Below are 71,226 nucleotides of genomic sequence, written 5' to 3'. Positions count from 1 at the left end.
GTTTTGGATGTGAAAATCTATAGGTAAGTTATCTTTTCATCCAGAAGAATAATTTGTTGCTGTGAAAACAAACCAATTATGCATATGTGAATGTCTGATTATTAGTGGTAAAGGCAATTATGTTTTAAAAGAGACATCTTATTTCCTGGTTTCATGGATATTGAACTATTTTTAACCTTTTTCTGCATAACAGCTTCCCGTGACGGGACCCACCCCCCTCACTTTCTCGTATATGTGGCCTAGCCAATAGTCTAATGTAAGGACATTTCATAAACGATGTGAGAGAGTTTACCCAGAAGGAGACTGACCCTGATTTTTACCTCTGCTAGGCAAGGGGTCAGTTGACCACAGAAAGATGCAATTCTTGTATTATATGCGTGATTCCTCTTACAGATCCAAGTCAGAGTTTGTGTTTTTGCTGACTTGACATTATTTAAGAATGACCTGACATTTTTCTGTTTGGACTAAATGGCATATTTCCCAAGTTTCTGACTCTGAGTATTTGCATTTGTCTCCTTCATTTACTTTTTGTGTTCCAGCATGAATGGTGTAGATTGTTTTCAGCAGTTTAGTGATATAAACTCACACACTGAAGAATCACAGAGGAGAATCAGTAGAAAGGAAGGGTATGATCTGTGAATATCCACTAGTCAGGACCTAAGGAGGAGCAGGAAAGGGGATGAGCAAGGACGGACAGATGGAAAAGGCAATGAGATTGCCTTTTGATAGTCATGGGCCACTAGATGAGCTCAGCTGCCCATGGAACCAGCCTAAGGATAGACAGTTAACACAGTAAATAGTAAAAAGCTTATGGCTGGATCTGGTCCTTGAACCAGAACATCACTAGGTTGCGCAAGTACTTGTGCCTTTGAACAGGCCTGTGGCTAGGGAGGAGGAGTGGACCTTGCCAGTGCTAGTACAGGTTAGTCTGTGGTGCTGTTCACCCTGAAGACATCTGGAAGAAGATGGAAGCTCAAATTACTGGAATTTAACTGTATCAGCTGAGCCATCCTAACTACCCATGAGTGCTCCTTACCCATAGCAAACCTGAGGTTAATTTGGCTTACATTGAAAGGGAAGAGCGTTAAATTAGGATACATCAGCCAGCATATGCCATGGTCCAAGACTGGGCCCTCTGCCAGGGTGCACATAGCTCAGCAAACAAGCAGGGTCTTGTTTAGCTCCAAGAACTTGTTCCTGTGGTTAAGTCCTAACTCGACAGATACATTGCTCGTCTCCCACTCCAAGCATCCAGACCACAGGCACAGGTGTGGTCTTGGGAAACATCACAGTGGGATGCAGGTTGCAGTGTCAAAGTGACTGTTGCCATAACTTCATGTAGCCATAGAACTCACTCGTATTCCCAGCAACTGCAGCTCTTGCTTTTGTGTATCTCTACCGCTGCTTACAAGCTCGCTATCCTGGACTTCAGAAGAGCAGACTTTGGTCTCCTGAGAGATCTGATTGGCAGGGTAGCATGGGAAAAAGAACTGGAGGGGAGAGGGGCCCAAGAAAGCTGGTTGGTATATATTGGCCTATAGAGGGTGGAAGCAGGGACTGGTAGACTGGGCAGAATATAGAGAAGCTGTCCGAGTGGCCAGGAACCAGAAAGCACAGGCAGAACTAAATCTAGCCAGGGACATCAAAGACAATAAGAAAGGCTTCTATAGATATGTCAGGGATAAAGGCAAGACTAGGGAAGTTGTGGGCCCTCTCTGGAAGGAAACAGGAGACCTGGCCACCCAGGATATGGATAAGGCTGAGCTACTGAACAACTTTTTTGCCTCAGTCTTCACCGGCAAGGGCTATAACCACACTGCCCAAGTCACGGAAGGCAAAAACAGGGGTTCTGCGAATGAAGAACTGCCCACAGTAGGAGAAGATCAGGTTTGAGACCTCTTAAGGAACCTGAAGGTGCATAAGTCCATGGGACCTGATGAAATCCATCCACAGGTCATGAGGGAGCTGGCGGATGAAGTTGCTAAGCCGCTTTCCATCATATTTGAGAAATCGTGGCAATCTGGTGAAGTTCCTGCTGATTGGAAAAAGGGGAACATAACCCCGATATTCAAAAAAGTGAAAAAAAGAAGACCCAGGGAACTATAGGCCAGTCAGCCTCACCTCTGTGCCTGACAGGATCATGGAGCAGATCCTCCTGGAATCTCTGCTAAGGCACATGGAAAATAAGGAGGTGATTGGAGACAGCCAGCGTGGCTTCACCAAGGGCAAATCGTGCCTGACAAATTTGGTGGCCTTTTACCATACCGCCACAGGCTTGGTGGACAAGGGCAGAGCAACAGACGTCATCTACCTGGGCTTATGCAAAGCATTTGACACTGTCCCGCATGACATCCTGGTCTCAAAATTGGAAAGTCATGGATTCAATAGATGGACCACTCGGTGGATCAGGAACTGGCTGAATGGCTGCACTCAAAGGGTTGTGGTCAATGATTCAATGTCCAAGTGGCGGCCAGTGATGAGTGGTGTTCCTCAGGGGTCGGTACTGGGACCAGTGCTATTTAACATCTTTGTCAGAGACATGGACAGTGGGATAGAGTGCACCTTCAGCAAGTTTGCCGATGACACCAAGCTCGGTGGCGCGGTCGACACGCTGGAGGGAAGGGATGCCATCCAGAGGGACCTGGACAGGCTGGAGAGATGGGCTCGTGCAAACCGCATGAAGTTCAACTAGGCCAAGTGCAGGGTCCTGCACCTGGGATGTGGCAATCCCCAGCACAAATACAGGTTGGGCGGAGAATGGCTGGAGAGCAGCCCTGAGGAGAAGGACTTGGGGTGTTGGTGGATGAGAAGCTCAACATGAGCCGGCGGTGTGCGCTGGCAGCCCAGAAAGCCAACCCCATCCTGGGCTGCATCAAGAGAAGTGTGGCCAGCAGGTCATGGGAGGCGATTCTACCCCCCTCTACTCTGCGCTCGTGAGACCCCACCTGGAATACTGTGTCCAGCTTTGGAGTCCTCAACACAGGAAGGACGCAGACCTGTTGGAAGGGGCCCAGCGGAGGGCCATGAAAACGATCGGAGGGACGGAGCACCTCCCCTGTGAAGAGAGACTGAGAGAGCTGGGGTTGTTCAGCCTGGAGAAGAGAAGGCTCCAGGGAGACCTCAGAGCAGCCTTCCAATATCTGAAGGGAGCCTACGGGAGAGCCGGAGAGGGACTCTTTGTCAGGAAGTGTAGTGACAGGACAAGGGGTAATGATTTTAAATTGGAAGAGGGGAGATTCAGACTAGATATTAGGAGGAAATTCTTTACCGTGAGGGTGGTGAGGCACTGGAACAGGTTGCCCGGGGAAGCTGTGGATGCCCCATCCCTGGAAGTGTTTAAGGCCAGGCTGGACGGGGCTTTGAGCAACCCGCTCTAGTGGAGGCGTCCCTGCCCAAGGCAGGGGGGTTGGAACTCGATGATCTTTAAGGTTCCTTCCAATTCTAACCATTCTATGATTCTATGATTACATGTTAGAAGCAACACATTACACTAGTATTATAAGTCGATCAGTATTTAATTATAATAACTCCGGTAATGGACTGTTGGTTTGATTCAGATGTGCTTTAAAGTGTCTGCCTTTACCACATTTGGAGTGTTTTCTCCTATGCAGCCTGTGCAGCCCCGTTTTTTCCCTTCCGTTTAAGTCTTTGCTCCAAAACCATTTAAATTCTTGTTTAAAAGTGATTCAGCCAGTTTGATGTCAGTAAAATATTCTACAAGTTTGCATAGGACCTTGAACCTTGCATTAGCGTATGTTACTTCAAAAACTCAGCAGAAATATGCATATCTATATATAGAAACCCCCCAAACCACTGTAGCACCTAATCCACTTTTATAGTCAGTCGTGAAGTTTCTGCAAAACAAAACTGCAGTCCTATCTAGTGAATGCAGTTCAGCACATCCATAGCTACAGGATGCTGTCAGTTTAATCACATTTCAAGCTTTTGACACCGCATTAAGCAAATACTAGCTTGTATAAATTTGTTTCCAGAAGTATTTTGAGATTCTTTATTTAATCAAGGTGAAGAATAGAAGAAAAATCGCATGCATGAAAGATGATGTTTAGTGGTACTTGTAAGCACCACCACAGTCAAATGCACTCCAAGTGGGAGTACTTCCTCCCTTCTGGAGGGAGCCAGACTTTGGCCTGTTTAGAAGCCTGGTTGGCAGAGTCCCCTGGGAGGCAGTCCTTCCCGAAGGGCAAAGGAGTCCAGGAAGGCTGGGCATTCTTCAGGAAGGAAATCATAAGGGCTCAGGAGCTGGCCGTCCTTATGTGCCGAAAGACAAGCCAGTGGGGAAGAAGACCGGCCTGGCTGAACAGAGAGCTTTGGTTGGAACTTCATGGCATGAAAAAGAGAGTTTATGGCCTTTGGAAGAAGAGGCAGGCCACTCGGGAGGACTACAAAGATGTTGTGAGGTTATACAGGGAGAAAATCAGAAGGACCAAAGCCCAACTAGAACTTAGTCTGCCTACTGCTGTAAAAAACAGTTAAAAATGTTTCTATCAATACATGAGCAACAAAAGGAGAGCTAAAGGGAATCTCTGTCTTCTGTTGGATGCAGCAGGAAACATAGTGACCAAGGATGAGGAAAAGGCTGAGGTACTTAATGCTTTCTTTGCTTCAGTCTTTAATGATAAGACCAGTTGTTCTCCGAGTTCCCAGCCTCCTGAGCTGGAAGACAAGGACGAGGAGCAGAATGAAGCCCTCATAATCCAAGGGGAAATGGTTACCCACCTGTGACTTAGACACACGCAAGTCTCTGGGGCCGGACGGGATCCACCTGAGGGTACTGAGGTGGCAGAGGTGCTCACCAAGCCACTTACAGCCATTTATCAGCAGTCCTGCTGACCGGGGAGGTCCCAGGGAGAAGAGAGTGAAAAGGACAGGGAGGGAAAGAAGAAAATTCGTGGGTTGAGATAAAGACAGTTTAATAGAACAATAATAGAAAAGGGAAATAACAATCACAACAGTGACACAAGTCACTCTCACCACCCAGTGAATCGGTACTTTCCTGAGCAGTGATCACAGGTTCCCACCCCACGGCCAACCCCCGTTTATATCCTGAGCATGACATCTATGACACCTAATATTCCAGCCCAGTAATATCTGTAAATATAAGTTTAATATAAAATTGTCAGTTGCGTATACAAAGCTTCTTTTTTTGAGTGAAGTCTGTAGGACCAATTCCGATATATCAGTAATCACTCCACTAGCAGAGACTAGATGCAGTAGTAGTTGTTACTAGAACACGAAGAGCATGATAAGATGTCAATATCTGCACAGGTCAAACTCAAAACATGTATCTGTGGTTCATTGGAGGATATATGAAAAATAAACATGCAAAAAATAATGTTAATATTTTAATAGATAAAATGGTAAATGTAGTATGTAAGTGGCTATTCCATTTCTACAACAGTGTGGGTAGGAATCTTTACATACATTTTTACAATAAAAGTAAATGGGACAGGGCTATTAATAAGTGTGAACTACAGTTTCTGTAATATTATTTACATCTGTAAATGGTTATGACTAAAAATGAAGTTTACAAGTGTGAACTCATAAGAAGAGCTCCAGCAATGAAGGGGAAACTTCCTAGAAAAAATGTCAAATTGTATCCTTTCCCTAGCAGCCAGCTGATGCGAGACAAATACTATTCTGCAGTTCTTTTCCAACAGTTGTCGGTGTCTGAATTTCAAACCTATTTGTATGCTGGTCTTTGTTAGGAGCAGTAAATTCCTCCCGGTTGCCAAGAAAACCTTATTTTGCAGTGAATTGTCTAGTTTTTTGCATTGCACATCCCTCCTGTGCACAAAAGAAGTTAGAAATATTGCAGGCGATCATTTCTGGAGATCATGATCTCTGACCTTTATCTGCATTTAACAACAGCTTAAATTCCACATTTTGTTCAGCATAGCATTCACACAAGTCTTCTAAATAGGCCTCTACCAGCTGCTATTCAGTCTGTAAGAGCTGCTGCCATTGTAGAAGCCTGTTCTCCCACATTTCGTTGTTCTAGGTGTAAAATGTTACTGGTTCTATTTTTAGTTTTTTTTATATTCTTTACATCTTTAATGAGAAGTGAAAATGCTCATAGTCTGCTATGCATTTTTTTTCTATGACTTTTGGCCAAGTACAGCTACATCAGCAGGCAAAACACTAATGGTTTTTATGTTAACAGTAAGAATAATTTGAATAGTGGTTTGAAAAATGTGATTATTTCACTAACATTTTAGTTTCCATTTACTCAACAAACATTGACAAAGAAAGGAGATGCTTTCAGCTGTGATAATTTCTTGTGGCCAAACCCTCCCCTACTACTTTAGGAAGCAATAGATTTGTTAGTAGTCTTAAGCTCTAATAATGAAAAGGTTAAGAAGTGCTAAATAACTACATTAAGAATATGATTAAAAGTGTAAGATCTAATTTTACTTATTCTATCTTACGAATTTGATGTTACATATTTGTTATTCAGGCTATAGAGGTTGGATAAAAAACACATTATTTACAAACAAAAAAATGTACAAAACATTTAAATGTATTATATAAATGTTTTATATTTGACATTTAAAATGAAGAAATAAACAGAAATAAATTACATTAAGCTAGGGGAGACATTCTTATTTTCCTAAAAAACAAGTTACAAATTTAAAGTTAAGATGCGTGTGAAATAGGAGAAGCCTGCATATAATTATTCCTGAATATTGGGTCCTGATTTCCGGGATGAAGAACATAGCCCTCTGAGTCGCTGGCATGTGACCTCTAATTGGAACACAGTAAGAGCAATAGGTCCTGTATTCAGTAGGACTGTTTATTTCTCCTTAGACTTTGGCCAAAAAACCCCAATAAAATGTTATCTGCAGGGTGGGAACATGCTACCTCACTTGCAACAGCACGTCCTGGATAACCCTCCTGTCCCTCTCCCCTGTCCACAACAGCTTTTAGAACCTGTCCAGATCACACACCTGGTCTGGCATGGAGGAGAAGACAAAAAATTATCTTTGAGATTGTGTATACAAAAGAAAGGAGGGAAGGGTATTAACAGCTGCCACCTCCTTCATGCGTGTGGGTAAGGGCTAGATGTACTACAGTAACTGGAACAGAAATTAACACACAGAAATTCACATTTTCTGGATCAAGGCAGTATGATCACAAGTGAATCCCTTTTTATGTAAGGTGCTGCATTTGAGACACATAATGGTTTTAGATACAGTATTATACAGTATTATACAGTAATTACACTGGAATGACACAGTTTTAGATATAGTATTATTACACTATTAGGAGCAGCCTCATGCTCACAAGCCCTGGTCCTCATGGGGGACTTCAGCCAGCCCAATATCTGTTGGAGGGACAACACAGCATATGCAATTCAGGAGGTTCCTGGAATGCATCGATGATATCTTCCTTCTCTAAGTGACAAAGGAGCCAACAAGGAGAGGTGCCGTGCTGGACCTTGTTCTCACCAGCCAGGAGGGGCCGGTGGGGAATGTGAAGCTCAAGGGCAGCCTTGGCTGCAGTGACTATGAACTGGTAGAGTTCAAGATCCTTAGGACAGCGAGGATGGTGCACAGCAAGCTCACTACCCTGGACTTCAGGAGAGCGGACTTTGGCGTCTTCGGGGACCTGCTTGGCAGAGTACCATGGGATAAAGCCCTGGAGGGAAGAGGGGCCCAAGAAAACTGGCTAATATTCAAGGATCACCTCCTCTAAGCTCAGGAGCGATGCATCCCAACAAAGAGGAAGTCAGGCAAAAAAGCCAGGAGGCCTGCATGGATGAACAAGGAGCTTCTGGACAAACTCGGACTGAAAAAGGAAGCCTACAGAGGGTGGAAGCAAGGACAGGTAGCCTGGGAGGAATACAGAGAAATTATCCGAGCAGCCATGGATCCGGTTAGGAAAGCAAAAGCCCAGGTAGAATGAAATCTGGCCAGGAATGTCAAAGGCAACAAGAAAACCTTCTACAGGTACATCAGTGATAAAAGGAACACTAGGGAAAATGTGGATTCTTTCCAGAAGGAAAAGGGAGCCCTGGTTACCCAGGACATGGAGACGGCTGAGGTACTAAACAACTTTTTTGCCTCGGACTTCACCAGCAAGTGCTCTAGCCACACTGCCCGAGTCACAGAAGGTAAAGGCAGGGACTGGGAGACTTTACTGTGAGGGTGGTGAGAGCTTGGCCCAGGTTGCCCAGAGAAGCTGTGGCTGCCCCATCCCTGGAGGGGTTCAAGGCCAGGTTGGAGGGGGCTTGGAGCAACCTGGTCTGGTGGGAGGTGTCTCTGCCCAGGGCAGGGGGTGGCACTGGATGGGCTTTAAGGTCCTTTCCAACCCAAACCATTCTATGATTCTATAATTAAGTTGTTTCAGACTTGCAAATTTTCACACAAGCTTGCCTTTGATGAAAAAGCCATATATCTCTAACGATAGGTTCTGATTTAGGTTCCTTCCAGGCAGGAAGATTCAGGTTTATTTAGGGGCACGTGCATAGCAGTAATAAACTTAGCTAATCATGTGGCTATTTCGGAAGCGGTGGAGATCACTACCTCTCCCTCCAGCTGAATTAAATTGCTGATGTACTCTATGCTGAATGTATGTGCTAGTTATGCTATCAAATCTCCATCATTACAGGACTTAAAGATGCCTATTTTGTGCACGCAAAGAGACTTTGAAGATCTGTGGCAGTGTCTTTAGCTACTTACAGTGGCAGAACAGCAAGTGCCTACAAAACACCAGTGGAAAAAACATGGTCGCCTACAGACAGACATGTTTTTTCTGAGTCCTACTCCAAGATGTACAAAAATAAATTCCACTTTAGCACCTAAATGTTTCTAGATGTGGGCCTGAGCAAAATTAGTTGGATTTCAGAGTTCACTATGTCACGAGGTTGTTCCATAGCTTAGTGTTTTCAGCTTACTGTACTGAAATCTCCAACAGCCGTACAACCTCAGACATAGTGAAAATAGCAAAGATATTTGCTACGTGACAGCTGACAGTTTCCTCTCTAACTCTCCTTCTGTCAGCAATTACCTGTTCTAAATAGCAGATCTCTCCTCAGGTTGATGTAGAGCCGCTATCTTGCCAGTAGAGCTATCAAACTCACGCTGCAAGAAAGGAACAACTGTGTAATTGGCAGAGATTTAGTTTCCTTTCCGCCTTTCCTACTTATGGCACATTCGAAGAATGTGAATAAACACACAAGTCTCCCTATACAGGGTCAGAAAATGAGTATACGCAGGGCAGTATCTTGTTCCCAGCCTTTCTTAAGTATGTTATCATGGAGGCACCACCAGCATCGCTGATGGGCTCAGCTTTGGCCAGCGGAGAGTCCTGGAGCCAGCTAGAACTGTCTCTGTCAGTCATGGAGGCAGCTCCTGGTCTCTTCTCACAGCAGCCACCCCTGCAGCCCCCCTGCTGCCAAACCCTGCCACATATCCCAGTACAAGCTAATAGCAGATATCTAGTGAGAGTACGGGAGTAACACAAGATACAGCGACGGGCAGCTTCTCTGGTTTGCTTTAGAATCCAGCAAACAGAGGAGGCACCATGCAGCCCTCCTGGGAAGCAGCATGGAAACTGTTCAGACTGAGTTCTTAGGCGCCTGTACTTCTTCATGCTCTGTAGTGATCTAAAACCCAAGTAGTGATTTAAAACCCAATGCTTAGAAAGGGAATACAGTACAAAAGTGAAAGGACCACTAAACCACTGTTAATCCGTGGTGTGCCCACATCCTGAACAATCAGTTCTGTTCCAGCTGCTCCTGTCAGAAAAGATATAGCAGGACCCAAAAATGAAAAGAAAGGATGTTCAAAGTTATAGAAGAACTTAAGGATTGAAAAATGGACTTGAATCTTGTAACTCAGAAAAGGCAATACTTAAAGTCAAGATGATAGGCATCTATAAAGTCAGAACTTGAAAAAACAATTATTTGCTGTTACTGGAAGAATTAGGAAGTATCAAATTATCAGGTAGCACGTTTTAAACAAACAACAGGAGGGGTTTTTTTGCACAGCACAAAGCTAAATTCTGGAATTACTCCTACAGGATGTATAAAAATATCCAAAAAGTTCCAAAAACCAATTAAGTAAAACGATGATCCATCAAAGGCTGTTGAAAACATGGGTATTATGTCCGAATTGCTGAAATCTGGGATTGGTGAAAAAGAAGAAAGTTTCACAGTGTGCTTTGCCCTGTTCTTCTACTCTATGCTAGATGTGTCTAACAGCCATTATTTGAGATGAGATACCACACTGACTGGACCTTTCGTCAGCCTAATATGGCTATTCTTGTGTCATAGCAAGGGAGTGCAGTTCAGTTCAGCCTCGACCCCTTGGCTTCACTGCACTCAAAGTCCTTTCTCATGACTACTCACCCAGAACTAGATCCTCCCTATTTCAGATTGAGCCTATTCACTTCTTAGCAATACTTACTTCAAGTCCATACTTACTTCAAGGACAAATCCCCAAGATCATCTCCTCACTGTATAAAACGGAGAGTAAGAAGACATTGCTGGCAATGTGTGTATGTATGTGTGTGTATGTATACGTGTGTATGTATATGTATATATACTTACGTGTGTGTGTATCAGGACTTTTCCACACATTTCAAGATGACTTTTAAATCTTTGATTCTAAGTTAGTCTTAAAAAATCCTGACTCCAGCTAAGATTGGAGTAATCTTTTTTGCTTTTTCCATGGGATTTTTCTGTACTTCTTATTTCAGAAGGGATTATCTGTTCTATTTACGACATTCCAAATGATGTTTGCAATAAGCAGCAGGGCTATAGGGCCTTTTTTTTCCATTGAGGAGGGAATATGTGTGGAGTCATATTATAGAGCTGACAGCTAACATTTTATTAACATTAAATCAATAAGAAAATTATTTGGCCTTGCATATGTCCTTGAAGACTTGTATTTAGCATATTTTAAAAAGTAATTGACTACGTTGTGTCAGCAACCTAATATTCAATTTGTAGGAATTCTTCTTTCCCACCATTCACACATAGAACATAAATGGAAAATAGCATTGAAACATGACTGCAGTATTTACAAGTGTTTCTCTACTGGAATTAGTGTAGAAATTCCATGTGTGTGGTCTGCATTGGGGTAACACAGGAAGAACTGCAAGATCAGCAAGCTAATTTTTTGCTTTGTATTGACCTGATTTTTAGGTAAAGACAGAGACAATAACCACCTCTGCTTCCTTCACATACTTAGGAGATTAAAAGAGTGATGAACAGTACAGCTGGAACACCATTAATATAAAGGAATGATAATAGATGTAGAGCCAACTCCTATATTTCTGTCCTTGTAACTCCATTTAAATGGAAAGGATCGAAAGCTTGCAAGTGGTGGGACAGAGCTATCCGACGATCCCTGTGTGACACCAGATCCAGAGACAACGCTCATACAGACTGGCAGCTCCCCTTGGTAAGAAGCTGGTGCCCATGATGGGCTCTGACAGACGGTGGTACCGGGTCCGTTATTCCTGTGTGCCCATGGGAACATGTGCTGGATGCTGCTTTTGATCAAAACTATCAGGCCAGCCCTGCAGTGTGGTATGCCGAATTGGGCCAGGGCTAGAACACACATTGCATTTTTATTTAAGTCATACTCATTTTTAGAAACAGATGAAAGTATAGCTCTGCTCACATGCAAAGCAGACTGGGCTTTACCAGTCATGACAGGTAATGTGGAATGCAATTGCCCAGGTATGCTGTCCCTTAGTATTTCCCATTCATTACTCACCATAAGTATTGACACCCATGACTTACTCATAAATATCCTTTCCAACACACACCCCCACCTAGCTCCCTCCCCCTTACATTTCTTTTAATAGTCATGCAAGAGCCCACGGCTTTGGGCTCTGATGAGGGAGTGTGGGATTGTGGAAAGGAACAGCAAAGCTGAGCACTCTCCCAAAGACCGATGAGTGCAGAAAACAGACATTTTATAAAGTATGAAAATATTTTAGGGTTCTCTAGTGTGAAACCATTTTTTTCTGCTGCCAAATACAAGCAAATGATATTGACCTCACATAAAGTACCGGCAAAAAGCAGATCCGGAATGTCAGCCTACAATAGCAGCGTGCTATGGGCAGCCTGTTCCGACGGGAGACATAAAAATAAATGAGAGCATTTCTATGGAGGTCAGAACAGCTCAGTGTGATTCAGCGCTCCGAGAGCAGGAGAGCGCAGAGGGAAAGGCTGGATCTGCTTGCTGGGACCGCATGCAGGAGTCCACGGCTGGAAGCACTGTGTGCTGTCTGAGATTCCCGAGTTCATTCAAACAAGATGAATGCAGAAACCTGCTTCAGGTGGCTTGCGTATAGCACATTCTCTGAAAAAAGACATGGAGCATTAAAACCAGTTGCATTCTTGCTTGACCCTTAATGGCACATGAGAAAGAAGAGGTATTTTGTAGCATCAGCCTGTCTGTGAGGATAAAATCATGGGTCATCATAAAAAAGCAGACTAAAGGTGTGTGTCACCCCCTGTGTCCGATGTACAGCTGTGGGCTGCGAGTTTGGTACTTGGTGTCTCTTCCCTCAAACACTGTGAGTCTCCAGTATCACAGTCTGTGGAACACCGATAGTGCCTGTCATCACACCAGTGACAAAATCAACAAAAGGCAACAAAAATGCCCCAGTTGTCCAGTAGCCCATGGAGTCAAAGAACATTTTTACTCCCTGATCTGTTTCCAGCATTGTCTATGTTGTCCTCATTATTTCCCATCCTCTCAGGGAGGCAAAGCTGAGGATACGTTGTCACAGCCCCACGTGGCCCTCCTGGATAAAAATCTCCAAGAACACCTTACACCACAAGTGTAAGATATCTCCTCTCTTTCCCCCTCACATTTCTGCTGACTGGTGGCTCCCCATCCTTGGTCAAAACTAAGTCCTTTTCTTTTCTCCCTCAATTTCTTTATCTGAAGCTGGTATAAAATAGACACAACAGAAAATATGGCTTGTTTTTTGAGTGCAAATCACTTGTTATCAGGTAAACTCTAACTAGGACTTTGTTGTATTTATGTACCCTTTTGTTTTAGATCAAGACTTATGTATTTTTTAAGAACTACATTACTTTATCTACCACATCGGTGCTGTAAAGCAGAAGAAAGTCAGGCTGCAGGAAGCAGCTGAGCAGCTTTTCCACAGGTGAAATGCACTTCTGGTACATATAACAGTTGGAACCCAGATGATGTTCCTAATCATACACTTGATTTATTAAGTCAAATCTTCTTGATATTTATTTTCTCATTTGTCTTAGACACAAGAAGAAGAGATTGAGTCTGGTCTTGTTAAGTGCACAGCAAAACACAGTTGTTCATTTTGACTTTGTTGAACCTCAAGAAAGGGGTATGAATCTTTTCAGCCATACAGCAAGAGCAACAGAGAGGTGTAGTTTCACCAAGAGTTGAAAAAGTCTTCTGTTTTAATCATAGTCATTTGTTCCTACCCATAAAAATGATGGACATAATATAAATTAAAGAAAATAAATAAATAAATAAATAAATAAATTCAAGTAGTTATTTTGAGAGGGGTAGAGAGAGAGAGACAACTCTGCTGCCTGTGTTTCAATTACAGGAAAAGCACGAGGATTGCCTTGTTGCGTGTACATGCAACTAGTAATTCCTAATGCTTTGCTTCTCCCACTTCCTTCTCTGCTTTAACACTAAATTAGTCACAATAACACAATAACAATAATTATGTTGTTCCTGGATTCCGGTCCATTCTCATCAACGCAGTAGTAAAATATATTGTGCTCCCCACCCTACTTACATACTGTCCTCAGTAACAGAGCTCAGATAGATTTTGATAAAATCTTACATTGCTATTATGCTTGTTCAAAACCTTTTTCTAATCCCATATGTTTATGTATCTGTATGCATTGTTTTTGTGCAATTATTTGATTTGTATAATTTAGGCACGTAGAAAGATCTCTTAAGGCTGTCCAAGTTTTCTTAAGTTTTCAGTAGCAAAAATTTCTTACTAAATGGCAATAAGCAAAGACCTTTTCATCTTCAAAGGAGTCATTTCCACTGCTCTAGCCTGGGTTAAGCAATAGAAATTAACTGCCACGTGGGTTTTTCTGCACCTGCAGAGATCAGGTGTTCTCAAGTCTGCAAGCACTGTCCCTAACAGAAGACGCCATCCTGGATAGGAAGATGGAAGAGAATATTGATGTCTAAATATTCTGTTTTCTCTAAAATGTTTTGTGACTTTTCACTATTAGCTTTGTGTATTAAAAAATGCAAATCAATCCATATATGTGATTTCAGATGAAGAATTCCTGTTTATTAAGATATTTGTATACCTTGTATACACTTTTTTTTTTTTTTAAGCATGTAATAAAAGCTATTGGGAAGGGGAAAGGTAGTTATGGTTCTTGTTGTCTGCTGAAGAATATGTTAGTTGTGAATTATTTTTTTTGTTTAAAGTTTATGTATCTCTGTTTAATATTTGCCTTGGCTTTAGAAAGAAGACTAGTTACTCCACAGAAAGGAATGAAAGCGAATATAGGTATTCTGAGAAGACCAACCAACAGACACATTTTGATCAATGTTTTTAGTTCAAATCAGCTCCTCGGTGAATGAAACATTACTAGAAGTTGAATTCTATGCCTCATAGAGCTTTAGACTTCTTCCTAACTTGGAGTATGCAATTGAAGGAAGTAGACTTTAAACAAAGATTTTAAAACATTCACACTTTTTATAATATTAGAATTCCAGAAATAGTAGCTACAGTAAAAAAAAAGAACCACCTTTATAATACAAAACCAAATAATTTTTAACAATTCTAAGATATTTCTGTGATTTTTAAGATGCATTCTTTTAGCTTGCAAAATATATCTGTAGTATAGAATTAAAGGTTTAAAAGAAGATAGGGGTACCTTTGGTCTGTCTGCCCAAAGTATTATTACCTGACAAATTTAATCTATTAATATGGTTTCAGTGCCTTCTACTTTGCACTCTTTTAAGGCAAGAACAGATGTAATTCAGAAGGCACATAAAACCTTCTTGATTAAAATAAATTGGTAACAGAATAAAGTAAATATTTTTAAGCTTAAAAAAAATATTAATTATCAGGAACACTGGACAATGATTTTTTTTCTGGATACTGGAAAGGAAGTGCAGATTTATAAGGTAAAGTAACAAGAAGAAAACCTTTTTAAAATGGGTGTACACTGCAGTGTTTTATCTCACAAAACTGGGATCTGTAAGGGTCAAAATTATTTAAGTTTGATTTCAATAAAGTTAAAAAGTGTTTTAGTTTCAAAGCTTCCCATATCAAAATTAGATTTATTTAAATAAGTTTTGCTTATCAAAAAGTTTAAGAGCAGTGATTTTGACCTTGCCTTAAAAAATTACTGTTCAAAATGCCTGCATTGTAAAGGCTAGACATATATTTTGATAATTTAATTTAGTTTATTATGCAATTTTTCTCACTTGCAGTATTACAGTAGTTCCTTTAAGGCTTTATCTGTTCTAAATTATTTTGTCTCTGCAATAAATTATTTTTTTTTTCTTTTTTCATATCACGACTGTGTACTCCGCAGTTTGGATGGTTAAAATGAGCCTTTCATAGTCACAATACTTACAAGATTTGTTTAAGTTGTGGGCTGTGATTTGGATTTGTCCTCTGAGGACAACTGTCTAGTTCACTGTCCACTTTCAGAAATTTTCCCTGTGCGGTGTTTACCATAGACAGTCTGACATGAACTCTGCTTTTCCTGACATCCCAGTTTTCCCTCCTCTGTAACGTGTTCTAAACTAACTTATATGGTGCTGCCCTATTGTTTAGCAAGTCAACCAGGAGCAGTCCCACACCTCCTCCCAGGAGCCTGGAAACCAGAGAACCTATAATGTATTAAGCATCATGTTCACAACAGCCTGCTGCTAAAGTCAACACAAAGAGGAAAAGGCAAGGGTTAAACCAATTGAAGGTGGCCCTTAGAATCTGTATAGGGTCAACTGTAGGGACTATCTCCATAGTATTGTTTTAGCTGATACAATAAAAAGAACAAGTCCACATATGACCTAAAGTAACTCTTCAATGCAGAAAAAAACACAGTAAAAGGATGATTTGAGATTGCCCTGGTTATTGCCCTGGTTTCGTCTGCACATTCTTCAGCCTATTCCTTTTCTGCAGTCTAAACCGCACACACAGAGCAGGTGGTGTATTCCAAAAATGTGTTTCATAGTATGTGTTGAATGGACTGATGTGCGACTCAAGGATGCATTTTCCTTTTTCTAGGACACAATGTCTGCTGTCCATGGAGGTCTTCCTCCTGCCTGTGCCCAGCTTTCCAAACGTGAATGGTTAGATAGAATGGGACCATCTACGTGATGACATGCCATATCCAAAAACCTTGTCTTGATTTGGGATCTTCTTGCTGCCATTTCTCACTGAAAGGAGAGGGTCAAAATTATTAGAATATTGCCTTCATAACAAATGAATATTCAAGATGCAATCTAAACTGCATTAAAAAAAAATATAAAAATTTGTGCTCTTTACTAAAATTCTTGCACTCTGGCCAGAAATGTTATTAAAACTCTTTGGAAAGTGTCTATCTCCAGATGGTTATTAGAAGTGAATTTTACTTAAGAATGACTTACTAACATGGTTAGATTAAAACTAGACAACACAGATTTAAGATCATCTAAAAATTTCACACTATGATCTACTGAAGTTAAGGATATACTCTATTAAAAGTTCAGTCATTTGTGGAAAAGCAGCTTTTGTGAGAGGATGTAAGAATGGGGATAGTAACTCTGTTAAAAGAACCATAGAATGGTTTGGGTTGGAAGGGACCTTCAAGATCATCTCATTCCACCCCCCCTGCCCTGGGAAGGGACACCTCCCACCAGACCAGGTTGCTCAAAGCCCTGTTCAACTTGTCTTTGAGTAATCTGAATTATTTTAATAATCTGACTTGAATCTGCATATTTCCATATTCTTGATACAAAGGACATGATGAAGCAGATGTACTCTAAATCTGCTGCTTTGATGTTTACAAGCCCATTACTACACAGGTGCTTGTGACTTCAACCACCCAACATTTTGACAATTTCATTAAGACAAATCCCAAACTGTATTCCAGGCTCCTTAGATGGTGCCGTTTTAGCAATATTTCACAATGTGGAGAAGTCTTTGAGCAATGTGGTGATATTGATCATTATATCTTATCCTTTCCTAGTGTTGTATATTTGCAATTAAACTAATTTATTTATGCAATGTTGCAATATTATGGGGTAGATCTTGGATCCATTATGCAGATTAAAAAAAAAAATCAAGCCTATGAGCTCAGGTGATAGTGTAGTTTCTTTTTTTTTTATTCTAAGAAGAAGGACAAAGCTGTGACAAGAGTATAGCCAACAAATAGCTCATAGATTGCTAAAAAAAAGGGTATTGCATCAACCCTCAACCCTCAAGTAATACAAATCGTGCACTGCATTGGAAAGGGCCAATGTAGCGATTGGGATAACATCTTTGAGCAACCTGGTCTAGTGGGGGGTGTCCCTGCCCAGGGCAGGGAGGTTGGAACAAGATGATCTTGAAGGTCCCTTCCAACCCAAACCATTCTGTGATTCTATGATCTTTCTTAGCGGCCCCAGTAAATCCTGTTCTGATGATAGTGAGAATGAGTTGAAGAGCTCTGAAGTTTTGCATTAGGTAGAGCTTACCCAACTTACCTTTTAACTTGCTTTTATAAAGAAAAGCAAAATAGACTTGCTTAGTGGTGGCCATGATCTGTTCTGGTGATAGGAGGGCTGTATGCCTCTGTCCTCTACATTCACACAATCATTTTGCTTGATCTGTGAATTACAGTTGATTTGTGCACAACTAAAAGACAGAATGCCTCCTTTAAGGATTGAATTTAATGTAGATCTGACTGTTTCTATAAGCGTTCCTGTTTGCTAACCAGGAAAAAGGGCAGCCACCACTGCTGGAATTATTCATAAAGTCCATTCCCAGCTGTCCTCTTTCCCCGGAGACAGATATGCCAAATAAATGGTATTGGCAGGGGCAGCAGCCTGCTTCTGGCTGCTACAGACAAGGTTTTTCCAAGCCCAATAAGCGTTGCTTTGAGCATGCTGGTGAAAGGCAACATGCCCATCAGCAAAAAGCCTACAGCCTTTCCCTCCTATCAGTTTTTGCTCAATTGCTTCTCTCTGGTTATGCCTCTTCCCAGTCCTTGGTCCTCATCTCCAGTTCACTAGTACTTTGCCCACCATTTCTCTATGGAAGAGTCAGTGAACATATCCTGTCACAATCCAAACACATGGAAAAGCATGAATGAAAAACAGAATCAAGGATATTGCTAAACATAGCACTGTCCTGTAATTTAGAGATGCCACCTGGCTAGTTTCTAACCAGCCTGGCTGGTCTTGCACGTGTCCCAGATCTGTCAGAGCGATTAGGCATGCATGCATTAAATTTGCATGTGTTGTAGCCCTGTGCCAGGGTGGCTGCTCCTGTTTTCTGGGTTTTGGGTTTGGGTTTGGTTTTTTTTTTCCTCCCTTAAAGAATGGCCAGACTGCTACTATTGTACACCCCTTTATCCGACTTGCAACAATGCGATCAAGGGCACTCACTGTGATACTGGGATTCGGGAAAGCCCTGCTATAGGCTGATGACAGATGGATATTGGATCAATAAACCACTGTGGCAGCAGTGGTTTGAAGCCCTGACTCCATAGCAGTAACACAACAGGTCTTCTGGAGAGCCTGGTCCAGAAAACACAACAGTGTGAGGTCTCCGCTATGCCCTGTAGTGGGCAGGGACTCCGGAAACCATCATTTTTTTAGGACTGACAGAGATTTTGCGAAAGCTTGGCATTTTCAGAATTTAGTAAGATTATCTCCTAAGTCATGGAAAATCTTCCCCTTGGGTAAAAATGTCTGCTAAAGTCTTGCTTTCAAGAGGACAAAACTGAAGTCTGAATACAATTAAAGTGAATGGCATTTCCATTGCGTTGCAGCTGGGGAGGCTTTTCCCAACGTCGCCCCGTCCCCAGGGAACCGAGACCAGGCCCTGGCTCCCGTGGCTGTTAACGGAACCGTCATTATTTATAAACCAACAGTGCAACTAGGAAGAGTATGAAGCATAGCAAGAAAACTCAAAACCTCTGCTTGCATTTTCAAGGCTGAACGTTGAAAGTCGATTCAAAGTGTGGCTTTTGGGATGTTTCTCCACAAGAAGAAAAGCAATTCTGTCTTTAACGTGAGGATTTTTCAGGCCGTGTTCACACTGCGGACTGCCGTCGTTCTGACCTCTCCACAGCTGAGGGGAGCCGTGCCCCCTGCCGCCCCGGGTCTCCTCCCGGCACCACGCGGGGTAGGGACCTGCCGCCCCCGGGCCGCCCTACTCACCGGCGGGCCCGGTGACTGGCCACCCGGCCATCCCCGGGCCCTCTACCGCCGCAGTTCTCGCGAGAGCTGGGCATGGGCGGGGCGCGGGCGGTGATTGACAGCCGTGCGGGCTCGGCGCGGTCGCCATTGTGTTTAGGGAGCGGCGGGCTCGGAGCGGCAGCCCCTGGGCCCGGCCATACGTGGTCCCTCTCGGTGGCACCTCCGCTCCTGGATGCCCGTGTCGTGAGGGTGAGTACAGGCCGCTTGTGGTGTCGAGAAGGGGAGGATGTTCCTGTATGGCCCAGCCCGTGGCAGTGCGCGGGGCGAGGGGGGAACCATTTTGTCTCGGGGCTGGTGCCCGGCCCCTCCACCCTTCCCTCTGCCGAGCACTTCTGACGGCCTCTGCGGGCAGCGGAGCTGTGTGACACCCGCTGCCCCCCATCCCTTCCCTCCCTCTGAGGAGGCGCTGCCCGGCGGGCCGGGGCAGAGGCCGGGGCTGCCCTTCGGCCTGGCGAGAGCCCCGGTTTGGCCTTGGCTTGGAGCGTGGCGCGGCCCTGAGCGTCTGGCCGGGCGGAAACCTTGCTGGCCGGGCCCGGAGAGGAGGGTATGGTGCCCTCCTTAGCGGCTCTGCCGAGCACCCGCTGCCCCCGAGCCTGCTGGCTCCGGTCTGGGGGACAGCCCAGCGCCATGGCAGCGGCTGCTGCAGCGTAGGCAGACGAACGGCATTTGTAAACGTTTCCCTTATTCATGGGACTCCTGAGAGGCTGTTGAGGTTTTTGTCAGCCTTCCTTGATTGAAGGTTGACAAAACAGCCTGAGCAAAGAATTGCGCAGGCTGAGAGAATTGTCCCTGAACTCCATCTTGTTTGTCATAAAAACGTGATTGTGAGTAAACACCGAGGAAGACACGTGATCACAGGGAGTCTTAGGAACAGCTGTGCATCAAACCGTGCAAAAACCTGTAGATGTAAAAGCTTGAGTCTCAGGTAGAAGTGTCACCGCATAGTTCCAAGATACAAAACTTGAATTTTGGAGTTGAGAGTGAAGCGTGTGCTTCTCTCTGGGGGTAAAAGAATGATACAGTTAGTTAGTAGAAAGCATGGAAGCTGTCAAAGGCTTCCCTTACTGGTAGACATGACTGCCTCAAATTGCCCCTCATTTCTCATTTGAGGGGTGTCAGGGCAGAAGAGAGGAGGAGTGAGAGGTTTTAATTTGAAATACTTGCTGTTTGTGTTACTTCTACTTTTTGAGATTACACAGCTTTCCCACAAAGGCCTCTTGGATCTTTTTATCTCTTGTCATCTCTATCCATGGCTAAGTTAGGTCTAGTTGATCTTTTATAATGTAGTTGGAGAGATGACAGATCAACAAGGGCAGGACATCTGAGCTGTATACTCAAAATAGGCTGTTCATCTCCACCTCCCGTTACAAGTTGGCCATCTGTTTCTCAGGTACAACTTTAAAGTTTGATTTCAGAACTTGTTTTCTTACCAGCTCTTGAGAGGCATCAGATGTATCCCTTATTCCAGGAGACAAGAGTTGTTTCCAGATTTTTCCATGAGGTTTTTATTGCTAAGTTGTGTAACGTGGCATGAGCTGATAAAGTATGTTGCTTTGATGAGAAGAGTCTTCTCACCCTGCTGTTTCCTTTCTCATCTCTCTGCTGTTGGATACCAGTGTGAGTAGAGCCAAAATGATGGAGAAGCCAGAAGTCTGTTTTGCCAGGGTAGCGTGTTGAGGTTGCTCAACAAAGGACACTGCAGGTGTCACACTTGAGTGACACCTTTCCTTTTTGGCAACAACAGGCTTTTAAATCAGGTTGATTTTTTTTTTTTTTTTTTAATTTGTTCCTCAGTGAAGTCACTTAAGTATCTTTTGGCCTCACTACCTTCAGGGTAAATTGAGGTGACTACTTTGTCATTATAGAACTCATTACAGCATGTTAATTATCCCTTGGGATTTGTTGAATTCCTGTGTGGGTAAACAAAATGTTCGAGGTTTTAATTTGAGTGTGCTCATTCAAAAAAACCCGTAAGATGCTGGTACTATAGAAGGGAACCATTCTCATTCTGAAATATCCTATAAAACCATGGTATTCCCCTTGCAGACAAGTCATGTGGCTTTAATAATATGATTAGGTTTGTTGGGTTTTTTTTTATTATGAGACCACTGTCTTGCTCTATCCTGTGTTCTGTGATAGCTTAGCACGTTTACTGTGGCCACCTCATTGTGGTACCATGATCAGCATAAGCCTTATATGTGTACTGGGTATGTTGAAGCCAACCATGAAGATGGTTGCTTCTCAAGATTCCAAGGTACAGTGCTTAAAATGGTTTTCAAAGAACTCTGGACAAAAAGAAAAAAGCCCCAAAGAAACTGGAAGACTTCTTACTAGTGTTGGTTACCAAAGTTGAGATACCTAGTGTCTAGTTTTATCTATCTAATATATTCAAGGCAGTCTGTGTTGACTTCAGTTGCATATAGATGCTTTTCATGATTTCTGCCAGTTGGATTCCAAGTAAATTTTATGATGGATGCCCAGAAATTGAAGAGTTCTTGTGTAGTGGTTGTTAAAAAACGATTAATCTGAACAACATGCTTCACGTCACTGAACCTTTGTTGAAAGGCAAAGATAAAATCCAGTTTCTTCAAGTAGAAGTTCTTTGCCTAGATCATAAAGCCTTTTTTTCCAGTACCTTTCCACCTCTGCATCAAACAAGACAGAGCTCCTCTTGTCAAATGTCTGTTCTTACACAACTCTGATTCATTTTTATAGCAGATCCTTCTCATTTGCTGGCTGAGGCCAGGACTGCAGATGAAATGTACGTTTGTATTAAAGAAAGTAATTATTTTCTAACATACTGACTTTATCTTGTTTTAATGCATTTTTTGTGTATAGTTTCTGCAAGATTTATTTACTTAGCAAAAGAACATATTACATAGATAGTATCATCCAGACATACTGAGGTTGAAATCACAACCTGTGCTAATTTACAAGATTAAACTGATCGATAACATTATCCTCTTGGGGTTATCCCCCCCCCGGAGGGGAAAATTAGTCTTGTACCTTTTAATGTATTTTTGTAGAAGCAATTTGCTAATCTTGGAATCCGTTTCAGCTTCTACAGATAGTTGGCTCTGGTGTCTACAGTCTTCCACCCAGTCCTTCCCTATCTGGATGTTACTGTTTTGTGGATAGCGCATAAGCAATTTTATTACTTGGAGATGATCTCTAATTTAGTCTTGAAGTTCTTAGAACTTCTTACACTTCTGTCTCTTTCCCTTGTTCATCTGGACATTGCTTTCTACTGGTAGGAGCTTCCATCCCTTCTTCTAGAATCCTTGTGTATTCTGCATATGTCTGTGTCTGACTTTTGTCTACATTATTTAATTCATCTGGTTTCACACATATCTGAAGCAAAGTGATCCTGAAACAGGATGATCCATAATGGAAGTGATAATGCTGGGCTCTTCGTCAAGTACTTTTTTTTTTTTTTTTTTTTTTTTTTTTTTTTTTTTTTTTTTTTTTGCGACAGAGACCGGCTCCAGGGCAGGTAAGACTGCGTTGGGGGAGGGATCTGTAGCTGAAAATCCCGACGAAAAGCTCTCTTGAGGGCTTTTTGGACGCAGGGCAAAGCCTCCTCCTCGTGGTCGAGGCTGACAGGCGTGGGCGGGCTGCTGACTGGCCTGGGCGGCGCCAGCACCTCCCGCGGCCTATTTAAACGGGCCATCAAGGCGACTAACGGTCATTTGCGACAGAGACCGGCTCCAGGGCAGGTAAGACTGCGTTGGGGGAGGGATCTGTAGCTGAAAATCCCGACGAAAAGCTCTCTTGAGGGCTTTTTGGACGCAGGGCAAAGCCTCCTCCTCGTGGTCGAGGCTGACAGGCGTGGGCGGGCTGCTGACTGGCCTGGGCGGCGCCAGCACCTCCCGCGGCCTATTTAAACGGGCCATCAAGGCGACTAACGGTCATTTGCGACAGAGACCGGCTCCAGGGCAGGTAAGACTGCGTTGGGGGAGGGATCTGTAGCTGAAAATCCCGACGAAAAGCTCTCTTGAGGGCTTTTTGGACGCAGGGCAAAGCCTCCTCCTCGTGGTCGAGGCTGACAGGCGTGGGCGGGCTGCTGACTGGCCTGGGCGGCGCCAGCACCTCCCGCGGCCTATTTAAACGGGCCATCAAGGCGACTAACGGTCGGACAACAGCGTCCTGAACCTCTGCCCTTGTACAAGGTAAGTTCAGTTTCTTTCAGTAGTCACACGACTGGTACTGAGCCTCCCGCTGTCTCTTGATAACAGACCAGAAGCTATGGTTAGAACTAGGTCACAGGCCGTTGTTAAGAAAGCCGTGGGCACTCAGACAGAGGCCCCGCATAAACATGTGGGTGTCCAGGCCTCTGGCTGCAGGGAGTGTCGGGGCCTGGCCCTTGCCATGGAGGGGAGTGGAGACAACACCTGTGTGAGATGCGAACAGGTGAATGATCTCCTAAGCCTAGTGATTGAGCTGAAGGAGGAAGTGGGAAGGTTGAGGACCATCAGGGAGTGTGAGAAGGAGATAGACTGGTGGGCCCACTCCCTGAGTGTAAGGGAACATGTTGGGGCCCCACATACACCAGAGGACCCCCTCCCCGCTTCTCACACGGCGGTAGAAGGGGATCTCGGAGAGGAGGGGGAATGGAAGCAGGTCCCCGCTGGGCGAAGCAGGCAAATCTCCCTGCCCCTCCCACCTCCCCAGCTACCCCTCCAGAACCGATACGGAATCTTGGAGGAGGAGCTGGCTGATGGAGAGGAGGATGGAACATCTCGGCTGGAAACACCAGAAAAACCAAGGGTCCTGCCTCAGAGTCGGAAGCGGAACCCTCGACGGCCTCCCCCACACTCCCAGATACGCTTGTTTGGTGATCTGGATTTTGGGGATGAGGCGGATGACACTGGAGATGATGAACTCCCCAGTGAGGCTCCCTGGATGAGTCACCCACCCCCGTGCCTCAAGACTTCAATGACTAAGAAAAAAAGAAGGGTCATTGTAATCGGTGACTCCCTTTTGCATGGTACAGAGGGCCCAATCTGTAGGCCGGACCCGTCCCGCAGGGAAGTAACTTGCCTCCCTGGGGCCAGGACTAGGGATATACTAAATAAAACTCGCACCCTGGTTCAGCCCTCGGACTATTACCCACTTCTGATATTTCAGGTGGGCCATGATGAAATAAATACTAGAAGCCTCAAGGCAATGAGGAACGATTTCAGAAGTCTGGGGCAACTAGTCAAGGGATCAGGAGCACAGGTTGTGTTCTCTTCTATCCCACTAGTCACAGAGCAGGATGAAAGGATAAATAGGAAAAAACAACGGTTCAACTTATGGCTGAAAGGCTGGAGTAAAAGCCAGGACTTTGGATTCTTTGAGCATAGGCAGACTTATAGGTCACCAGGCGTGGTTGCGGCAGGTGGGGAAAGCCTAAGTCAAAGGGGAATAAGGATATTGGGACAGGAGTTAGCATGGCTCATTAAGAGGGCTTTAAACTAGATTTGAAGGGGGACGGGGTTGGAACCAGGGTCACTGAAGTGGTACCCGGGAGTAAACTAGAATCAAAAGGGGAAGGGGAGGATACCAGGCCCATTGGTAACGAGCCTGAGGGGAAAGAACCATGGATGGGGGTGAAATCGGGTGCCCGGCTTAAGTGCATCTACACTAATGCACGTAGCATGGGCAACAAACAGGATGAGCTGGAAGCCATTGTGCAGCAGGACATCTATGATGTAATCGCCATCACAGAAACATGGTGGGATGATGGTCATAGCTGGAATGCTGTGATGGATGGCTATAAGCTCTTCAGGAGGGATAGGCAAGGAAGGAGAGGTGGGGGTGTGGCTCTGTACGTTAGGGAGTGTTTTGATTGTATGGAAATTGATTGCAGCAATGATAGAGTTGAGTGTTTATGGGTAAAGATGAAGGGCAAGGCTAGCAAGGGAGATCTGGTGCTGGGAGTCTGCTATAGACCACCCAACCAGGATGAGGAGGTAGACGAGGCATTCTATAAGCAGCTGGCTGAAGTGTCTCGATCGCCAGCCCTTGTTCTGGTTGGGGACTTCAACCTACCGGACATCTGCTGGGAATACAACACAGCAGAGAGCAGGCAGGCTAGGAGGTTCCTTGAGTGTATGGAAGATAACTTCCTGACACAACTGGTAGGTGAGCCAACCAGGGGAGGTGCCTCTCTAGACCTGCTGCTCACAAATAGAGAGGGACTAGTGGGAGATGTGGTGGTCGGAGGCCGTCTTGGGCTTAGTGACCATGAAATGGTCAAGTTTTCAATTATTAGAGAGGTAAGAAAGGGGGCTAGCAAAACCTCAACCTTGGACTTCCGGCGGGCGGACTTCAGCCTTTTCAGATCACTGGTTGGAAAAGTCCCATGGGGGGAATCCCTGAAGGGCAAAGGTGTTCAGGAAGGCTGGATGTTTTTCAAGGAGGAAGTCTTAAAAGCCCAGGCGCGGGCCATCCCTACGCGCTGTAAAGCGAGCCGTCGGGGGAAAAGGCCGGCCTGGCTGAGCAAAGAGATAGGGTCACAGCTTAGAGAAAAAAGGAGAATTTATGACCTTTGGAAAAAGGGGCAGGCCACGCAGGAAGATTACAAAGGTATAGCAAAGTTATGTAGGGAAAAGATTAGGAAGGCCAAAGCCCAACTAGAACCCAACCTGGCTCTGGATGTTAAAAACAATAAAAAGAATTTCTATAAATATATCAATAGCAAGAAGAGATCTCGGGAGAACCTCCATCCTCTACTGGATAAGGGAGGTAACATAGTAACCAAAGATGAGGAGAAGGCTGAAGTCCTAAATGCCTTCTTTGCCTCTGTCTTTAGTAGTAGGATAGGGGGTTCCCTAAATATCCAGACCCCTGAACTAGCAGGCAGGGGCGGGGAGCAGAGTGAAGCCCCTGCAATTCAAAGGGAGGTGGTGAGGGACCTGCTCCAACACCTAGATGCAAACAAGTCTATGGGACCAGATGAGATCCACCCGAGGGTACTGAGGGAACTGGCAGAAGTGCTTGCGGAGCCACTCTCCATCATTTACCAGCAGTCCTGGCAAACTGGGGAGGTCCCGGCCGACTGGCGTCTGGCAAATGTGATGCCCATCCACAAGAAGGGCCGGAAGGATGATCCAGAGAACTACAGGCCTGTCAGTCTGACCTCGGTGCCTGGGAAGATCATGGAGCAGATCATCCTGGGTGCCATCATGCAACGCATGAGGGACACCCATGCGATCTGGCCCAGCCAGCACGGGTTCACGAGGGGCAGGTCCTGCTTGACAAACCTGATCTCCTTCTATGACAAAGTGACCCGCTTGCTGGATGAAGGAAAGGCAGTGGACGTTGTTTATCTGGACTTCAGCAAAGCCTTTGATACAGTCTCCCACAGTATCCTCCTGGAGAAACTGGCTGCCCATGGCTTGGATGGGAATACCCTCTGCTGGGTTAAAAACTGGCTGGAGGGCCGGACCCAGAGAGTGGTGGTGAATGGAGTTAAATCCAGCTGGCGTCCAGTCACGAGTGGTGTCCCGCAGGGCTCGGTACTGGGGCCAATTCTCTTCAACATCTTTATCAATGATCTGGACGAGGGGATCGAGTGCACCCTCAGTAAGTTTGCAGACGACACCAAGCTGGGTGGCAGTGTTGATCTGCTGGAGGGTAGAGAGGCTCTGCAGAGAGATCTCGACAGGCTGGATCGATGGGCCGAGACCAACGGGATGAGGTTTAACAAGGCCAAGTGCCAGGTCCTGCACTTCGGTCACAACAACCCCAGGCAGCGCTATAGGCTGGGGGCAGAGTGGCTGGAGAGCTGCCTGGCAGAAAAGGACCTGGGGGTGTTGGTCGACTGTCGGCTGAACATGAGCCGGCAGTGTGCCCAGGTGGCTAAGAAGGCCAACAGCATCCTGGCCTGTATCAAGAACAGTGTGGCAAGTAGGGACCGAGAGGTGATCGTCCCCCTGTACTCGGCACTGGTGAGACCCCACCTCGAGTACTGTGTCCAGTTTTGGGCCCCCTACCACAAGAGGGACATTGAGGTGCTGGAGCGGGTCCAGAGAAGGGCAACGAAACTGGTGAGGGGTCTGGAGCACAAGTCTTATGAGGAGAGGCTGAGGGAGCTGGGGTTGTTCAGTCTGGGGAAGAGGAGACTGAGGGGAGACCTTATTGTTCTGTACAAATACCTAAAAGGAGGCTGTAGAGAGACGGGGGTCGGTCTTTTCTCCCAAGTCACAGATGATAGGACAAGGGGTAATGGCTTCAAGTTGCGCCAGGGGAAGTTCAGGTTGGATATTAGGAAACATTTCTTTACTGAAAGGGTTATCAGGCATTGGAATGGGCTGCCCAGGGAGGTGGTGGAGTCACCATCCCTGGAGGTATTTAAGAAACGTGTAGACATGGTTCTTCAGGGCATGCTCTAGTGTCCAAGATTACTGGTTTGTGGTGGGGTGCTGTGTGGGTGGGTGATGGTTTTTGGTTTGGTTGTTGTGTTGTGTGTTCAGGTGGTGGGTGGTGGTTTTGTTTGTGGTGTTTTGTTTTTTTCTTTTTTTTACTGTTGGTTGGACTCGATGATCTCTGAGGTCCCTTCCAACCACTACGATTCTGATTCTGATTCTGATTCTGCTTCTACTTATTTGCACAGGATGGGATCCATTATTCTGTGTGTCTGTCCCTTACGGTTTGTATCAGGGTAAAATGTAGATAAACGGTGCTTTGGATGTCAGATCTCATCAAGACCTACAGCTGTCCTGTCCAGCATACACATGAGTCTATGTTATTATCTCACTAATTTAGCTTCGCAGTTTGCAACTTGGAATAGTCACTTTTTCCCACTCGGTGCAGCTTCAGACAAGCACTAGACTTGCAGTGCACGTTATGGCGGATTACTCTAAAGCTTAAATTAACCATCATTACTGTGTCTTATCTAATGTTACAAATATGAAGAAATATGATTGTTACATTTTATTGCACAAATGATCCACTTGAAATGGTGTAGCTTAGATTATTAGATTTGTCTTTACTGAATTTCTTTTAAACTTCCATGATTGACAGTGTTCTTCTGTACTTTGGAACATTGCTTAGAGCATTCTTATCGATACAGTTGTGTTTGCATCTTTGAGAATTGCATAGATTTGCTCAATATTTACTTAGGGGTTTAAATATGATCTGGGAAACGTAACAAATTTGTGATTTCAGGTTCCTAATCCACAGTTAGGCAAATGAGAATTTCAGATGCCTGAACTGATCTTGTTTACTGATGATGTCTCTGGCAATAGCCAGAGTGGGTTGCCAATGTGTGAAGCATGGTCTAGAAGCTGGTGTGCTTTTCCATAATAGAACCCAGTAGCTCTTCTGTACACAAATGTAAACATTCACTTAAACTTAGTATGCTTTATGTTATAATTTTTTCTCCAAAATAATAATAATTAAAAAAAATTCTACTTGCAAGATCAAGTATTTAGGCTATTTTATGTTGTGACCTGTGTTGTAAAGCTAGCAACTAACATGCACCAGAAGAGTGCTTAAAAAAACCTTCCATTAAGGAAATTAACCTCAGCTCTCCAACTGTTAGGCCAATGGAGTTCTGTACAAACTAGTTGTTACCAGGTAGAATACGTAACGCAGCATGACTCTCAGCTAAGATTAAAAGCCCTGAGTACGTGAACTCAACTTGAAACTGCAGCCAGACATGAGATACCTCAGGATTGGTGGAGCAGCTTTTCACAAGCTGTGTTACTGATGAGCACGGCTGATGCGTGGGAAAACAAATGTGCTGTACTGATTGATAATTTTGGGGGTTTTTTGATACAGCTTATTCCCGTTCTCAGAAGGTTAGGCCAGAATTAAAAGTGGTTCAAGAAAACAGATAGTGCCACTTCTGAAAATCACCTAGTACCAATGGAGTTCTCGGCCATCGGTTTTAGAATTACCACGTTGTTAGTTATCATGCTACTCTTCCCGTACAACACCACTGTGGATACTGCAGTTCTCTTAAATATTTTTATTTATTAGCTACGTTTTGTGGTCTGATTCTGTCTGTACCATCCTGAGGAGGAAGAATCTGGGAGTGTTAGCAAAACAGTTAGCTATCTGTGTAGAGGTTTTGAGCAATGTTAAGTCAAGTCTCTCAAGGACAGGAATGACCACAGGATCACTTCTCATGCAGAAAAGGCACCAGCATTTCTTTTGAAATGCCTAGAAATACCAAAAGAGCAAAAAAACACTCAGCGACTCACCAGTAACTTTATATATACCTGTGAGACAGCATGTGCTCTCATGTATGCGTTAATTTTCATGGGAGTTGTCTTTGGAGAAGTTAATATTTCTTTGGGGCAGGTAGACTGCAAATGTGGGTTTTTTTTTTACAAGAGGGTGAGGTTTCATAGTTTTGACCCTGAAGAATAAGTCTGAGCGTAGTTTCTGCAAGTGTTGAGATGCAGCTCACTAACAAAAAAGTAATACATGAATTAAAGAAATATGAGGACTCTTTCCTTGACTCATCTTAATACTAGTGCTGCTACAGAGTCACACTTGGAGTATAATAACAAGAATATGTTATAATAGTAAGAATAGCAAAAGGGGCTATGTTTCTGGTTCTCCAACGTGGAATGGGAGGAGATATAAATAAGAGGTTACAAAACTAGGGTAAGAACTTAGTTCCCCATCTTACTGATGCACAGTTGGACCAAAGAGCTGTGTGAATTTTGTATGTATGAGTCATATTTATGATACACTCAGAATGATTTGTGCATGTTTTGCATGTAGGTCCCTGCTTCTAAAAGAAAAAATAATCAGCGTGTCCTTATACAGGATAGAAAGAATGGAGTCAAAACCCTCAAGAATTCCTCGAAGGATATCTGTTCAGGCCTCCAGCTCTTCACTAGGATCTAGAACATTGACTGGAAACAGTTTAGCTGGTGCATACAGTGTGAGAGAATCTTCCCGGAGATTAGAATCTGGATACCAGGTAATGTGTTTTGTTTCTTTACATAAAGTATAAATAAATTTAATGTCTGTTTTTCACCAAGAAAAACCCTAAAACATGGACAAAAGGGAAATACAAGGAAAAATCCCGCCCAGGGCCTTGCATTTCTGAACAAAGCCCTAGATTTATTCTAAAATGCGAGGATTTAATAACCAGGCCCATGACAGTATTCTGCAGTATCATCTGGTAGTTCTAGGTTTGCCATCTTTACCTGCATTTGTTTGTAGCTGCACGTTTAAAAATCAGCTGTTTGATGAATGAAGGGCATCTGGACACTATGGATGTGTTTTGGCACTAGTCACTGCAGTCTTAAATCTGGGCAAACGGGGTTTTCTGTTGAGGGGAGGTGAGGATTTTGTTTGAATTGTGAAGTGCGTAGGGGGTTACGCTTCATGTGTGGATGATGCAGAAAGTACAGGAATATGTTGCAGTTCTAAGAGTTGCTGTGCAGGGCCTACTTTCTTTGCATTTTGTGAAGGTAAGAAGAGGACCATCATACTGCAATAGTCACTACGGGGTAAAGGCATTTGCTGTTGCACGTGCAACATGTTACACTGACCAAATTGCTTTGGCGGGGAAGCCATGATCAAGGACAAGTCACACTCTGCAGGTACTTTCACTTAGAGTATTATGAGAAGTAGAGATTAAACTACTTCAGAAATAATTTTGGGTACTTGGAAACAGCACGTGGCTGTTTGGCTGAATTCTCGTATTTTGTTTCTGCTCCTGACAGCAGTTCTCATCTCAATTTTGGGCCCAGAAATCTAAGCTCATCTTGGTCTTTGAAACTGCAGAAACTTAACTCCATGATTAAATGTTCGTATTTTTTGATAAAATGGCTATGGGTTTGGTCCCTGCTGGCAAGCCATCGGGGACATTGTAATGCCTTTTTTAGAAACAGTTTTACAAGTAATAGAGCATTAATTATTTTTAGCACAAGTACATGTCTATGCGTTATATTTTGCCATATCTAACATGCATGCCTTCATCAGTATATAGGCTATAGAGTGTGTCTAAGGGTAGTCTTCAGTCATTTTTTTGCTTTTTGGATTCCTACACTTTTTTCTCTGGCTGGCTGCTCAGGAAAACCAAATCAGATAGTCTTACTCGTTTGTAGGGATTTATGGACCCATGCAGTCTACATATCATGCTGAAAGCTGTTGATCAGAAGATGAGTCTTGAGCTGAACCGGCGTTATGAAGTTAGATGTGTTACTGCTGTTATAACTTTCTTGTGTTATAATTTATTGTGCTTTACGTTATTTAAATGAAATAAAATGAAATTACATGAACTGAAGTGTGCTCACTGCACTGCATATTGTCTTTTGACTATTGCCTGTTGAGCAAAGTGCTTCTAATCTGAGGAATGATCTTTATAACATTTTCCAGTAAAAATAGGGGTGGGGGGTGGGGCAATAATCATATAGAAGATAATGTTGTATCCCTTCTTTCCACTCCAGTTCATAGAAGGTACTCTGAGACCTTCTTACACAAGACTAGTGCTTAGCGATAAAAGTATAGGGAAGCTTGCTCTCTTGACTAACCTTTGGCACTTACAGAGCTGGTAGGAGCAAACTCCCATTCTTGCTTGCAGGTTAAGACTACGAGTGGCTGGGGCAAGAAGAAGCGGTCTAAATAAGATTAAGTCCAGTGAGATAGGAATGGAACGGGCAAGCCTTTTTGCATTGTTAATCCATTCAGAAGCATACCTTAAATTATTAGGAGCTGCTTCAGTTCCAAATAATTTAAAAGATTTGTCATTTAGAAGAAAAAAAATGTATGATTATCAGTAGTTCTTTGGGTATAGAGAGGAAAGAGAACTTGGAGACTTGCCTTTTTAGTGTAAAATCATTTCTGCAGCTAGAAAGCATACTTGATCATAGCTTAACTCAAAAATTCTTGGAGACAAAGCAGTAAAACTTTGAGTATTTGGTTTTGAGAAGGGCTAAAAAAATAAATAAGGCTTCTGTCTGATGGGTTTGTTCTCCTTCCGCTTCCCTTTTTTTCATATAAGTATGAATTCTTGTATGTCATACACTTTTGAGATCAGTACAGGTAGTAGCTTCTGCTCATCTGAGGAGGCATAACAAGCAGGTTAATTGTAAACTAATCTGATGCATGTGACATAGTGCTGTTTCTAGGTGAATTACAATGCAAAAATCAAATCGGTGTAATGGTATGAGAAACAAAATTCCTATGCTTTATGATACAATCTTGTAACCATTTCATGAGAAATAAAGTGGAAGTTTGGGAGCAATGGGGTCAAAGTGTAATGTATAAAATTGTTCTGAATGTTTTCCCAGTCGTATTTCTCTGCTACTGAAAATGGACACCAAAATTAGAATACCTTTTGTAATGCTTTAATTGTTAAGTCCTGACAAAGGATTTGAAATAGTCTTTAGGTGAACTGAAGGAAGAAAGAAAACTGAGGTCTTTAGTGTGGTTTTTTTGTTTTTGTTTCAGATATAGCAATTTGAGTTTTCCTGACATCATCCTGATCATCTACTTTCTCTTAAAACCACTTTTTTTATAGGCAATATGTTGCTTTTTTTTTCTTTCTGTTTTGGCCTTGGGACATCTCTCAAAGAAATGAGCACAGTGCAGAGATGCCAGAGCTCCCAAAAGCTGTGCTGGCATTAGATCAGTAGATGGTGTAGTTCCATGAACTGGCTTTCAGTGCTGTGCTAGCGTGAGTGTGTTGTTCTTGGATTAAGGTCTTTACTGTGGTGGTCCAGACACTTAAAATAAGATGAAACTCTCAGATCTTCAGAATCTAACAGCTGGAGAAAAAGGAAAGGCAAGTATTTCAAGATCAGTTAAGTCTGCAGGTATGGCTCGTATTAAGAACATTTTAAGAGAGCTTTACTTTTGTCTTAAAATTGTGTAGTCTTGTGCCCATGGGCAGATTATCATTATCCATATGTGAAATAATTTAGAAACTTGATGAATCCTGCTGAGACTTTGAAATATGAAGAAACTTACTGATACTTCATTTTCAGGTTTGATTTTGCTTGTGAGAATGACAAGCATGAATATTTCTTCAGCTTTTTTAAATCCTAATGCTACAACTTTTAAGAAATAGTGACAGAAACTATTATAGTTGCAGTATTAATAGTTCATAGAAGGAGGATGGACAAATAATCACTTACGAATTCTGCTTAGCTATAATGAATGGTTGGATTTCTGTTATTTCTATTAATTTTGCTGATTGTAATGATTTTTCTGTGGAGCAAGTGAAGTTGCAATATCTTTCCTTAATTACCATCTGTTCACTGAAATTCAGTGAAACTAATGTCGAACCTCGTCCTTTCGGATCTCTTAAAGGTAGACAGATTTCTATGTTAAATGGTTCCCAGTTTCATTATTAGATACTTGCCTGTGTAGCCGAGTAAAGATTAGAGCTCCTGAGTATCTGGGAAGAGAGAACACAAAAAGAACAGTTACAGTCATTGCCCTGCAGACATCAGACTTCACATAATTTGAGCACTGAAGGTAATGCACAAGCAATGTTTATTTGCAAGACTGTTTTGTCAAACAGTAGTAGTTTGTTATGCATATCAAACTGTGGATTCAGTATCTTCACACTGTGTCTGAAATCGGCTACTAAAACTATTTACCTTATTTCTTAAGCCCAAACTGGTTTTGTACCCAGTGCTGTTTCTCGTTTTGTGGTGGTCTTCAGTGTTACTGATTTATAAGAAACTTAGACACACCAAAGTTTCAATTTTCTAGTGAAAAATGTATTTTGCTACTTGCATGAAATGGAATTAATAATGACTAATTTGCAAGCCTTCCCTACCGATAGCACAATGATGGATTATTAGCATACACTGCAGAGAAATAATAAACTTACTTAAGCAGTGGTAAAAGGGAAGTGTTTAAGACTCTGAGAAGATACTGTGTAATTTGCAATACTGTGGTATGTGGTTGGTTTTGGGTTTTTTTTAAGGAAGAATAACTTGAGGACGTAGTTTACATTTCTTGTCCCATCTATTTTGCTAGGACAGATCATGCTTCTTATGTAAAAATAATTACCTGTTAGTAGGCATAAAACATGTTTTTTCTTCTTTTTCCCCCTCTTTGCACCCACTCGTTTCTGTATTAATATGACCAGGACAAGACAGATGGCTTGCTTTAGCGGCCAAAAAGCCACTTTTGCTGTGACACTTCTGCTGTCATGGAGACTGGTTTTTTGTGTGTGTGTGTGTGTGATTTTTTTTTTTTCTTTTTTACTTGAAAATGAGGTCCTTAGGTGCTCCAGCAACAGGGCAGAATTAAGTTAGGCTGATGTCTCAGAAACCTTACACTTCATCTCTCTGTTATTCATCGTCAAATGAGAGGACAGCTAGAGGAGCTGATAATTGCTAGCAAGTAATTTAAAAAAAAAAGCTTTCCTTTTGCCAGCAGTTCTCTCTTAAGCCTATTTCATGTCTTCTTGGTTATCTCTTGAGGTTTCTCATGAAAGGTTTCCAGATTTATTAGTACCTCCACTTTCCTGTATTTTCAATATTCAGATCAGATATTGAGTTCATTTTGAGTTACGAGATGCATATGATAAGCATGTTGTTCTTCAGGAATCCAGTGTATTGAATAGCTCCAGTAGAGACTGGGGAATTGGAGAAAGAGACACCCATGAGACTCCTTGGAAGCTTACAACGTCCTCTCCAACTCGCTACTCAGGGACACTTGATCATCCACATTCTGGAAGATTTTTGGGAAGCAGAAGCAGATTGGTGAGAATTGTTAATGTGTAACACTTAAAAAAAAAAAAAAAAAAAAGTAAATAAAATAATTCAGGGTTTTACCTTAGCCTTCCCAATCTGAAAACCTGCTAGCAAGGGCTCACTGTAATGTTTCTAGGTAAGTACATCTTATTAAATCAAGATGGAGGGAAAGCAAGAAGATGGTGGTAGTAAGAAATTATTCCGAGGATTAAAAGAATAATAATATATATTAGTTATACTAATAGTTAAGAAATAAATTTGAAGTGAGAGTGGCTCTGCAAGTATCCATTCAAAAGGAAAGAAGGAGGGGGTGATTAGAATCTCATACATGTTGTAGTCCTATGGATCGCAAAATTAGTATTGTTCATACTCAACTTGTTCCATCAGGTATTTCTAGGGGGTGTGTTTTTTGGATGGTACCAGCTTAGGAGTTAGCACAATGTTTATGGTTTTGGAGACTTGCTTTAGAAAACTGAGTTGTGCAGGAGCAGTTCATATCCTGAGGCTGAAGTGTCGCCTGACTGAGATCCAAGGCTTAGGCCTTAATAGCTTGTCTGAAGCTCCAGAATGTGCCTTCCTAACTCCCAGAATAGAGTATGTTGCTTCTTTGACATGCTTATTCACTGTAGAGTGACAGTAAAACACTTTCAATTGCAGTAGAAATATTAAGGTGGGAAAAGTGCAAAACTGTGAAAGTGTTGGCAGGAAGATAGTAAACAAGTGAAAATTCTGCTCACTTTCGGACTGAAAGATGTTTGGGTACTTGGGAGTGCTTGCACCTTAAGTAGGTGTTTGTTTTCTTACTGTGACACTTCGATTAAGTCAGGGGGAGGGAGGAGCTAGTGTGGAGGTGAGGGCATTCAGGGGAAGTCATGGTTGGTGTCTCTACATAGAGTCAAAATGCAAGCACAGTCTGTCCTTCTAAGTGGCCTGCATCTCTACTTAAGATGGTGCTGTAGAGTTTCCAAAATGATACATTTTTTCCCCATTAAGGTTGATTTTTCTCTCAAATTAAGTTCTAATGCAAGTGAATGTTGCAGAAGACACCCTGAAACTTCCACTTATAAAACAACAAATTATTAAAAGATAAGTTATATATTAAACACATGATTCATGAAGGAAATTAACCTGGCTTTGTACTTGGTTTGTGATATTAGTTTCTGTGTCTCCCCATCTGTCTTTCTTGATGTGATAAGAGAAATACTTAGATACCTCTTAGTTTTAAAGAGTAAAAAGTAGTGGCACAAACTTAGTAAAAAATGTAACAAAATAAAACACAGCTACAAAAACATCAGCTCTTATTTGGTTGATCCTTAAAGGATCTTGGTTGTAGATACTTTCTGGGAGGATAGACAGCTCAATTGAGCTTTTTGATTGATCTCAAGTTTTTTATATCAAAAATTAAAAAATTAAAAAACGAATGCCTTGACTGCAAGTAACGAGACTAATGGCTTTTATAGGCGCTCCCAGTTTTATTTTCTTTTTTTTTTTAGTACTAGTTTCTCAGAAATTTTATTTCAGTGCTGTTCACTGCAAAAATTCTTTTGTACTCATTTTTACTCTGAACTGTTTCAGTTGCACTTGAGCTTAATATAACCGCTTACTAGAAGCTAGAGCTGACTCCTAAGCTAAGTCTATTTTAGGTTGGTAAAAATTAAACTAGATTAGCTAAACTATTAAATAAAATAATGAAACTGATCAGTTTGGGCCATTTCTGGACAGCAAAACTATGTTTCCTTGGAGATCTGTAAAGCTATATTTGATGATCTTTATAGTATCTTAAAAGTCAGGAATATCTTTTTTTCCCCTGTAAGCTATATCTATCTATAAAAGAGGAAATAATGCTGATTGTAATAGAAAATGGCTTTTGTTGATAGGACTGTCTTGAGTAAACCTGGGAATACTGATCAAGAGAACAAGTGTAAATCCTACATTTTTTTAAAATAAAAAGGCTGTACTTCTTAAAGTTGTCTTTACTATTTTTGTGAGTCTTATGTACTTTTGTTCAGTGTAAGTATATCTGAAAGTGTCTGTAATTTTCTTTTTTTTAATGTTATTTCAGTCTACATCATCTTCCTCTCATTTTACATCTGGGTGTTACGGTGAGTCTGAGAGAACTCAGGGAGCATACTCAAGACTGCATAGCCAGCAGCGAGACAGTGATTCAAAGAGACCTAAGCTATCTTGTACATCTACCTCTTCTGTGAGAAGTAATGGCTTGGCTGCCTTTTCAGGTGAGAGTTTGATTACTAAAGCTGTTATGTGAAAATAGCCTGAATAATAAGATCAAGTTTTATAAAGGTTTAAAAGACTTGCTTAGAAATATTAGGCTTTTATTATTCTTAAATATGAAAAAGCTATGCCTAACAGAAGAGTTATGTTCACACTGGTAGCAGTATCCAAAGTACTGAGAGTGCTGTTGACATGGTCTTTTGAAAACCCAATTGTACTATGTCATGAAAAAATTATTACTGTACCTATTCCATTTGCAGTAAAGCTGAACTTCATGGCTCAAATATGTCTTAATAGATTACAATTTCAAGGAAAGAATGAATGCAGCTGCTGTTATTTCATGAGTCAAATTGTGTCAGTAAACCTATGTATGCCAGGGACAGCAGAAAGGAAATTTTACCTTATTTAGCTCTGTGTTCCAAGAAACACTGTGTCATGGGTGCTTAGAGCACTGTTGTTAGGAGTCAGGGAAGGAGGAGTTCTTCTTTAGCAGGGCCTAAACTCATTCTATAGGCTGGGCAAAATTAAACATTCTACACTAGGAGCTCTTTCAGTAAAAACCTGAGATTTTCATTAAAGCTGTAATTAAGTATGTGATACACGGATAAATGTAAGTTAAGCAATGTGTTAGTGGAAGTCTAAAGGTCAGGAAATAATGGTGAAAAACTTATATTATGTTATTCCTAGAATGTTTTGAAATAGATTATCAGATCCACTCAGATTACCCTTGTGAGTATGGATCAATGTTCTTTTTATATCCTCTTATGGAACCACACAGCCATCCAGATAAAAGTTAATAAATTCTAGCTCAAAACCCAGTATTGTCTATGCTTTCTTACTCTGTAAATAAAATGATCACCATTACGTTTCTGATTATGGTGTAGGACTATCTTAGTCTTTACATTTCTAGATGGGTTGTTCATCACACTGCTGACCAATGAACGCTTACATTTTGATTTGTAAGTTAGCAGTAAAGGAAAATCAAGGTAGATTTTTCAGAGGCATTTAAGAACCCTTTTTTAGAACAAGAGTTTTGTTCACAGCTGACATGTGCAGTTCCCTATTTAGTTGTTGAAACTGTTAGCAAAAAACAAGATGCCTTTTTAAACTGAAGTGTTTTACTCTGCAATATGATGAAGAACAGTATTGGTTGTTGTTCTTAAAGCTGTGTCTAAGCTGCATTTAAACTTCAGCAGTCTTCCTGGGAAATGAATTTTAGGAGCATTTAAGAAGCATCATTAGAGAGAGTAGCAGCATTTACCAAATCTCAAGCTGCTGTTTTTCTGTATTATGAAGCCTATTTAATAACTAGCTACCATTAGAAAGCAAGATGCTATTTCTCTTCCTTCTGTCCTGTATGAGTGTTAATGGGTCTGTCTCTTCACAAAAGTATTACTACTTTTTTCTGGTTTAGCTTTCAGAACTAACTCAGTGTGAGATTAAATAAGTGCCAGCATCAGCAGAGTACTGCTTGCTCTTGGCTTTATGTTGGCAGCTGACCACTTGATCAGCTTAGTGGTATTGTTAAACTCCCCCTTGATATGGTATAACCAGAATGCGTGCATAAATACTAGCTTTAATGGATTTTTAAACGATTACAAAACAGGGGATTTATTTGCTTTTCCTTTCTAGATTCCTCTTGGAGGTACAGTAGGATTCCTAGATCTTCATCAGTGATGCTTGGCTCCCTTGGAACTGACCTGGTGAGAGAGCGAAGAGAGTTAGAAAGAAGAACAGATCTGTCTGTTAATAACCTAGTGGATCACAGCTACAGAAACAGTGACTTTTCATCTTCAACATGTATGTATTGTACAACTGAAAGCTTGTAAACCCATAGGTTGCTTGCCTGTTAGTTTCTTCACGTTATTTTAATATTTTCTTCAAAACACAAAGCCAAAAGATCTATTTAGTTTTAAGGTATCCTTTTAAATAAAGTTGGTTGGCCACTTTCCATGCATTGGCTAAACCATCAAAGGATATATGAATGGTCTAGCTTGTAGGTGTATTCAGTCACAAGAAAATGGTATGAGTGTTTGCCACTGTCAATAGTGTCAAGTTTGCCACTACTGTCAATAGTCAATAGTTACTGTTGAAAATCAGCCTCTTTTCTTCTTGTTCATCTTAAGATCTCTTTGTATTTAGGTATGAGAAGAGAAATAATGTTAATTTGAATCAGGAAAGGGTTTTCATGAAGGTGCCCATATCATATTATCTCTTTCCATTTGGGTTCTTGAGTGATTGTTAGGTAAAACTGCTGGACCACTGAAAGTAAAAACGAATAAACACATACTTAAGGTGAGAGGTTTGTTCCCTGGTAACTGCTAGGACTAGTATGGACCTGTGCACTGTTGTTTTCACTTTTTATTCAAGAGTGTTGTGGCCTTTTAGAGCTGTCTTGGGGAAGCTCGTCATCAGTCTTGGTCTGCCACCTTTTGCAGATGCATTAGTGGTATTATACAATGCAGAGTTTTAAAAAAAAAAAATACCATTTTTACAAGTATAGAGGAAAAGCAGAAAAGATGAAGACTGGTTCCAGATTTCATCCTGCAGTCTTACCTTATGAGAAGAGTATATTTTAATGTCATTGTACTCTACATTTCTTTCATAAGTGGATGGTTGGAGTTTACCCAGTAGAGGCCTAATGGGAGAAATGGATGGGTGGACAGCCTTGTACTGTCCGTGCTGCCTTTCTAGTGGTAGTGTCACTGTATAGTGTTACAAAAATGACTCCCAACTGTGTTCCCTGCTGTGTAATCAAAACCATACGGCAGATGTTTGGCACCTGTGCAGATGTTTCTTTAGTTAGAATCTGTCAGGTGCATAAACTTCAGCTTCAAAAATAAATCACCATTTGAATGCAGAACCTGTTAAAAAAACCAACACCAAAATTACAAATGTGGAAAGTTTCAGTTCCAGAATACATAAAGCTTCTACCTCCTACCTTAATCTACCTGTGCTTGTTAAATAGTTACAATATTGAAGAAGTTTCCCATCTTAAGTATTTAGTGGGCTTCAGCTGCTTCCTCCTTCCACCTGTCTCTCCTCCCCTCCCAAATCCAGCTATTTAAGGAAGGAGACTAGCTCATGTTAGCCTCCCCAGCTGCTTCATGTAATTTTAACTACAGCTACAGTAGAATTCTTCTCAGTGTGTTGAGGTACTTACACAGCATTTACGGAAGATATGCTTATAAGAAACACAGAATGTTTTAGGTTGGATGGGACCTTTAAATGCCATCTAGTTCAATATCCTCTTGCCAGGAGCTGGGACATCTTCAACTACTATCAGGTTGCAACCTGCTTGAATGTTTCCAGGGATCTACCACCTCTCTGGGCAACCTGTTCTAGTGTTTCACCATCCTCACCGTAAAAAAAAAAAAAAAAAAAAAAAAAAAAAAAAAAAAATTTCTTCCTTGTATCTAGTCTGAATGTCCCCTCTTTTACTTTAAAGGCATTACCCCTTGTCCTATCGCTACAGGCCCTGTCAAAAAGTCCCTCCCCATTTTTCCTGTAAGCCTCCTTTAAGTTCTGAAAGGCTGCAGTCAGATCGCCCCAGAGCCTTCTTTTCTCCAGGCTGAACCCCCCCAACTCTCTCAGCCTGTCCACACAGCAGAGGGGCTCCAGCCTTCTGATCATGTTTGTGGCCTCCTCTGGCCGTGCTCCGACAGGTCCATGTCCTTCTGGTGTTGGTGGCCGCAGATCTGGAGTCAGCATTTGGGGATGTCTCATCAGAGCAGAGCAGGGAGGGAGAATTGCCTCCCTTGTGCTGCTGGCCACTGCGAAACACTGGGTGATCAAATGTAGTCTTAAAAAGCAGGGGAAGACACAACAATGCGGTGACAGTTACCTAATTGACTGGAGGTAATCAAGGTAATTGGGAAAGCAGATGAGATTACTAATCCAGAATGGGTAAATCTGGTTGTGCTTAAGCCAGTTGCATAGCTGAATATGTGAACTAATTTAGCTGTTGCATTTCTTTGATAACCCTTTTGGGCTGGAGCAGTGGAATTACAGTATCTTTAGGTTATTCTTTTTATCTTCAGGTTCTTGGTTTAAAACATTATTATACTAAGATACACATCTAATTTAGATGCTACTCAATTTCTGTTATCCAAAGTCAATAATTTTATGCTACCTTTGAGTAGTGTTTGTAACAGCAGCTCTTTATGTTCTTACGAGAAGGTGAAGGGTAGCTTCTTGTAATAGATAAAGAATATGCTTGGCTTTATCCATGCGTTTGTTTCGGGTGCTCTGGTGTCTGCTACATTGCTGAAATTTTGCTTAACCCATCTTAGTCTACAGGCAGAGTGGACCTTTAAGTTAAAAACAGTATTGCATATAGTTTGCTGGTTTTAGTTCAGATGCTGTTCTTATGTGACTTCTGACATGGTCAGAATTTTCATACTTGCCTATAAGAAAGTGAATTGTACCTTGATAATCTGAAGAATTTGGGGGTGTTAGATTCCAAATGGATTTAGATTTCCAAATGGACTGAAACCAGTCTAGGTTTTAGTTTAACTTTGGAATTCTAATAAGTAAATTTAAACATAATATTGCTCTGGAATCTACATGCCAAATTTGAAACAATTTTGAGTAAGGATCACGAAATCACGAACTTCTGTATTTACACTTTAGAGTTATTGATCTGGAATGCAACAATTAGCATCTTGTCATAGTATTTTCTTCTGCTTTTCTGCAACAGATCTTGAAGACAGGCCGGCGTCTTCATATGCAGAGGGAGCAAGACCAAAAGAGAACTCGTTAAGCACTTTGAGGCTGAATGCATCCATGAACCGCCAGTTGCCTTCTGATCATCAGCCATCTTTTTTCAACAGAGACTCTAGTATGAGCTCTTCAAGATCCAACTATTCTTCAAGACAAAGGAGAAATGAATTGGAGTCTCCCCAGAGAAGCATGCAGCCAGCATTTTCTCTTACTGCCATTAGAGATGAAACTCCTTCCTCAAGTAGTTCTGAAAGGGTTTTATCTTCTCAAAGGTCATTGAATGAGCCTGCAGCTGACAGTGAAGGGAGGCGCACAACCAGACAGCTGCTGTCTCGTTTAGCATCTAGTATGTCATCTACATTTTTCTCTCGAAGGTCTAGCCAAGATTCATTGCATACAAGATCATTAGGCTCTGAAGAGTCAACGGTGGTCCCAAGAGTTCAGGCTTCTACTCTGTCGAGCACCGGTGGAGCTGCAACTCCGGAAGTTCCAGGACTTCAGGCATCTGAAGCTTCTCAGGGATTTAGTTTTCTTAGACGAAGATGGGGTTTATCAGGAGTTTCACAAAATCATAACTCTGATTCAGATGGGGAAAGTTACAGACCAGACTCTGAAAATAGGAGCACAGGATCCTGGTTATCATCATCTTTGAGGAACAGGTGTACGCCTCTCTTTTCCAGAAGAAGAAGAGAAGGAAGAGATGAATCCGCAAGGATCTCTACCTCTGATACAACTGCTAGATCACAACATGTCTTCAGAAGAAGAGAGTCAGGTGAGGAGACCTCTCTTGAAGCATCAGATGGCCCTCCTCGGGCTTCTGTTAACAGACCACCAACACCTGCAGTATCTGGTATTCCTACAGCTACTGCCTCCCCACCAGATTCAGTCCACAGTAGGAGAAGTTCTGGAATTCTGCCTGGTTCTCTCTTTCGCTTTGCAGTGCCTCCAACATTAGGAAGCAGTCTGTCTGACAATCTTATGATAACTGTAGATATTATTCCCTCTGGCTGGAATCAGTCTGATGGACAAGAAAGCAGCAAGTCTAAAATACCGCCTTCAAGAGATCCAGAAAGACTCCAGAAGATAAAAGAGAGGTAAATTAGTATGTTCTTTTGAGATAAGATATACCTAACTTAACATGAGAGGGTCTTCTGTAACCATGATGTTGAAAGGAAGCTTTCCTTCAGAGGAGGCAGCAACTCAGTCTTCTGTCCCCTGTGTTCTCACTTCTGTCTTTAGAGAAGCTTGTTTTAATCCTTGTAGGTTTGGGTGTTTGATGAATGGAATTGTCATTATAAAAAGTCTTATATGAAATGTGTCACAGCGTTTGTCAATATTCCTTCCTATTCAGCCTGCTTTTAGAAGATTCCGAAGATGAAGAGGGTGACTTATGCAGAATCTGTCAGATGTCCTCTGCAAGTTCTGACAACCTTTTAATAGAGCCGTGCAAATGCACTGGAAGTCTGCAGTATGTTCACCAGGAGTGCATGAAAAAATGGCTACAGTCCAAGATTAATTCAGGTAAAGCAGACTCTAGATTGAGGTACACTTCCAGTTACATTAGGAGGCTTGTCTGGAGGATTACTCTTAGTAATATTAAGGTATTTATTTGAAAAACAAGCAGCTGGGGACAAACAATGGTGTGGTGCTTATTGTGTGTCTGTGCAGCTTCTCATGTGAGTAGTTCCAAGAACTGTATTTGTCATCCATAGAATTACTTTTTTGGGATTGTCTGCTAAGATATTAGACAAACTATGTCATTGCAGAAGTGTAGCTTTAGAGCTGCTCTACCAGTTTGGGTGAGTTTGTTCCCCATCCTTCCTCATGCATGTGATGCTAGTTTGTAAGGCTTTTATAACCAGGCTGACTGTAGCAGAATAATAGGAATTTGAAAATCCAAAAATGTTTTTCTGTTGTAACTATACTTAAATTTTTTTAAGATACTAACTCCTGTTCAAGGCAGTTAAAACCATTAGTTCAAAAAAATTACTTCAAAATGCATACAGATTTTTTTTTAAGAAATACTTCAGAAAGTGTGAACTGTACAAATGTTTTTGTAATAACTTAGTTATAAACTGGTCAATTTATCTGTACTGTTTTTAAGACTTAAAAATAGGTGGCTTGGTAGAAGACATGAAGATCGTGGAATGCTTTTTACCAAAGGAGCTAGCATCAGTTTACTTTATCACTCAGTACCAGAGGACCCATATCAGAGTAGGGATGTATTAGAAGCCTCAGCCTGTAGGAGAAATTATTTGAAGGATTTAACTATAGAAGACGTAAATCTACCATAAACTTGCTTTTGTTCATCTTGTTGCGTATGGAGCAGCTTGTTTTAAACCTGATACTTTAAGACAAAATGCTATTCTGGCAATAACTTCATACTATTCCAGTATATTTATTATTACTTTTGTATATATTTGGATTACACTGTAGAATTCAAACAGCCCAAGCAGCAACTTTATGCCAGACTTTGAGCAAGAGGCATATAGTGTCCAGAGCGAACGTGAGGCAAAATATGTGAAGCTGGGTAGAGAATAAACTTTCTATAGCATTTAAATTCTGACATAAGCAGATAGTCACTACATTTGTACTAGAGGCTTTCTTTTCTTCTAATCTTGCTCTGCAAAATAAAGCCACGAATTAGTTTGTAATGGTTGTATAAGTGTATAATCTGTTACAGACTGTTACAACTTGACACTGATGTTCCCCTGCCTCTCCCTGCCAGGCTCTTCTTTGGAAGCAGTAACAACTTGTGAACTGTGCAAGGAGAAGTTGCACCTGAACCTGGAAGACTTTGACATTCATGAACTCTATAGGGCACATGCAAATGAACAAGTTAGTATATTTTACCTAATTTGGCAAGTGTTGGTTTAGTGCTGGGAGGGCACTCTTCTTTAGAGAAGGAAAATGCATCTCCTTTTCAGAAAGGACTGTTGCACACATAAAGTAACATCAACATGGAACAAATGTTGGTCCTCGATATTCAGACAAATTCTGTTTTCCTGCTGTGTTTCCAATAGGTGAGGTTTCAGTAAGTGTGATGTATCTCTTATCCTTTTCTTAGTTGCAGATGTGTCATCTACCTTTGCAGTCTAGTGTCTCTGCCACAGGTGCAGTACTAGTATGATTAGATTGAATTTCACATTAAGTCATGAATTGTATTTGCTTTTCGCTATTTTTTAACACGCTTAAGCAGTTGTTGTAAATACACCATTAAAAACTTCCTTTGTTTCGTTAGAGTGGTAGAAACTAACCTCTTTTCTAACAGCTTCCTGCTGCTCCTTCAGACCCTTTCCTAAATTAAAATATAGTTAAAGGCCCATTAGAATCATAGAATTGTCTAGGTTAGAGGGGACCTTCAATATCATCGAGTCCAACCATTAACCTAACACTGCCAAAACCACCACTAAACCATGTCCTTTGGCGCCACATCTGCCTGGTTTTTAAATACCTCCAGGGGTGGGCATTCAGCCACTCTAGTTCCTGTCACTTTCCTGTCCTGACTCTGAAAAGTCTTTCTCTAGTGTTTTTGCACTACTGACTGTAGGTTACTGTCACTGCACTTTGGTAGAAATAAGACCTTTGAAACTTTTTCCTAGAGTTGACTCTGTAAGTAATTTCTCAAAATATTTATGACATCATAAGGTTCTTACAATATTTCCCTTTATTTTGTCTTTCTGTAAAGTGTTGAGCCACTGAAGAGAAAACAGCAATGTTTGTTGTTTTTTTTTTTCTCCAGAAGACTCTGATTCTCAGATTGCTTCTTGTGAACTAATCATGCTGACTGAAATTTTATTTGTAGAACTCTTTCTATTTATCTTCAAGGATAACATGTTAGATCTGGGATGGCTGGGAAGAACAAGAAGTATAAATAGCTTTTCAAGTAATTAAAATATTTTAGTGTTGCATTTCCCTAATTCTCTTGGAAGAACTAGAGATCAAAGATGTAATGTTTCCAGTAAAATTTAATTCTCGTTCTACTTCTTGAGTTGTATATGCAGACAGATCACTGACATTCTGAATGTTTCTTCTGTTCTCCTTTAAGGCAGACTATGAATTTATCAGCTCTGGTCTCTACCTTGTAGTGTTGTTACACTTATGTGAGCAGCGCTTTTCTGACATGCTGGGAACTGCAAGCGAGGCCAGCACACGTGTCAGAGTAAGTATGCGGTGATTTTGTGGCAGGAATTGCTTGTACAGAGAACTTGGAACTAGATTGTTACCTTGAGCGACCTAGGAGCTAGATACCCAAGAAGCACGCTTATTTAACAAATTCGGATCTGAAATGGTCTGAGTTTGTCCATGCAGTAACACCATGTTTGATTTGAAACTGAAGGTACTACTTTACTGCAGTTACTGTGTTGCAAAATCATTTTTTTCAAGGTTGTGGGTAATTCGTTGCTTTGCATGTATGTTGTCACGATTATTGTGAATTTATGCAAAACTGGAAGGTTAACCTCCCTCTGTACAAAACATGCAGTTGAGAATGTTTGACTACCTTATTTCATCATTTTTTCTCATTATGCCAGTCGACATTGCAAAGGTCTAGACCTTGCAATGCTTGTCCGCTGGATTGCGCTCAAATATGCTCTTGAATGTTACATTCTGAAACTGACTAGCTCTAAGGTGATTTTCTGGCATTAGTCAGAGCTCGTATTAGTTGTATCTGACTGGATTCTTGACACTTAAATGGCTTGGCTTAGAAATGCAGTAAGTACACATTTTAACAGTAAGATATCATCATAGAAAGTTATTTCTGCATAGTGACTCATTCAGAAACCCAGTATTCTAGATGTTTATTTGATACAAGATAATGAATCAGTTCTCTTAGTCAACTGAGCTCCTGAAAAGCCGTTTTTGTGTTTTGTTTTGGTTTGGTTTTTAAATGACATACAAAGAATTAACAATATTAAGCTTGTCCAACGCTTACTGGAATGGTTGTTAGCAGGTACTAGGCCTATGGGGTAGAGGCAGGACTCTGCTTTAATGTCCTACTGTATTAGAACAGTGATCCTCTTTTCTCTGCACATCTAACGTAGAGCTTGCGTTCCATGATCCACAAATGAATTGTCCAGTTTTCTCCACTACAAGTGTAGAGATATAAAAGACATAATCTAATAGTAGGTAGCATTCAGTACAGGTTATTAGCTTGAGTATATTGCAGAAGTAAGGTGGTTTTACGGGTTTTTCATCAAAGGCAGCACTACACTTGTGTGACACTGCATTTTAAACCACCAGTGCGTGTTTGATACCGAGCGTACAACTGAGGTGTGGAAACTGTAGCATTATATTCTCGCTTAATTTTATTTGCTGTGTCTCAACATCTGAACTCTCTCTTAAACAGTGATGTAGGTTGTCACTGACAAAAATACACTTGGCTGAGACTTCCAAAGTTACCCAAGGAATTTGTATTCCTATGGATTTTGGCTTTGGTTTTTGATACCCTGTAATTCTAACATTAAACTACCACCATTGCCTAATAGTAATCCTGCTTTTAAACTTTTAATTTATAGCTAAAATCTTAAGTGCGTTTTTCATTAACCTTAGTCAGAGGGCTCTGTTTTGCTATGTCAATGGTGAAGTAAATGAAATGGATCCAGCTAGCGCAGTGCTTACAGGTTATGTTTTTCTGCATTACAATTTCTAGGAACGGTTTTCATAAAACTGGCACTTGTTTATGTGTGCTACTTTCAATATTGATGTGTTTTACAGACTGTAGAACGTGAAGATGATGCCGCTTATTGCTACCAGGAACATTTGACATAGAGCGGAAGCTGAAATAACTGTGCAGTAGCAATTTGAAGTCTAATGTGTGGGGATTTATATTAAATTTTGTATTGATTTTTGTAAATTGGGCAAATGTGTTAGGATAATCGACATCTGGGATGAAGGTTTGGGTTGTAAAAAGTGAAGAAAACTTTGCTAACTTGTTGCAAATTTCTGCAGATAACTTTGCAACTTTTAAACTACTTTCTCTCTGCCTTGTTTCTAGTTTATTAACCTTGCAAGAACTCTTCAGGCACATATGGAAGATATTGAAAGTAGGTGCTTCCCCTCTTTCCCTCCCCTCCCGTTAGATCAACTCAAAGTTAAATGAGTACAATCCTCCTTGCCAAGATTCATAATATTGGACTTAATTACTGAAAATTTGACCTAACCCAGCAGTGCTTTTTCCATTATCAGTAGAATTATTCCGAGGGGGAACTGGTTTTAATTCTCCATGATTAATTTCCCAACAGCATAGAGTTGTTCAGATCACAGAATTATTTTCTGCAAGTGATAAAAAAGATTCCTTGCTAGTTACAGTTTGGTGGTTGTAATTCTAGTAGTACATAATTATGGAGTTGGTGGTGACTTTCAGGTTGTAGCCTTTTACATGAGTCCTAATAGAAAAGAAACGTTTAAAGTTGAATTTCACTGTGCTTAAATTACCATGCTTCTCTTGCCATTTCGTCTTCTCCCCTTTCTTTTCCCACCCTCTCACCCTGTTCTTTTTTCTATCCACACACGCTTTTCAGTTGTGTGTGTTCCTTGATCAGACCTGTTTACTACAGGAATTAAATTTAACAGTTGGTAGTTTCGGCAAAGGACTAGCCTACTTTTCACCTAATGGCTTCTTCAGCGTGCTTAAGTTCAAAACTGTATGCTGACTTCTGGTAAAGGTATCCTGAGTCTAAGTATTATTTGTGGGCATGATGAATAGGCAGTAGAAGTGTAGTTAATCTACCTTTTTTTTTTTTTTTTAAGTGTGCATGTGAATGTCAACATTCAAAGTTTATATATGAATTTTCAGTGCATAGGAGGTATTTGGAGTACAATAAAGAATGTTGTGTGTGGAGTTTTTTTAGTTCAAGGAGCAGATGATTATTTCTTCATTCAGAGCAGACAAAGGTTGACTTCTGTTGAGAATTTATTCCTAAGTTATTTGCATCCTTATTAGAGTAAAAATTAATGAGAGTCATTTTACACAGTAATTTAATTTATATTTGATTCAGGCTTTATCTAACTGGCAGGCGAGGAATACTGACTTTCAGATTTATAATTGATGTTACTTTAGTTACATTTCTCTTCTAAGAACTGGAGAAGGGAGGAGACAGACCATGCGTCTTTCTGTGTTCAGAGATGGATTAAGTTACTCAAGTGTAAATACTGCTTTGACTGCAGAGATTGCTTAGGAGGACAGATTAATTTCCTGTTACGGACAAGCTAACACTTCACAAACCTATTGTAGATGTGCGTACTGACTTTTTTCTTATAGTTGACAAGTGTGGTTTTGTCTCTTAATTCACCTTGCAACAACAAAATCCTGTGCATATGTGGGCTTTATGTTCATTTTGCGTATACTGAAGGAATGGGGGTGGAGAGAGGAGCTGCTTTCAAGTAGGCGTGACTTAATTGCATCAAGCAACATATATATATATATATGTAAAAAAAATAAAAATTTAAGGGTCTTTCTGTTTGTTAAGACTGCTAAACCTTTCTAGACATTTTAGTATCCGTTTTTTTAACTTTTTGAGTAATTTCTTTCCCTTGTGTTGGGTGTTGCTGTCATGGATAGAATGTATTCTCCTCTGACTACTGTTGGAATTAGCCACTGTAAACACTACCTAAAAGTTGAATCTCTGGCGTAATTAAGTTTTCTTCCTTCTATTTTGAGGAAGAACAGCAGGAGGACACTGCATTTTGTAATGTCGGGTTTTGATTTGAAAATGCTATATTTTTCAGAAATGAGATGCATTTGAAAATTAAGCCATGTAATTATACAAGGTTTGGACAGGTATTACAGTCTGCTGTATAATATTATAAAATTACCTTTTCCTGTATTCATCTTAAAGTGCTCTGACAGACCTCCTGTCAATGCTTCTGATTATACTCTGTTGTTCCAACAGCTTCTGAGGATGATTCTGAAGACTGATGCTGGTAGAACTTCCGTACTGCAAGAGAAATGGAATTGCTGCAGAAATGCTGAACTGGCAAGAACATCATCAACATGCATTTGTTTTTTTCCTCTCCTTAGTAAAAAGCGCATTGAATATTACTGTAGTTTTTGAAGTATTGTTGAATTCAAAATCAGCTGCTGCACAGTGGAGCCCGGCGAACTTGAGAACTACTCAGCATGTGCGAGGATTAGATACATATAAAGCAACTTCCCTTTTTAAATAATGAGGATGGTGTGCTTTGTTTTGGAAGACATCAGATGTTGAATATTTAAGGAAGCTATATATCCCTTTGTTTCCTTCTTACTGTAGTCAGATTTCTGGGTTTGTCTATCAAGTTTTGCTCCTCTACTGGCACTAAGTGGTTATAGTGGATTTTAGGGTGAGGGTGGGCAGGGAGGGTGGGGATGTCCATGTACTTAAAAATAGGTTTTGTTTGGTTTGGGTTTTTTTTACTTTTAAATGCCTCTGTTGCCACATCATATAATAACTGATTGCTTCCAGTGTTAATGAATGAACAGGAGGATGAGCAAGATACTGTAGAGATTGTTTGGGTTTCAGTTTATTTGAAGATTATTATTATTTAACTCAAAAAGCAATAAGAACTTGCAGTGGTCTTCTAATACTTAGCATTAGTGGTGGCTTTTTTATGTACCGATTTGGAAATTGGAGATTATATTTGATATTATGTGGCTGTTCCATTATGGAATATTGCAGGTGTAAACTCTTGCATTTCAGCATTCCTGGCAGATATGCAACTTGATAAAGACCTAAGGTTGTTTAGTTTAACCAGACTTTTTTAGATCCCACCTTCACTGTTCAAAGCACTGGCTATCAATGTGTTTTCTAGTGTTGTCACTTCTTTATAAATAAAGACAATAGAGGTATGCATCTCTACTGGTATTGTCCATTTTATTTAAACATGGATATCTACCAGAACTTACACTTGAAAACTTTGAAAGCTCTAGCCTGTCATATATCTTTACTAATGTTTGTAAATTCTTATGCAGATATTTAAGATTGTTTCTGACCATTTTGGATTGAAATGCTTTATATGAATGGTGGTACAATAAATTGACATACATGTCTTGGAATTGTATTTGCTACAAATATTTGTTAGCTTTTTTAAATACTGCAGTAACAGTATATCTGTAAAGAGCGCAGTATGTTGAAATCTCTTGAGTTAGGTTAATTGTTACAGTATGTAAAACTAACTTGAGCAGGAGAAAGGATGTGCCTTAACAGGTGAAATGAACTCATGTGATTTTAAGAGCTAACTTTGTAAGCATTATATAAGGTGGCGCATCATCTCTAACACTTGAAAGAAAATGGAATGCTAAGGAAATTGCACATTTCTATGCTCATTCTGGTAACCTTAGGCATTGAGTATTCAGTGCCAACACTCAAAAGTATCATTCCAGCAATCAGTTGAAATACAGCTCTCTTTCAGACATTCATTTGAAAAGTGAAGGTCCAGGCATATGTGAAAACGTTTTTAACTCAGTTCTGAAGAAAGTGAATTCAGGTTTATAATAAAAGTTAAATGTTTAATCCTTTCTGAGTTAGTTGGTGTAGCTTAATAAAACATACAGTGAAGCAGAGAGTATTTCATGTGCACTCAATACATTTAGAGTTACAAGCATGAGCTCGGATTGCATAATAAATTGATGACTTGAAGGATGTTTTTTTTTTCCTGATGTTGTAACAAATAGCATTTAATGGAGGTGAGTAATTGAAGTAGCTGTGGTTCCACATACAAATTCGGTTCAAGTGAATTGTTGCTCTGTTGTCCTGCAGCTTTATTGAGCTCCAGTGAGAATGAAGGATTGATGAGGGAGTCTCATGGTGGAGTTGGTGAAGAGCAGAGGTTCTGAATGCCCCAATTGGGAAGAAGGTTGCTGACAGCCCCAGCTGCCTCCCTGGAGAAGTGCTCTGCCCTGCAACCCAGACCCCCACAGTGGTAGAAGCAGAGAGGCTGGAGCAGCCACTGTTTGTTGTTTTCCATATGCCCGTGCGGTGAGATCTCTCTCTCTGGGAGCGTCTCTCTGCGCGAGGCCTTGTGGCTCCATGCAAGTGTGTTTGTGTTGGCACAAAGCGTATACATGTTCATGCAGGTGTCTGTGCAAGCATACATTTGTTTTGCCTGATGATGCTGTCTCACTCCTGTACCATATTCTCTCCCTGGGTTAGGAGATGTAGAGAATGGCCACAGCCTGTTGGTTCTAGCTGTTCCCAGGTGAACATGATCCTCAGGGGTGGGCCCAGATCTCCCCAATGAGGCCAGTGATACTGGTCCAGGTGTGGATGGCATCATGCCATGGATGGGAATTAAGGGCAGAGTTGAGTGCCTCATCTCGTCCTGGGGCCAGTTAAGAGCTGTGGGGTTGATGGTGCCCAAAGGTGTTGCTCAGTGCCATTGTGAGTCCTTAGGGCTGTGGCATCCTCAGGTGGAGATGCTTGCAAGCATCCATCCTGGGGTTCTACAGCTTCTTCTGGGTTGGGGGTGAGGGAAATGTCTAAATCCTAGCCTGTACTGTGCGAGTACAGCCACCTTGCACAGAAGTGGGAGTGAGCCAAGAGCCATGAAAGTGTCTTGTGGGGCTTTATGCCAGAGGTAGGGCACAAGTACAGAAAGGTGAAATCGGGGCTTTTCCTCTCAAAGCCCAGAGCTGAATCCTGTCTCTGAAGGAAAAAGGGGGTGGGTTCAATGACTAACTAGGTTTCGTGCCTCATCAAGGGCAGGAACAGGAGACAATCCTTCCCTCCTGGACTGATGAGCCGTGGAATGGCTCCTCGGGTGTCACAGGGGAAGGGGGAGCGTGCTGGCACCAAGCTGTGCGATACACTCAGTCCTGGGTTCATTTATGGGCTTTCATTAATAAATGATTACTTTAGTCTCCCAGTCACGTCCATAGGATGGAGTTGCCACGAAGGTGGTGCCGTGAACATACTGTGAAAGACAGATCTCTCTCCTGAGATGTCCCTGATAAGCTCAGCTGAAACATCCTTAACGAGCAGTAGTTAGCAGGACAAAGAAGCTGTGATAATGAACTGACCATCTTGGACAACAACTGTTGGTCAGCAACAACTATTCCAGGAACTGATCTCCTACACCCACTTACGTATCCACAGCAAAAAGGTATAAAAAGTAACTTGCTCTCTCCCCTAAATGAGCTTCCCTTCCTGAACGTTTTTGCAGGAGATCTACTGGACCCTCACTGGGGATGCCTGGCTGGCTCCAGACCCCACAGTGCCGACGATCTCTGAAGTGAGACTTCTGTTGTCAATTGGCCTCACTCCTGTGGTGTTGAGTGAGGCCAATGGCGAGTGTCGTCATTGCGTTAAGGGGTAGAGGAATTTGGCTGAAAATAAACCCCCTTGCGTTCCAGCTTGTCCTCAAGTATCAGAGGGGCTGGGGGCAGCTGGGCTTAGATCCTGAGCGATGCCCAGTTCAACACTACGGGTCTGGCATGTTCAATGTATAGAACTATGACAATTACAGATGCATAATAGTGTGATGCACCTTCGGTCTAGTCGCATTCAGTGAACTAGCACAGCCAAATTTATGGAGTTTGGTCGTGTTCGATGAGAACTGTCAGGGCCAGAATTTCCTCTGGAAGGGAAAGTGTACTGAACCATGCTTTAAGGCCTTTTGCTGTGTTCGCTCCAGTGGCTGATGTAAAGTCAGTGGCCGTGGTGAGACCAGATATAACTTCTACTCCCACCGGGACATATTTTTTTCCCACCTGATGGTTGCAACAGACCAATATAATCGATCTGCCAGGAATGCCACAATGTTTTCTTATCCTGGATGTGTAGGGGAGGCGCTTTACTCAGACGGTCTTCGTTAAGTTGTAAATGACATTGTCAACAGGCAGTCACTACTTGTTTGCAGAGCTCAGCTGCTACAGACCATCCTCAGGTTATGCCTTCCCCGTGTGAATTGGCTTGTCCCATATGGCCACGCTTAATATGTAGCCATTAGAGTAAGCATTCCCATTCTTGGTCATCATTCATGACATCAATTTGTCACAGCCGCGTGAGGCTGTCTACTCGTTGGTAGAACTGGGCAGCGATTGAGCTTGAATGATCATGTCCTTTTACCCAACCAATGTGTATCACCCTTTGTTCTCCAGTCCTTAACAGCTGCTTCCAGCTATCGGTTTGCCAAACTGGGACTCTGTTCACCTGCTAATCACTGGCTGCACAGTGGCCTATCCCTTTGGTGGCTCCTTTAAAGATGGCTTATGTGTCGGTATAAATATAGTTAGCACCACGTTGTGCGGCTAACAGGACTGCTCTAAGTTAGCCTACTTGTGCACTGCCTTCACCTCTCTTGGTCACCCTTTCTCCCGTTGCCACTTACGGTGCTACAGCCTTGTGTTTCCACTCATTGTTCTCCCTGTATGAGATGATGCGTCAGTAAACAAGACTCCAGTGAGATCACTATCGTCCTTCAGAGGAAATGCTTCCTGAATGGGAGATGGTTTGCTCGGTGCAGGTTGGAACAACAGGGTACTGTCTATGTCCTTTTGCAGTTTAGACGTTTTAGTATTACCCTTGGTAATTGGCATAATTTCATTAATGCCTTGTAGATATGCATGCCACTTAGGAACTGTGGGGTTTTGGGCAATGCCAGCTGGTGGCACCGTGCCTTTACGGACTACATCTAGGAGAAAGAAAGGTCCCCGAATGATCACGCTCTGTTCTCTCCTTATTCGTTCCACCCGTTGTAGTGCTCTCGCTAGGGACAGTAAGCACTTTTCCATATCAGAATATCTCATTTCAGTCCAGCCCTTCTGGTCCCTTTTGCCATAGGTTGCAATGAGAACCCTGCTCACTAAATCCCCATTCTACACGGATAGGGTCGGTAGGGTGTATAGGACCAAGCTGTTGGAACAGCCTTAGTTCCTTTATCAACAATTCTAGTGCATTTGTATGATGTTCAGTCCAATCCCATGATTTTCCATTTCTGAGCAAACTGTACAGGGGATGAGCAATAATGGAAAAACCAGGAATATGTTTGCACCAATGACCTAAGGCTCCTAAAACTTGCTGTAACTCCTTTACACTAGAGGGACTTTGTCCCTGCCCTCTCTTTTCTAGGAGCAGGACACAGGAGGCAGGGCTGTTGTTCCCTCCTCTTGGTATGGCTACAGCAGTGCTGTGATATTTAGACCTAACAGTTTTAGGAGTGGAAGGAGAATGCCCATCTTCTGTAAGGGCCATGAACACTGACCCTTTTCTCCTTCTGCCGCTTTCCTGTTCACCAGGTGAAGCTGTTTAATTTTTCTCCCTTGTTCCCAGTCTAGCTGTCTCTGAAGTTGCTGCTGTGGGTTTGCAATTGGTGTTACTGCGTTTTTGTGGAGTTCTCATCGTGGATCAGTCCTGCTGTGGCCAAGTGTGAATATGGGGTGTTCAGTTTACAGCTTCGGAAGCCACATTCCCTGAAATGGTTGTGGGTGAAGCTGCCCTTGGGCCTGCGGCTGCACTCAGGGGCTCCCCACCAAACAGCAGGGTGTGCGTGGGCACCCGCGGGGCTGCGCTCTGCTCTGGGACCTGCCCTGCTTTGGCCATCAGGGACGGAACAGAGCGTGCACCTGGTAAATCCGAGGGCAGTCAAAAGCTGGGAGGGACCCTGAGCAGGTTTGGTGGTGCGACAGCAGTTTGAAAAGTTCTTGACCATTGGGAGAAACGGCCTGGAAAAAATAATTCCTTTTTTGCAAGGAGGCAGTTTACAAGGACAAGTGGATTGCTGTACCTTTTAACAGCAATATCCAACTTGGGATGTATAGGGTGAGGAAACCTTGGCTCTAATAGGCTTCAGAAAAGGTAGGTAGATATCTGTGCCTGTCACCTGTGTGTATCTGGGAAAGTGGCTCTAGTGAAACTAAAGCTGCCAGTGAGTCAAAAAAAGCCAGGGTAGTCTAAAAAAGGCAAAAGCTCTAGTGGGCCATGTCCACAGCTGTGCCAGAGGTGATGCCAAATAGTTTTTCCTCCACTCGGCTGTGGTCTTTGCGAACCTTCACAAAAGAAGGAAGCTTTAGATTCCTGCCCAGCTTTACGCTAAAGGGTTTTTTCCTTTCTCGGCATAATGTCAACTGCTAACGTTTCTCCGGGGTCGCCCTTTCTTCTGCTGTGACAGCACAGGACAGATGGAAAGGATCCAGAGTGCTCTGCGAGTACAAAGTACGTCTGCGATGTGCGTCTGCATTTCTCCTAAGGTCCTTGTAGTGTGGACTTTGAAGTTAACATAAGTAAGGTCTGTTCTGGAGCATGTTATGCCCACGCAAAGCTTACTTCCCTCTGCTCATTTTCTCTTCCTGGGCACTTACTAGTTAAATGATACTGTGAAAATAAGTTTGTACTAAAAGAGAGAAGAAACTGTTTGTTAGAGTGCAGATATTCAGAAGAAACAGACTTTATTTTCATGATACAAGCTTTTTAGAATATCATATAGAAGTACTCAAAAACTACTCCTTGTTGGGTAGCACACAAAAAAACCCCCGTAGTCAAATGATAACTGTGTTTTGGAGACGGACACTGCGATGGTATCAATGCACAACTGTGCAAGCTCAATTAGTGCCAAAGGAAAGTCAGACACTTTTATGGTAAAAGTATTTTTATTGAATGTATATAAAGACAAGCACAACTTTTCAGCATAAAGTGAATGACTGAGCTTTGTTCTTTATTGTTCCTTGTATTCCTCAAGGTTTTACCCTTCCCTCTGAGCTGCATTGACTGAGTGAGCGAGAGGAGCAGCAGCAGCAGCATGAGGGCTGTAGCGGCAGTGCTGGATCCCTCAGCGTCATTCTGGTCACGGCACAGCCTGGTCCTGCCCCTCGCAGGGTGATCTCCCTGCACCGCACCGGGAGGAAGGGGCCAGGTGTTTCCCTGCACCAGCCAGAGGTTCACTGTTAGGCTGAGAAGGTTCTCGTGCTTTTCCGAGAGAGCTGCTTTACTTTTTCATAGTTGCACGGTTTTTGAATGCCTCTTCTGCCTTTCAGATCTTCTCTTTCTCCTACGCCTTAAATACTCGTACAAGAACGTGCAGAAAATGTTATGTGCAGCTGTAACGTGCTTTGGGGTTTTTTTTGGTAGGATGAAATGGAAATACTGGGACTGGCGATCCAGAAGTCTGAAGAAGCCACCGTAAAGGACCGTCCCAGTGACTACCGTCGAGTTAGGATTATTAAAAGCACCAAAGCGACACGCTCGTAGAGATGGGGACTACCTCTGGACACGTGTTAATCCCGGTCAGGTGTCCTCGGGATACAGATGGTCTGCGCTTCCTGCTCTGACAAGACAGAAGCGATGAGCTTCAGGATGAGCTCCTGAAGACAAGAAAGAGGCCAGGTGCCGGGGTTCTTGTCTCTTTGTTTGTTTGTTTGTTTGTTTGTTTTGGGCGGGGGGTGGCGGGCGGGCGGGCGGGCGTGTGGCTTCCAAAACAGAGTGCGCGGTTGACTGCAGGTGGCAGCCTGCAGAGCTCTTTTGCTGCCTGACCTCGCCTTTTCTTTGTCACTCCTCTTTCATGGCATCTGCGCTGAAAGCCGGGGCGGTCAACGAAGAGACGTGGACAAAACGGGACGAACCGGCGCCGCTTCTGCCTGTTTTCCAGGCTTTGCCACGAACCAAGGAGCATCATCAGCCTCGTCACTGGTGGCGGCGAGTCCTGAGGTGGCTTAGGTGAGTCGAGCCTTCCAGGAACGTCCGTTGTCCGTAGCCTACGGCGTGTCATTTGGACGTCAGTCGGAAGGAGGTTTCCCTTTCTGAAAGGGCACCGGTTTCTCGTGCCAAGCGGTTGCCTCTCCTGAAGTTCCCACGAGAGGGGATCCTCGGAGACGATGCGCTGGGCAGCAGAAGTCATCAGCGAGGAGACGTCGCGCGCTCTATTAAATAGGGACAAAAAGAAAGACGATGTCCTTCCAAAGGCCCGAGCGCGGCACCTCTTCCGACGGCCGATGGCATGGCCGGCCTTTGGGCTCTGGGTCCCCCGTAACAGCGGGGACACGGCCAAACCCTGTTCCTCTGCGTGTTCGGCACAGCCAAAAGCCTTGGCCGGTCCGCCGGTCGTTTTCGGTAGCCTGGTGGATCGCGGCACCGGGGATTGGATTTCCCCCCGCCAAAAGTACAGCCGTTTGGGGAATCTCTTACCTTCCTGGTTTTTTCTATCGTAAAGGAGACTTTAAAAAAAGGGTTAAAGTCGTATAACGTGCAAACTGACTTGCAGGCTTTAAACGGCAACCGTCCACCGGCTGTAGCCTACAGCGTCTTAGGCGTCCCTAAGCGGCGAGGTATTTGTTCCAAATCTTTGAAAAGAGAGGCGACTGAAGGTAACGGGTTGGGTTTTTGGTTGGGTTTTTTTTCTAGTTTTTTTGTTTTTTGTTTTTCCCCCCCCTTTTCTTTAGGCGGAGCGCTCTGAAGAACCTGATTTCTGCCTGGCTTTCAGCGTCGCGTTTCCCCGGCAGTGCGGTAGCATCTCTCTCGGGCAGTGCCGCCGGCCAGATGTCCCTCCTCCTTGGGTAGGAGAGAAAGCAGCCCCCGGTCAAATGACAACTGCGCGTTCTGGAGACGGAGAGCGCAACGGTGGGGGTTCGGAGCTGTGCCAGTTGAATTAGCGCCGAAGAAAAAACCCGAGGCTTTTCTAGCGTGAGTATTTTTCTTGGCCGTATCTAAACGCGCGCAGAGCTTTCCAGCGGCAGGGAAAGGGAAGGGAGGAGGCGCTTCCCCCCAGCGGGCGGAGGGTTTGTTACGCTGTTAGGCTGAGAAGGTGTTGCAAGTGGCACGGGTCAGTCTGAATAGGGACCTGAAGCGTCGGGATGGCTCCGGCTTTGGCAGGCCGTGCCGTCTTTGGAGCGGAGCTGTTTCCCCGCAATCCTCCTGTAGCTCAGCTCCTGTCCTGTCCCTCGGCCGGAGGGAATTCCTCTACTCTCTTCGGTGCTCTTTCGTTTGATGATGCTGATCTCCGGTTGGGGTTTGCTGTTTGTTTTGCAGGTGCCTCGTTGTCCGCGTCTCGTGCTGCTCGACAGATGCCCCGGCCCGGGTTTGCAGCCGGTGGTGGAGCCGCCTGAGGGGAAGGGGCCAGCCCTGGGTCTGGTCGTTCGGTGCATTTTTTGGGGCGAATTAAAAAAACCGGTGCGTGTGTGTGGGGGGGGGGGTGGTGTGATGATGTCATTTGGGGCAGCCGGATGTCAGCGGGGGAGCGACGGTGCGGCGGAGGAGCAGGTGAGTGGGGGTTAAGTGGGGTTCCCCCCACAAGAGGGTGGGTCACGGCCCCCAAACGCCTGAAAACTTGGTGCGGGGCAGGTGGTTGGGGTTTTGGGCGGTGGTGTTTAAAAAATGTTAAAAGCTGTATATGCGGGGGTGAGGCATTGGAGTAGAGAACAATCTCTCATTTTTCTGTGTGTTGAAAACTAATATTCCCTTACGTATATAAAAGGAGTTCAAAATACCAACCCGTATCTCTAAGGATTCTGTATTATTTAATGGGAGTTTAGACGACGGAAAGATTTTTTAAAAGATTTATTTATAAAGAGAGATTGAAGCGTCAAAGCGGATGTCTGGACAGGTCGCTAGTCCAATTGGATGTTGTCTATCGTGCGTGTTAATCTGTAAGTCTAAACAGATGTGACTCTTAGCAGAGGTTCTGTCGAAGTGTATCAAGAGCATCCGTTTTCCCTAAGTCTTACCCACGGGTCGGTCAGTGCGGAGGCGTAAACGCCTGTGCTGTAGATGGTTCCAGACTGCAAAGAGAGCCTATCGCTAGAAGGGATTTCCAAACTGGCCCTCCCCTCTGCTCTCTCTTGCCGGCGTCCAAGCGCTTTCAAAAGCGCTTTAAGCAGGAGTGTTGATTCCCAGGAGGATAGGGAAGCTCTACAGAGAGACTTAGGTAGATTGGATCGTTGGGCCAACATCAGTGGTATGAGTTTCAACAAGGGCGAGCGCCAGGTTCTGCGCGTGGGCCACAATAACCCCGAGCAGCGCTACAGGCTTGGGGAAATGTGGCTGGAAAACCACCTGGAAGAAAGAGACCTGGGGGTTCTAATGGACAAGCGGCTGAACGTGAGCCGGCAGTGTGCCCAGGTGGCCACGAAAGCCAACGGCATCCTGGCTTGTGTTAGAAACAGCGTGAGCAGCAGAAGTAGGGAGGCGATTGTGCCCCTGTACTCGGCACTGGTGAGGCCGCACCTGGAGTATTGCGTCCGGTTTTGGGCACCTCAATCCAAGAGAGATGTCGAGGTGCTGGAGCGAGTGCAGAGGAGGGCAACGAAGCTGGTGAAGGGCCTGGAAAACAAATCCTATGAAGAGCGGTTGAAGGAGCTGGGACTGTTTAGTATGAGGAAGAGGGGGCTGAGGGGAGACCTCGTCACTCTCTAAACCTACTTGAAAGGACACTGTAGAGAGGTCGGTGCTGGTCTCCTGGCACGGGTAGGTAATGACAGAACGAGAGGGAACGGCTTCAAGCTCCAACAGGGTAGGTTTAGACTGGACATTAGGAAAGAATGTTTCACAGAGGGAGTGGTCGGGCATTGGAACAGGCTACCCAGGGAGGTGGTCGAGTCACCATCCCTGGATGTGTTTAAGAACCGTTGAGATGTGGTGTTGGGGGATATGGTGTAGGGGAGAACTTTGTAGAGTAGGGTAGATGGTTGGACTCGATGATCCCAAGGGTCTCTTGCAACCTAGACGATTCTATGATTCTATGAAAAGCAGCCCCTTCCCCCGTTTCCCCTCCCGCCCTGGGGAGCTGGATCGGTGCAGCGGGACAGGAGGAAAAAAACGCAGCCCCGTTTTCCTGCAGGGACGCAAAGCTCCCCGATGTCTCTGTGGTGGATAAGGCGGCACCCCCGCCTGCCTTCCTGGACGCCGGCGGACTGGCTGCTGTCGCCCCCACGGCCCCCGGGGCCACGCGCAGAGCGCCGCGGCGTCCCTGGGGCTGGTTGCGGGGCGAACACCGGAGGTTTTTGGCGCCGAGGCGACGGCTGCGGCTGCCCGGGCTGCGAGCGGGGACAGGGCAGAGAGCGGGAAGGCCTGCCCGCCGGTAAGTGGTCACGGTCCCTGGGTGGAGGGAAGCGGGCTGAGAGCGGTCACCGCTCATGGCCCCGGTGAGGTCTCAGAGGGGGACAAGGAAGGGGGCGTGGGCGTGGGCGCTGCCCGGTGCTTTCCGCCCGCTGCGGACCGGTCCGCAGCGATTTCTGGGCTGGCCGCCGTTTTCCCCCGGCCCCCTCCGGTTCCGGAGCGGCTCGGCCCGCCCATACCGCGCGCCCATTGGTCGCGGTGCCGTAAGCGGCGTCCGTCCTCTAGGAGCCCCCGTCCCATTGGTCGGTCGCGCCGTCAATCTCCAGCGCCTCCCAGTCCGGCCAATCGGAGCGCGGCAGGCGATCCGACCAATCGGAGCGGGGCGGTCGCGTTGTGATTGGCTCGTCCTCCTGTCAATCCGCCCGGGGGCGGTTGCCATGGTGAGGAAGCCCCGCCCGGTCGCGCATGCGCAGTAGTAAGGACGGCGCCGCCCTCACTACTGCGCATGCGCCACCGGGCGGGGCGTCCTCACCATGGCAACCGCCATTGACGTCCCACTCCGGCCAATCGGAGCGCGGCAGGCGATCCGACCAATCGGAGCGCGGCGGTCGCGTTGTGATTGGCTCGTCCTCCTGTCAATCCGCCCGGGGGCGGTTGCCATGGTGAGGAAGCCCCGCCTGGTCGCGCATGCGCAGTAGTAAGGGCGGCGCCGTGCTCGCTACTGCCGCCTTGTGGACAAAAATCGGTACTGCAGGTGGGGGGCGCGCATGCGCAGTGGAAAGAGTGGCGCCGCCCTCGCTGCTGCCGCCGCTTGTGGACAAAAAGCGGTACTGCAGGTACGGGGGTAGGGGGGTCCGGCCGCATGCGCAGTGGACGGGGGGGGGGGGGGCGCTGCGCTCGCCCCTGCCGCCCGTGCCAGCAGAAACCGGCGCTGCAGCTCGGCGGATGCGGGGGGGGAAGGCGGAGCCCTGGGAGGTTCCATTTTCCCCAAATTGGGGAAAATTATTCAATTTGGGGTTTTTTTCGGTGCTTTTCCGCAACGGAAAAGACTTCAGGGTTTTGTTAGGGTTTTTCTTGCCCTTCCCCGCCGCCGGGGACGGCGCCCATGCGGGGGCTGACGCTGCAGAACCGTAAATTGAACCCCCAAATTGAACCCCGAACATGAATAACATTTTCCCCAATTTGGGGAAAAGGGAACCTTCCCCGGTCCCGCCTCCCCCCGCTCCCCGAGCCGCACCGCCGGTTTCTGCTGGCACGGGCGGCAGCGGCGGCGAGCGCAGCGCCCCCCTTTCTACTGGGCATGCGCGTCCCCCCCCCCCCCCCGCCCTGTACCTGCGTACCTGCAGTACCGCTTTTTGTCCACGAGGGGGCAGTAGCGAGCACGGCGCCGCCCTCACTACTGCGCATGCGCCACCGGGCGGGGCGTCCTCACCATGGCAACCGCCATTGACGTCCCACTCCGGCCAATCGGAGCGCGGCAGGCGATCCGACCAATCGGAGCGCGGCGGTCGCGTTGTGATTGGCTCGTCCTCCTGTCAATCCGCCCGGGGGGCGGTTGCCATGGTGAGGAAGCCCCGCCCGGTCGCGCATGCGCAGTAGTAAGGACGGCGCCGTCCTCACTACTGCGCATGCGCGACCGGGCGGGGCGTCCTCACCATGGCAACCGCCCCCTGGCGGATTGACAGGAGGACGAGCCAATCACAGCGCGACCGCCGCGCTCCGATTGGTCGGATCGCCTGCCGCGCTCCGATTGGCCGGGGTGGGAGGCGCTGAAGATTGACGGCGCGACCGACCAATGGGACGGGCTCCCCGAGGACGGAAGCCGCTTCCGGCGCCGTGACCAATGGGCGCGCCGCATGGGCGGGCCGAGCCGCTCCGGAAGCGGAGGGGGCCGGGGGAAAATGGCGGCGCGCGCAGAAGCGGCTGCGGCGCGGCGCGGCGCGGACCGCACCGCACCGGACCGGCGCGGGCGGAAAGCACCGGGCAGCCGGACAGCGTCGCGGTGCCGCTGGACAGCGTCGCGGTGCCGCTGGACAGCGTCGCGAGGCAGCTGGACAGCGTCGAGGCCAGCGGGGGGGCGCGGGGAAGGCGGCCGGGGTCCCGAGGCGGCTCCGAGGGGAGACGGCGTTGCGGGGGGGCGGGCTGAGGCGTCTGGGGAGGTGCTCGCGGCTCCTGGGGCTGGCAAACGGGCTCGCGTGGCTGGTGTTGGGGCTTCAGCCGGAGAGGGAGTCGTGTGGCTTTGGGCTGAGGGGCGGGGGTGGAGTCCGGCGTTTTGGGGACTCGAGCAGAGGCTCAGCGGCTGGGTTTTGGGGCTCGGAAGGGGGCAGTAAGTGATGCGGTTTGGGGGCGGAGAGCAGAAGCCGTTTTGGCTGGTTCTGCAGGGGGGGTGGGCAGGAGGGCGTTGGGGGCTGCGGGGGAAAGCAGGGGCTGGGCGGGCTGCGGGGTGCTCAAACAGCAGGTGAGGTTTTCAAATCTGCAACTTGTAACTGTTGCAGCTTTGTTCTGGCTTCCTCCATTTTTGCAAAAGCTTCTGTTGCTAGACAGAGCATTCCTCTGTGTATCAGCTACTTGAGCTAGTTTATTTCAATGCGTCTGATCAGGTTTGTCTGTTCAGCAAAGTGGCATTTAAAGGTGACGTTTCACCGGATGCCAGCGGCTGTGCCTTATTTCCAGTATAAAGATGTATTCCCCAAATATCAGAGTGGGATATAACAACTGCAGCTGGTCAAAAGTAACACTGAAATGCAAAATTTAGAATTTCTTTTTTCCCATTGGCTCCTCCTCAGTATGAACACAAAGTTAATTTCTATTCTTAATTCCTATTTATGCTACATATATGAAGGATGAACGCGAGGAAAGGAGACCATAAAATACTGGCCTATTGCTATTTGTATGCTGTGCTTTGAACAGAAGAGACAAAACTGTCCTTTTTGTGAAATAATACTGGCTGTATCAGTGCCGTCCTCGTGTTTTTATTCAAAAATGTGAGATTTGTTGCCCCGAATGGTGAGAGTAGTTTTTGTTAATGGAAGTCGCAAGAGGTTCTGCCACCTTAAAAACCATAGAATCGTAGAATGGTTAGAGTTGGAAGGGACCTTCAAGATCATCGTGTTGCAGCCCCCCTGCCTTGGGCAGGGACGCCTCCACTAGAGCGGGTTGCTCAAAGCCCCGTCCAGCCTGGCCTTAAACACTTCCAGGGATGGGGCATCCACAGCTTCCCCGGGCAACCTGTTCCAGTGCCTCACCACCCTCACGGTAAAGAATTTCCTCCTAACATCTAGTCTGAATCTCCCCTCTTCCGATTTAAAACCGTTACCCCTTGTCCTGTCGCTACCTTTCCCGACAGAGAGTCCCTCTCCGGCTCTCCCGTAGGCTCCCTTCAGATATTGGAAGGCTGCTCTGAGGTCTCCCCGGAGCCTTCTCTTCTCCAGGCTGAACAACCCCAGCTCTCTCAGTCTCTCTTCACAGGGGAGGTGCTCCGTCCCTCCGATGGTTTTCGTGGCCCTCCGCTGGGCCCCTTCCAACACGTCCTTCCCGTGTCGAGGACTCCAAAGCTGGACACCGTACGCCAGGTGGGGTCTCGCGCGCGCAGAGTAGAGGGGGGTAGAATCGCCTCCCGTGACCCGCTGGCCACGCTTCTCTTGATGCAGCCCAGGGTGGGGTTGGCTTTCTGGGCTGCCAGCGCGCGTTGCCGGCTCGTACTGACATGTAATAATGCTACTGACGTACCGTTAGCAGCCTCGTGTTAAAAGAAGCGAGAAGCTGTAATATCCTTAATTTAGACAGTTTTTACGTGAAATGGTGCATCCTCACTGTTTCGTCACTTTCAGGAGCGAGCAATTGACCGAGAGCAGGAGAGAGACCTTTTCCAGCAAGAGATAGGGAAGCCGGAACAACAGCTTAAGGTTCCACAAAGGATTCGGCCTGTCAGCGAGCATCAAACCGGAGAGGTAACGCGCGCTATTGCTTGTACTCAAGGGATCTAAATGGTACGCTGACAGCCGTTCGGATACCCTAGGGAAGCTGTTTTATGGTGTCCCTAACCTGCATCCGTTCGCAAGGCAGGAAAGGAAATCCCCCGAGATGAAAGGCTACGGTGTCGGGGGAACGTGGGGAAAGTGTGTTCTGGGTGTTTTTTGAGTCGGTCGGTTGGATGTTTTTAGTAGCAGACACACAGAAGCCTCGTAACTTTCAAAAAGACTCCCTCGCGTAACTTAATTTAGAAAATGGGGTTTTCAAAAGCCCGTGGAAACATTCAGGACTCCTGTAGCGATTCCCCCTGCTCTTGCGTCCTTTTGTGACATCCTGTTGGTAGCACGGGTACGGGCACCGCAGGAACGCAGTGACCAAGGGGTCACAGCCGAGACGTAGCGGCGCTCTCTGCGTGCGCCTCCCCGGGAGACGTCTGTCTCCCCTGAAACAATCTGGTGACCGCAGAAGGGCAGCTCGAGGAAGTCACAGCAACCTCTTAGGCCCAGCAAAAGCCAGAAAAGCGACAGCGGTGCAAACGCTGTGTGTTGTGAAGCTTTTTGCCTGTCTTGTTTGGTGACCTTTGGGTCAATTGAACTGCATTTTATTTTTTGGTGGGTTTTCTCCTGTCTTGCTTTTAGAGCAAGGCTGATATTTTTGCGTGATTCTCTCGCCCGATTTTCAGTCTTCAGCTTCTTCTCAGGTGGCACTGCGATTTTCAAAGAAAAGCTCTTCCTTTCGGTTCAGTTCAGTTGCTGTCGTTCGGTTCTTAAATGGTAGCAACGTTTAGTATTCTATATTAGATAGTTTATGACCACAGACAGTAATGGGACATACATGGATAGACGTGAAATGTAAGTTGTCAAAATATTTATTGCCTTACAATTCTCGGAGGTAGGGGTGTGTTTCCTGGGGTTTCAAAATCTATTTCACTAAAAAGGTTTGTAACAAATCCTGCAAAGTGTTCAGCCCGTACCGGGCGACCTGGCTGTCGTCAGCCTCTGCGTACAAGGAGTGGTGGGCCATTAGCCGAATGTGTGTTAACCGACACGCGTGGAGCAATTCCGCATCCGTCTGCTTCTGTGGCAAAGCGGGTGCCCGCTCCTGTCCTACGGACACGTTCCACAGAGGGGGGAGGCACAATTAGTTTTCCTGAATCCGGGATGTTCGTTTTGAGTTCGTTTTGTGATGCGTCTCCTCATAATTTGAGGCATGGGTAGCGTGTGAATTCCTAGTTAAAATTCTCACAGTTAAAAAGGCAAAACTTCTCCCGAGAAAAAAAATTTCAAATTTGATTGCATAATGAAACGAGGCCTGTTTTTCTGCACAGAAACGATTTGTGGGAATCGTCCTGAATTACAAGCGTGTATACCCAGATGTGTACACTCCAAGTTGGCAGATAGGCTGCAGCAGCAATGTAAAGCATGCTTTAAGGTGAAAGATGGCTGTAACTGTGATGAAAACTTTAAGGTTCGTACTAGATGCTTTTAAAGTAGGATTTTTCACAGGCAGGCGCAGCGGCAATTTTAGAGCCGAGTGGTGCCGAATATTACCCATTTACAGACAGAATTCTCGGTACTGTCTTAGATTTACATCGAATTTCTATCAAATGAGCCACCTAGCCTTCCTATATAGTATATTTTGGTGCCCCGATATTACTTGGCGTATTTCATAAGTATACCTTTTATGGCCGTTTCTCGTGCTTTTCCGAGAGAGCTGCTTTACTTTTTCATAGTTGCACGGTTTTTGAATGCCTCTTCTGCCTTTCAGATCTTCTCTTTCTCCTACGCCTTAAATACTCGTACAAGAACGTGCAGAAAATGTTATGTGCAGCTGTAACGTGCTTTGGGGTTTTTTTTGGTAGGATGAAATGGAAATACTGGGACTGGCGATCCAGAAGTCTGAAGAAGCCACCGTAAAGGACCGTCCCAGTGACTACCGTCGAGTTAGGATTATTAAAAGCACCAAAGCGACACGCTCGTAGAGATGGGGACTACCTCTGGACACGTGTTAATCCCGGTCAGGTGTCCTCGGGATACAGATGGTCTGCGCTTCCTGCTCTGACAAGACAGAAGCGATGAGCTTCAGGATGAGCTCCTGAAGACAAGAAAGAGGCCAGGTGCCGGGGTTCTTGTCTCTTTGTTTGTTTGTTTGTTTGTTTGTTTTGGGCGGGGGGTGGCGGGCGGGCGGGCGGGCGTGTGGCTTCCAAAACAGGGTGCGCGGTTGACTGCAGGTGGCAGCCTGCAGAGCTCTTTTGCTGCCTGACCTCGCCTTTTCTTTGTCACTCCTCTTTCATGGCATCTGCGCTGAAAGCCGGGGCGGTCAACGAAGAGACGTGGACAAAACGGGACGAACCGGCGCCGCTTCTGCCTGTTTTCCAGGCTTTGCCACGAACCAAGGAGCATCATCAGCCTCGTCACTGGTGGCGGCGAGTCCTGAGGTGGCTTAGGTGAGTCGAGCCTTCCAGGAACGTCCGTTGTCCGTAGCCTACGGCGTGTCATTTGGACGTCAGTCGGAAGGAGGTTTCCCTTTCTGAAAGGGCACCGGTTTCTCGTGCCAAGCGGTTGCCTCTCCTGAAGTTCCCACGAGAGGGGATCCTCGGAGACGATGCGCTGGGCAGCAGAAGTCATCAGCGAGGAGACGTCGCGCGCTCTATTAAATAGGGACAAAAAGAAAGACGATGTCCTTCCAAAGGCCCGAGCGCGGCACCTCTTCCGACGGCCGATGGCATGGCCGGCCTTTGGGCTCTGGGTCCCCCGTAACAGCGGGGACACGGCCAAACCCTGTTCCTCTGCGTGTTCGGCACAGCCAAAAGCCTTGGCCGGTCCGCCGGTCGTTTTCGGTAGCCTGGTGGATCGCGGCACCGGGGATTGGATTTCCCCCCGCCAAAAGTACAGCCGTTTGGGGAATCTCTTACCTTCCTGGTTTTTTCTATCGTAAAGGAGACTTTAAAAAAAGGGTTAAAGTCGTATAACGTGCAAACTGACTTGCAGGCTTTAAACGGCAACCGTCCACCGGCTGTAGCCTACAGCGTCTTAGGCGTCCCTAAGCGGCGAGGTATTTGTTCCAAATCTTTGAAAAGAGAGGCGACTGAAGGTAACGGGTTGGGTTTTTGGTTGGGTTTTTTTTCTAGTTTTTTTGTTTTTTGTTTTTCCCCCCCCTTTTCTTTAGGCGGAGCGCTCTGAAGAACCTGATTTCTGCCTGGCTTTCAGCGTCGCGTTTCCCCGGCAGTGCGGTAGCATCTCTCTCGGGCAGTGCCGCCGGCCAGATGTCCCTCCTCCTTGGGTAGGAGAGAAAGCAGCCCCCGGTCAAATGACAACTGCGCGTTCTGGAGACGGAGAGCGCAACGGTGGGGGTTCGGAGCTGTGCCAGTTGAATTAGCGCCGAAGAAAAAACCCGAGGCTTTTCTAGCGTGAGTATTTTTCTTGGCCGTATCTAAACGCGCGCAGAGCTTTCCAGCGGCAGGGAAAGGGAAGGGAGGAGGCGCTTCCCCCCAGCGGGCGGAGGGTTTGTTACGCTGTTAGGCTGAGAAGGTGTTGCAAGTGGCACGGGTCAGTCTGAATAGGGACCTGAAGCGTCGGGATGGCTCCGGCTTTGGCAGGCCGTGCCGTCTTTGGAGCGGAGCTGTTTCCCCGCAATCCTCCTGTAGCTCAGCTCCTGTCCTGTCCCTCGGCCGGAGGGAATTCCTCTACTCTCTTCGGTGCTCTTTCGTTTGATGATGCTGATCTCCGGTTGGGGTTTGCTGTTTGTTTTGCAGGTGCCTCGTTGTCCGCGTCTCGTGCTGCTCGACAGATGCCCCGGCCCGGGTTTGCAGCCGGTGGTGGAGCCGCCTGAGGGGAAGGGGCCAGCCCTGGGTCTGGTCGTTCGGTGCATTTTTTGGGGCGAATTAAAAAAACCGGTGCGTGTGGGGGGGGGGGGGGGGTGGTGTGATGATGTCATTTGGGGCAGCCGGATGTCAGCGGGGGAGCGACGGTGCGGCGGAGGAGCAGGTGAGTGGGGGTTAAGTGGGGTTCCCCCCACAAGAGGGTGGGTCACGGCCCCCAAACGCCTGAAAACTTGGTGCGGGGCAGGTGGTTGGGGTTTTGGGCGGTGGTGTTTAAAAAATGTTAAAAGCTGTATATGCGGGGGTGAGGCATTGGAGTAGAGAACAATCTCTCATTTTTCTGTGTGTTGAAAACTAATATTCCCTTACGTATATAAAAGGAGTTCAAAATACCAACCCGTATCTCTAAGGATTCTGTATTATTTAATGGGAGTTTAGACGACGGAAAGATTTTTTAAAAGATTTATTTATAAAGAGAGATTGAAGCGTCAAAGCGGATGTCTGGACAGGTCGCTAGTCCAATTGGATGTTGTCTATCGTGCGTGTTAATCTGTAAGTCTAAACAGATGTGACTCTTAGCAGAGGTTCTGTCGAAGTGTATCAAGAGCATCCGTTTTCCCTAAGTCTTACCCACGGGTCGGTCAGTGCGGAGGCGTAAACGCCTGTGCTGTAGATGGTTCCAGACTGCAAAGAGAGCCTATCGCTAGAAGGGATTTCCAAACTGGCCCTCCCCTCTGCTCTCTCTTGCCGGCGTCCAAGCGCTTTCAAAAGCGCTTTAAGCAGGAGTGTTGATTCCCAGGAGGATAGGGAAGCTCTACAGAGAGACTTAGGTAGATTGGATCGTTGGGCCAACATCAGTGGTATGAGTTTCAACAAGGGCGAGCGCCAGGTTCTGCGCGTGGGCCACAATAACCCCGAGCAGCGCTACAGGCTTGGGGAAATGTGGCTGGAAAACCACCTGGAAGAAAGAGACCTGGGGGTTCTAATGGACAAGCGGCTGAACGTGAGCCGGCAGTGTGCCCAGGTGGCCACGAAAGCCAACGGCATCCTGGCTTGTGTTAGAAACAGCGTGAGCAGCAGAAGTAGGGAGGCGATTGTGCCCCTGTACTCGGCACTGGTGAGGCCACACCTGGAGTATTGCGTCCGGTTTTGGGCACCTCAATCCAAGAGAGATGTCGAGGTGCTGGAGCGAGTGCAGAGGAGGGCAACGAAGCTGGTGAAGGGCCTGGAAAACAAATCCTATGAAGAGCGGTTGAAGGAGCTGGGACTGTTTAGTATGAGGAAGAGGGGGCTGAGGGGAGACCTCGTCACTCTCTAAACCTACTTGAAAGGACACTGTAGAGAGGTCGGTGCTGGTCTCCTGGCACGGGTAGGTAATGACAGAACGAGAGGGAACGGCTTCAAGCTCCAACAGGGTAGGTTTAGACTGGACATTAGGAAAGAATGTTTCACAGAGGGAGTGGTCGGGCATTGGAACAGGCTACCCAGGGAGGTGGTCGAGTCACCATCCCTGGATGTGTTTAAGAACCGTTGAGATGTGGTGTTGGGGGATATGGTGTAGGGGAGAACTTTGTAGAGTAGGGTAGATGGTTGGACTCGATGATCCCAAGGGTCTCTTGCAACCTAGACGATTCTATGATTCTATGAAAAGCAGCCCCTTCCCCCGTTTCCCCTCCCGCCCTGGGGAGCTGGATCGGTGCAGCGGGACAGGAGGAAAAAAACGCAGCCCCGTTTTCCTGCAGGGACGCAAAGCTCCCCGATGTCTCTGTGGTGGATAAGGCGGCACCCCCGCCTGCCTTCCTGGACGCCGGCGGACTGGCTGCTGTCGCCCCCACGGCCCCCGGGGCCACGCGCAGAGCGCCGCGGCGTCCCTGGGGCTGGTTGCGGGGCGAACACCGGAGGTTTTTGGCGCCGAGGCGACGGCTGCGGCTGCCCGGGCTGCGAGCGGGGACAGGGCAGAGAGCGGGAAGGCCTGCCCGCCGGTAAGTGGTCACGGTCCCTGGGTGGAGGGAAGCGGGCTGAGAGCGGTCACCGCTCATGGCCCCGGTGAGGTCTCAGAGGGGGACAAGGAAGGGGGCGTGGGCGTGGGCGCTGCCCGGTGCTTTCCGCCCGCTGCGGACCGGTCCGCAGCGATTTCTGGGCTGGCCGCCGTTTTCCCCCGGCCCCCTCCGGTTCCGGAGCGGCTCGGCCCGCCCATACCGCGCGCCCATTGGTCGCGGTGCCGTAAGCGGCGTCCGTCCTCTAGGAGCCCCCGTCCCATTGGTCGGTCGCGCCGTCAATCTCCAGCGCCTCCCAGTCCGGCCAATCGGAGCGCGGCAGGCGATCCGACCAATCGGAGCGGGGCGGTCGCGTTGTGATTGGCTCGTCCTCCTGTCAATCCGCCCGGGGGCGGTTGCCATGGTGAGGAAGCCCCGCCCGGTCGCGCATGCGCAGTAGTAAGGACGGCG

General features: G+C 45.0%; 1 protein-coding gene across 7 annotated transcripts; it reads left to right on the top strand.

Annotated features, from left to right (window-relative positions):
- The first annotated feature begins 19,438 nt into the window (after positions 1-19,438).
- Positions 19,439-51,643, top strand: MARCHF7 (membrane associated ring-CH-type finger 7). 7 transcript variants are annotated; one of them, XM_074144949.1, is made up of 12 exons: positions 19,439-19,598; positions 30,177-30,333; positions 34,925-35,083; positions 37,137-37,308; positions 38,939-39,106; positions 42,006-42,800; positions 42,969-43,122; positions 43,380-43,549; positions 44,757-44,866; positions 46,077-46,190; positions 48,024-48,072; positions 49,921-51,560. In XM_074144949.1, exons 2-12 carry the CDS (start codon positions 30,187-30,189, stop codon positions 49,944-49,946), a joined length of 2,064 nt encoding a protein of 687 aa, XP_074001050.1. In that variant the 5' UTR covers positions 19,439-19,598; positions 30,177-30,186; the 3' UTR covers positions 49,947-51,560. The 7 variants fall into 7 exon arrangements, with proteins under 7 accessions (XP_074001050.1, XP_074001048.1, XP_074001047.1 ...); XM_074144947.1 differs by lacking the exon at positions 48,024-48,072 and having other exon boundaries at positions 19,454-19,598; XM_074144945.1 differs by having other exon boundaries at positions 19,474-19,598; positions 42,006-43,122; positions 49,921-51,643.
- The last annotated feature ends 19,583 nt before the right edge of the window (positions 51,644-71,226 follow it).

The sequence above is a fragment of the Numenius arquata genome, chromosome 3, assembly GCF_964106895.1.
Source record: "Numenius arquata chromosome 3, bNumArq3.hap1.1, whole genome shotgun sequence".
In the NCBI taxonomy this organism is placed as follows: Eukaryota; Metazoa; Chordata; class Aves; order Charadriiformes; family Scolopacidae; genus Numenius; species Numenius arquata.
Note: the sequence above shows the minus strand (reverse complement) of the source record. Positions and strands in the feature narration are given on the sequence as shown.

What these genes read in the sequence shown, in the direction of transcription:
- MARCHF7 (XM_074144944.1), top strand. Translation starts at nt 30,187, where the DNA reads ATGGAGTCAAAACCCTCAAGAATTCCTCGAAGGATATCTGTTCAGGCC. An exon ending in TGGGAAGCAGAAGCAGATTG is followed by an intron (nt 35,084 to 37,136) that starts GTGAGAATTGTT and finishes ATGTTATTTCAG; the next exon opens with TCTACATCATCTTCCTCTCA. An exon ending in TGACTTTTCATCTTCAACAT is followed by an intron (nt 39,107 to 42,005) that starts GTATGTATTGTA and finishes TTTCTGCAACAG; the next exon opens with ATCTTGAAGACAGGCCGGCG.